Raw genomic sequence first — 50,670 nt, forward strand, 5'->3', positions numbered from 1 at the left:
ATGTTAGGCAGGGGCACAAAGTGGCTGGATACTTTCCTCCCAGGGATAGGAGCCTGCTGCTGTCTGGATGGTCGGGGGGTGTGTACAAACCTCAACGTTTGCAACAATTGACCTCCACTCTTCAGGGGCAAAAGAGCAATACGGCAGAGATCTCTGTTTGTCTCTGCTTCACGCCTATCACTGTTTCTGGCGATCCTGCTGTGTGTGCACCAAGGAATGCTGTCTCTTTGTCTCCGACTCAATAAGTGGTACTGTGGTCCTCTGCTATTCTCTGGACACCAGCGATCAGAAGAGACGCTTAACCTTGGAGTGAAGTCAAGCCCTTCTCCTCAATGAGTCGCACCCACGGCAGATGAGATGGTTCTGGGCAACAGGGTCGGAGAGTGCTCTCTCAAACAGGAAAGCACACGGTGGGTGGTCACTGCTGAAGCACAGAAGGGACAGACGACCCTCCTTCCCTCTCTGGGCAGACATGAATGCTGCACAGGACTCTGGTGGCACGGCCACACCTTGTGCAGAGGGAGAAACGTGTCACAGTCTATTGGCATGACGGAATTCCCTGAAGCATGCTGGAATGCCTACCAGTGAGAGGCTAAGGACACCAACCACGCTGAGTTCCATGACACACCAGTGCCGGAGGCCTGCACGATGGCCCATTTACCCTATGCAGGCCCTTTCAAAGAGGTTCTGTTCTCCAGGTGAGAACACATCCCAGCCTACCAAGTGGCCCCGAAGCTGTGAGGCTGCTACCAACAAAACGACCCAGCTAAGCCATCTTACCTATAGTCCTCATATGCGGTATCTGTGTTCTGCAAATTGTACAAAGAGAGATGTCTCACACTCGATGATTCTGCACGTAGCAGGTGCTTATGCTCCAGTGTCGATGTATCTCCAAAACCTTACACAAAAGGCAAGGGGTGCTGATGCTCCTGGCCAGGACATGGAAAGAATGCCCAGCACTTAAGATGGATGCCAAGGCCCTCGTAGCTGTTTGTGCAAAGGGCTGTAGGCTCAACCACCGCAGCTTCTGTGCTGGGATTGCAGCCCAATCTGTGTCTCGGCTCGGCTGCACTCACCGACCACGCCCAGGTGATTTCTTCCTGCCTCTCCTTTCTGCCAGAGGTCTGGGATGCAGGCGTCTATTTCCATGTAGAACTGGCTAACTCAGTGAGATCATAGGGCATGATTCCCTGGCTTCACTGCTTCTGCTGGCCAGAGTTTATGTTCCCTTCATGTTTCAGATGTCCTTTCTTGCGACACCTAGCTCGGTGTCTTCCGACTGCTCACCCTCACAAGTGTCTTGTAGGCGCTTCTGTGCACGAATATGCACACATATCCACGCTCACATCCCTGAGAGGAGACTTACACATGTGTGGAGGTACAGGCTTTCTTGTCCAGAAATATGGATTTTGGTAAGCACCCGACATGCTTTGTCCATGTTATTTTCCTTCACTTGCTGGTTGATCCTGTCAGCTTGCACTTCTATCTTATTGATGTGTGCTCAATGTTGACAAAATCTTGGCATTGTTCATGACAGGGACAGACCTGCAGAGAGTCTGGCAGGCCTGGAAGTGCTCGGTATGGACAGCTGAGTGAGTTGTGCCTGTGTTCCACATTCTCCCATAACATCGTGCAGGTTCACAATACCAGTCATGTTGGCATGATTCCATTACTTGTGCTTTGCTTCAGGGAACCAGAAAACAAGGGCCTTTGGGCTCAGCTGACTTGGAGAACTGCATTCTCCGTGTGCACGTCTCTACATCATGCCTTGTCAAGTCTGTGCCCCATTGCATGCCTAAACCCATTAAGGCCCACAGCATTCTGGCTGTGGGCCCCTCTCCTCCTTTTCTTGGAACTTTCTGTGTGCACCTGACTACTGTGCCCCCAGCGCTCCCTCCCTGTAGCTGGAAAAGTCCAACGAGATGCCCAAGGCTCCAACAGCCCCAAGAGACTGTGGCAAGCCGGGAATGATACAATGTCATGAAGAAGTTGCACATGCATCTACAGGGTCTCTTCCAGTAGACGGCATGGGATCTGAGGCCAGAAAGGGAAGGTGGCACCCCTAGAACTAGTCCCTTCAGTTTACTATTACCCAGACCCACGGAGTCCCTGAACAGATGATGCCCTGGCAAACTGGCCCTTTTAGGCCAAGAGCTCATGTCCTTCTTGGGCAGAAAGCACCATTTCTATCTCAAGTGCAGCCAGAGGGCTTGATCTCACCCAAGCCCTCAATAATTTGATAAATGCCAAGCCTTTATTTCAGTTGCTCTCACGAGGCCCAGGTAGGACTCTGGAAAGACAGGCATCCATGCTTGCCGACCTAGCCCACGTGCCAAGGAAGGCAGTCCCAAGCTGTGCCCAGTGACAAAGAACACGGACACCTGGAAAGTAGGATCCCTCTTAGTCTCGCATGGTGCAGATCCCCTAAGACCAAATCGGAGATTCTGCTCCAGCGAGACTGCCAGAATCCACCCTCAATTTCAGACTGTCAGCTTTGCCACGCTGGCATTACAGCCAAGGGCAAGACCCCAGAGGAGGGAAGGGATTCACGTCAGGGGGCTCAGCACGAACCTTGAGGTGTCTTTTGGCAAGACCACGGAAAACCAGCAGGCTCTGAGAGGACCCCAGGGCCCTCCTTGTCTCCCACTGTCTCAAGGTACCTTGGGACAAGCAGCCAGCCCACCATCTTTGCGTCCTCCCACTTTCCTGCCTCACAGGCACACTCGGCAGAGGGACACACATGTACACCCCACACATGTGCTCTCCTCGCATTTCTGCACTTCCAGGGAGGTTGCAAGTGCCTGGCGGCATGCCACGCTCACACCCTGTGCCTGCTAGGTTGCCTGGGGTTTCACACGGACAGCCTACCTCAGCACAGCTGACACGTAGTATTCGATCATGTCAATGTGTGCTCCTTCGGGAGGGAGCGTGCTGCCTGACAGGCTGATCCTTGGCAGCACGGACCCAGGACTTCTCCCATGTATTTTTTCACATATGTGGAACAAGGCTCCAGGGCAGCAGGCTCTCTGTGACTCCTCCTCCTCCGGGTCTCTGCCCTTCTCTACAGGACCTTAGCCTCCTCACCACCACAGGTCCTGCCATAGCCACGTCCAATATTTCCATCAGCTGGCCCACTCTGCCACAGACTCAGGGGTACACAGGCAGTGGTTTCAAAGCCCAGCCGCACCTGATTTGCCCTGGACGAATCCTCTGACAACCCAAACCTCGACCTGGTCCAAATACACAATATAACACGGTAGAAAATGTGAACATGTTTTATTTTTCGGTCTAGTTGCACACAAGGTGTCCATGCTCTGAATTATCAATGGCCCTCCGTTCCTCTTTCCCACCATGGACAGGATCACTGCAGAGATACTTTGAACAACAACCCTCATTCTGGGGACGCCTCATGACTTTTCTTCTCGTCGCTTGGCAGTTCATCTCCTGACACCTTCATCTGTGCGTCTGCCCTGAGCCAGGAACACACACACACACACACAGACCCACATTAACACAGGTGACACAAGACCACATGTGTATATACACACACACTCGACATGTGGACCCAAACACAAACAGGGAACACAGCTCTGTCAGTAGCTGAAGATGCCCGTTCCCAGCAATGTGGGAAATGGCATCAGTAGGCACCATGTTCTTGCCTTGGGGCCCGCTGCCCACCTCGTCCCGCAGCTCTTCCGTATTTTCCGAAGCCGGCCTGAAACCGGTCCCAGCATGTCCTGCGTGGTGGCGGTGAGACGGCAAGTGGTGGATGTGGAAATTCACAGACGACCCCAAAGTCAGCACCTAAGTACACTGGAATCCCAGAGAGGACACCCTCTAGTCATAGGCTATCCCAGGAGCAGAGGCGGGAGGAAAGGACCCAGAAAATCTCAAACTTTCTGAGCAGCAGAAGGCCGGGGATAGCGCGATTGACCAAAGGGTGATTCTGACAAACAGACGTCATTCACCCTGCCTCGAGCAGAATCACCGAGGTTTCTGGCATTGCAACCACATCTGCTTGGAGGGAGACTTCCTTCACTCACGGCCACACCGAGTCCCCACGCCTCCAGTCTCAGCACGTCACCTGCTACGTGCATGACCCAATCCCAGGCTCCGCAGCCAGCTCGCATAAGCCTCAGGATTCCATTGTGGGAAAGGACAGGGCCTCTGCCTCTAAACGGATGTCCCCTCAGGGTCCCCCTGCAGACCCGCTCACCACCTTTGTTTCTGTCAGCTACCTCTCATGGCACAAATTTCCTCCCTGGGGTAGTACTTCAGGGGATCGTCCCACGCGTCCTGGCCAATGATCTGATGGCAATAAGAGCAAGGTCAGCCCGGGGCTGACCAGGCCCCTAAGCCTCCCGTGAGAAGCCAAGAGCTCCAACATCAATCGCCAACTGTGCGCAGGCCCAAACCAAACGCACCTCAGCAATCCTGTTCGATTCTGGGCAGTTGTGGCCTGACTGCCAATTGAGAAATTTCAGGCTCCTGGTGTCCAGCCTGCGGCTGGGTGCTCCCCGTTCAAAGTCCCAGAACCAGTGGACTGGTGTGGAATGACGTGCCCTATACCCCGTAGAAAGACAGGGAGAAAGGGGCAGATGCGGCAGGAGAAACGTCCACCCACACCCCAAACCCCGGCCCCCTTGCATACCCACACTCACCACCGTGGGAGCCACGTTTACCAGTGATGTCAGGGTAACATTCCTTATCAATCACCGTGTGCCAGAAGTACGGGTTGTCCCGAAAGGAGAAGATCAGCTTGCAGCGGGACCTTGGATGGCTCCGCACTTGCACCTGCCAGCACAGGGAGGAAGGAAAAGGTGCAAGCATCGAGGGGCCTCTGCTTGCCTCCCAGGCGGGCCTTAACAGCCTCCATGACGCCTCTGTAAAGTCTCACAGTACAGGCCCATGAATAACACCATCCCCCACCTCCCTGTCAAGTGCCCTACCGACCCATCCTCAGCCTCCCTCTCTGACCTTGAAGTCAATCATGTACCTTAGAAAATCTTCATCCTGGGCGCTGATTATGATTGACACTTGAGGGTTGTTCATAATCTGCTTTGGGTCAAGGAGACATTCAGGTCACATGCCGGGCCAAAAACAGCCTGGGGCAACAACTCTAGTCTGGCCTGGAGAAGGACACTGGAACAAGCATCTGCAAGGATGCTTGGCACTCGCGCTTGCACGGCCACGACTCTCTCCTTCAGACCAAGCCTTACCACCAGACCTGCTCATGGCTCTGGGTTTCCTGTGCTGTTTTGCAGGTCAGGTGGTCTGCAACCCAAAAGCAGGGGTGATTTCTCACCTCTGCTGCGCGCCTCCTGGCCCGTGTTTGCTGGGTAGTGGCATGTCACTGGTAACATGGTTAGGACTTGCAGTCCTTGTGATTATTGAATCTGAAGGAAACTGGGGTGTGTGTGTGTGTTTATATGTGTGTCTGAATGTGTGTGTGTGTGTGTGTGTGTGTGTGTGAGAGACGTCCACGTCTGAGCTATTTCCGGTGATCATCCACATTTACAACAATAAATGTCTGCAGTTGCTGCTCTAGTGTACTCTCTCTGGTCATCCTGACCTAGAGGCCCTGGGTACTGATTCTACTCAGACGGAGGCCTGAAGGGGAAACCACGAGTCATGGCTTTGACACTTACAGGTGTGTCTCTGACCAGATACTCCTCGGCTGTGCCTTTGGAACCTGCCAGTACCCAGGAACACACTTCTGTCAATGGCCTGCACGACCCTTCCTCTACCCTCGCCACACACCTTCACCCCCCACTCCTGCACATGCTGCTGCTTTTGCTCCACTTCCTCCTCCTCTTCCTGACAGGCAAACAGCTAGTTGCCGCAGGAAGGATACAGCTTTGGCCCAGAAGCCGGGGATGCCCTGCAGTATGGCGCTTCTCCGAGCCAAGTGACGCATCCTTCTCACATGGTTCATTCGCATGAAGCGAACGGAGGCCCGGCAGTTTTCGTCACGCAGGGATCTCACTTCCAACTGCAGGGCGGTCAGTGCCTGTAGCACATTTGGCGCCGGCTGCTCACTCGGGCCTCCAGGTCTTTCCAGGCCCTGCTTCTCCAGTGTCTTCTCCTTCAGATCCTGGGAGGATCCCTGATCCCGCTCCTAATCTGCCACAACCTCCACCTCCTCCATAACGTCTTCCACCAGCAGCTGGCACACTCGCCCAATTCCCGCCTCGTCTCGTCCACCAGTCCCCCTCCGACCCCGCTGTCCTCCACCGCCTACACCACATAAAGGGTGACCTCTTCAACTGCTGCGCTACCTGGTGGCTCCAAAGTCCCATCTGTGCATGGCATGGCAATGGCAGGCCACCTGGCCACTGCCCCCTGAGCACCCGGGCTCCCAGCTAAGAAGGTCCGGAGTCCCGGGACGCTCCCACCTTCCTCTGGCCCCCTCTCAGGCTCCTCTGGGACATGGCTGTGACCCCGAGCTGGGGCAGATGCAAAGGGACCGGACATAATATCACAGCAAGTGGTGCGCAATGGCGGCCCAGGTGTAACCGGATGTGGCTCGCTACCACTTTGGGGTGGGGTGAGATCGGAATGGGCAGCACTTTGGGCCTGGTGTGTGCGGGTGTCCTGAGGTTGAAGAAAGGGCTTCCAGAAAGGCCAGGAGAGGGTGCCCGGAGATCAGCCCAACACGCGAGACCCCTAGGCTGTGAGACAGGCTCAGGTTGCTGGGTCAAATCGAGACCAATGGCAGAGAGGGTAGTGGGCGGCACCCTGAGGGAAACGCCCCTAGACCAGAGGGTGGCTTCCTCTCTTCTTTGGCTCCAGGGCAGAGACGTGGCCACACTCGGCTTCAGGGAGGGCAGGGCTATGGCATCTGGCGTTCCTGAAGTCGCTGGAATTGAATTGGCCTCTGGAATTTCAAGCCATGTGTACTCGCTCTGTAATCCAAAGAGCACACTGCTGTGTCCCATGGGACGGCCCATCCCTGGGAGCTCTCCCTGAGTGTCTAAATGTTAGGCAGGGGCACAAAGTGGCTGGATACTTTCCTCCCAGGGATAGGAGCCTGCTGCTGTCTGGATGGTCGGGGGGTGTGTACAAACCTCAACGTTTGCAACAATTGACCTCCACTCTTCTGGGGCACATGAGCAATACGGCAGAGATCTCTGTTTGTCTCTGCTTCACGGCTATCACTGTTTCTGGCGATCCTGCTGTGTGTGCACCAAGGAATGCTGTCTCTTTGTCTCCGATTCAATAAGTGGTACTGTGGTCCTCTGCTATTCTCTGGACACCAGCGATCAGAAGAGACGCTTAAACTTGGAGTGAAGTCAAGCCCTTCTCCTCAATGAGTCGCACCCACGGCAGATGAGATGGTTCTGGGCCACAGGGTCGGAGAGTGCTCTCTCAAACTGGAAAGCACACGGTGGGTGGTCACTGCTGAAGCACAGAAGGGACCGACGACACTCCTTCCCTCTCTGGGCAGACATGAATGCTACACAGGACTCTGGTGGCACGGCCACACCTTGCGCAGAGGGAGAAACGTGTCACAGTCTATTGGCATGACGGAATTCCCTGAAGCATGCTGGAATGCCTACCAGTGAGAGGCTAAGGACACCACCACGCTGAGTTCCATGACACACCAATGCCGGAGGCCTGCACGATGGCCCATTTACCCTATGCAGGCCCTTTCAAAGAGGTTCTGTTCTCCAGGTGAGAACACATCCCAGCCTACCAAGTGGCCCTGAAGCTGTGAGGCTGCTACCAACAAAACGACCCAGCTAATCCATCTTACCTATAGTCCTCATATGCGGTATCTGTGTTCTGCAAATTGTACAAAGAGAGATGTCTCACACTCGATGATTCTGCACGTAGCAGGTGCTTATGCTCCTGTGTCGATGTATCTCCAAAACCTTACACAAAAGGCAAGGGGTGCTGATGCTCCTGGCCAGGACATGGAAAGAATGCCCAGCACTTAAGATGGATGCCAAGGCCCTCGTAGCTGTTTGTGCAAAGGGCTGTAGGCTCAACCACCGCAGCTTCTGTGCTGGGATTGCAGCCCAATCTGTGTCTCGGCTTGGCTGCACTCACCGACCATGCCCAGGTGATTTCTTCCTGCCTCTCCTTTCTGCCAGAGGTCTGGGATGCAGGCGTCTATTTCCATGTAGAACTGGCTAACTCAGTGAGATCATAGGGCATGATTCCCTGGCTTCACTGCTTCTGCTGGCCAGAGTTTATGTTCCCTTCATGTTTCAGATGTCCTTTCTTGCGTCACCTAGCTTGGTGTCTTCCGACTGCTCACCCTCACAAGTGTTCTTGTAGGCGCTTCTGTGCACGAATATGCACACATGTCCACACTCACATCCCTGAGAGGAGACTTACACATGTGTGGAGGTACAGGCTTTCTTGTCCAGAAATATGGATTTTGGTAAGCACCCGACATGCTTTGTGCATGTTATTTTCCTTCACTTGCTGGTTGATCCTGTCAGCTTGCACTTCTATCTTATTGATGTGTGCTCAATGTTGACAAAATCTTGGCATTGTTCATGACAGGGACAGACCTGCAGAGAGTCTGGCAGGCCTGGAAGTGCTCGGTATGGACAGCTGAGTGAGTTGTGCCTGTGTTCCACATTCTCCCATAACATCGTGCAGGTTCACAATACCAGTCATGTTGGCATGATTCCATTACTTGTGCTTTGCTTCAGGGAACCAGAAAACAAGGGCCTTTGGGCTCAGCTGACTTGGAGAACTGCATTCTCCGTGTGCACGTCTCTACATCATGCCTTGTCAAGTCTGTGCCCCATTGCATGCCTAAACCCATTAAGGCCCACAGCATTCTGGCTGTGGGCCCCTCTCCTCCTTTTCTTGGAACTTTCTGTGTGCACCTGACTACTGTGCCCCCAGCGCTCCCTCCCTGTAGCTGGAAAAGTCCAACGAGATGCCCAAGGCTCCAACAGCCCCAAGAGACTGTGGCAAGCCGGGAATGATACAATGTCATGAAGAAGTTGCACATGCATCTACAGGGTCTCTTCCAGTAGACGGCATGGGATCTGAGGCCAGAAAGGGAAGGTGGCACCCCTAGAACTAGTCCCTTCAGTTTACTATTACCCAGACCCACGGAGTCCCTGAACAGATGATGCCCTGGCAAACTGGCCCTTTTAGGCCAAGAGCTCATGTCCTTCTTGGGCAGAAAGCACCATTTCTATCTCAAGTGCAGCCAGAGGGCTTGATCTCACCCAAGCCCTCAATAATTTGATAAATGCCAAGCCTTTATTTCAGTTGCTCTCACGAGGCCCAGGTAGGACTCTGGAAAGACAGGCATCCATGCTTGCCGACCTAGCCCACGTGCCAAGGAAGGCAGTCCCAAGCTGTGCCCAGTGACAAAGAACACGGACACCTGGAAAGTAGGATCCCTCTTAGTCTCGCATGGTGCAGATCCCCTAAGACCAAATCGGAGATTCTGCTCCAGCGAGACTGCCAGAATCCACCCTCAATTTCAGACTGTCAGCTTTGCCACGCTGGCATTACAGCCAAGGGCAAGACCCCAGAGGAGGGAAGGGATTCACGTCAGGGGGCTCAGCACGAACCTTGAGGTGCCTTTTGGCAAGACCATGGAAAACCAGCAGGCTCTGAGAGGACCCCAGGGCCCTCCTTGTCTCCCACTGTCTCAAGGAACCTTGGGACAAGCAGCCAGCCCACCATCTTTGTGTCCTCCCACTTTCCTGCCTCACAGGCACACTCGGCAGAGGGACACACATGTACACCCCACACATGTGCTCTCCTCGCATTTCTGCACTTCCAGGGAGGTTGCAAGTGCCTGGCGGCATGACACGCTCACACCCTGGGCCTGCTAGGTTGCCTGGGGTTTCACACGGACAGCCTACCTCAGCACAGCTGACACGTAGTGTTCGATCATACCAGTGTGTGCTCCTTCGGGAGGGAGCGTGCTGCCTGACAGGCTGATCCTTGGCAGCACGGACCCAGGACTTCTCCCATGTATTTTCTCACGTATGTGGAACAAGGCTCCAGGGCAGCAGGCTCTCTGTGACTCCTCCTCCTCCGGGTCTCTGCCCTTCTCTACAGGACCTTAGCCTCCTCACCACCACAGGTCCTGCCATAGCCACGTCCAACATTTCCATCAGCTGGCCCACTCTGCCACAGACTCAGGGGTACACAGGCAGTGGTTTCAAAGCCCAGCCGCACCTGATTTGCCCTGGACGAATCCTCTGACAACCCAAACCTCGACCTGGTCCAAATACACAATATAACACGGTAGAAAATGTGAACATGTTTTCTTTTTCGGTCTAGTTGCACACAAGGTGTCCATGCTCTGAATTATCAATGGCCCTCCATTCCTCTTTCCCACCATGGACAGGATCACTGCAGAGATACTTTGAACAACAACCCTCATTCTGGGGACGCCTCATGACTTTTCTTCTCGTCGCTTGGCAGTTCATCTCCTGACACCTTCATCTGTGCGTCTGCCCTGAGCCAGGAACACACACACACACACACAGACCCACATTAACACAGGTGACACAAGACCACATGTGTATATACACACACACTCGACATGTGGACCCAAACACAAACAGGGAACACAGCTCTGTCAGTAGCTGAAGATGCCCGTTCCCAGCAATGTGGGAAATGGCATCAGTAGGCACCATGTCCTTGCCTTGGGGCCCGCTGCCCACCTCGTCCCGCAGCTCTTCCGTATTTTCCGAAGCCGGCCTGAAACCGGTCCCAGCATGTCCTGCGTGGTGGCGGTGAGACGGCAAGTGGTGGATGTGGAAATTCACAGACGACCCCAAAGTCAGCACCTAAGTACACTGGAATCCCAGAGAGGACACCCTCTAGTCATAGGCTATCCCAGGAGCAGAGGCGGGAGGCAAGGACCCAGAAAATCTCAAACTTTCTGAGCAGCAGAAGGCCGGGAATAGCGCGATTGACCAAAGGGTGATTCTGACAAACAGACGTCATTCACCCTGCCTCGAGCAGAATCACCGAGGTTTCTGGCATTGCAACCACAGCTGCTTGGAGGGAGACTTCCTTCACTCACGGCCACACCGAGTCCCCACGCCTCCAGTCTCAGCACGTCACCTGCTACGTGCATGACCCAATCCCAGGCTCCGCAGCCAGCCCGCATGAGCCTCAGGATTCCATTGTGGGAAAGGACAGGGCCTCTGCCTCTAAACGGATGTCCCCTCAGGGTCCCCCTGCAGACCCGCTCACCACCTTTGTTTCTGTCAGCTACCTCTCGTGGCACAAATTTCCTCCCTGGGGTAGTACTTCAGGGGATCGTCCCACACGTCCAGACCAATGATCTGATGGCAATAAGAGCAAGGTCAGCCCGGGGCTGACCAGGCCCCTAAGCCTCCCGTGACAAGCCAAGAGCTCCAACATCAATCGCCAACTGTGCGCAGGCCCAAACCAAACGCACCTCAGCAATCCTGTTCGATTCTGGGCAGTTGTGGCCTGACTGCCAATTGAGAAATTTCAGGCTCCTGGTGTCCAGCCTGCGGCTGGGTGCTCCCCGTTCAAAGTCCTAGAACCAGTGGACTGGTGGGGAATGACGTGCCATATACCCTGTAGAAAGACAGGGAGAAAGGGGCAGATGCGGCAGGAGAAACGACCACCCACACCCCAAACCCCGGCCACCTTGCATACCCACACTCACCACCGTGGGAGCCACGTTTACCAGTGATGTCAGGGTAACATTCCTTATCAATCACCGTGTGCCAGAAGTACGGGTTGTCCCGAAAGGAGAAGATCAGCTTGCAGTGGGACCTTGGATGGCTCCGCACTTGCACGTGCCAGCGCAGGGAGGAAGGAAAAGGTGCAAGCATCGAGGGGCCTCTGCTTGCCTCCCAGGCGGGCCTTAACAGCCTCCATGACGCCTCTGTAAAGTCTCACAGTACAGGCCCATGAATAACACCATCCCCCACCTCCCTGTCAAGTGCCCTACTGACCCATCCTCAGCCCTCTCTGACCTTGAAGTCAATCATGTACCTTAGAAAATCTTCATCCTGGGCGCTGATTATGATTGACACTTGAGGGTTGTTCATAATCTGCTTTGGGTCAAGGAGACATTCAGGTCACATGCCGGGCCAAAAAGAGCCTGGGGCAACAGCTCTAGTCTGGCCTGGAGAAGGACACTGGAACAAGCATCTGCAACGATGCTTGGCACTCGCGCTTGCACGGCCACGACTCTCTCCTTCAGACCAAGCCTTACCACCAGACCTGCTCATGGCTCTGGGTTTCCTGTGCTGTTTTGCAGGTCAGGTGGTCTGCAACCCAAAAGCAGGGGTGATTTCTCACCTCTGCTGCGCGCCTCCTGGCCCGTGTTTGCTGGGTAGTGGCATGTCACTGGTAACATGGTTAGGACTTGCAGTCCTTGTGATTATTGAATCTGAAGGATACTGGGGTGTGTGTGTGTTTATATGTGTGTCTGAATGTGTGTGTTTGTGTGTGTGTGTGTGTGAGAGACGTCCACGTCTGAGCTATTTCCGGTGATCATCCACATTTACAACAATAAATGTCTGCAGTTGCTGCTCTAGTGTACTCTCTCTGGTCATCCTGACCTAGAGGCCCTGGGTACTGATTCTACTCAGACGGAGGCCTGAAGGGGAAACCACGAGTCATGGCTTTGACACTTACAGGTGTGGCTCTGACCAGATACTCCTCGGCTGTGCCTTTGGAACCTGCCAATACCCAGGAACACACTTCTGTCAATGGCCTGCACGACCCTTCCTCTACCCTCGCCACACACCTTCACCCCCCACTCCTGCACATGCTGCTGCTTTTGCTCCACTTCCTCCTCCTCTTCCTGACAGGCAAACAGCTAGTTGCCGCAGGAAGGATACAGTTTTGGCCCAGAAGCCGGGGATGCCCTGCAGTATGGTGCTTCTCCGAACCAAGTGACGCATCCTTCTCACATGGTTCATTCGCATGAAGCGAACGGAGGCCCGGCAGTTTTCGTCACGCAGGGATCTCACTTCCAACTTCAGGGTGGTCAGTGCCTGTAGCACATTTGGCGCCGGCTGCTCTCTCAGGCCTCCAGGTCTTTCCAGGCCCTGCTTCTCCAGTGTCTTCTCCTTCAGATCCTGGGAGGATCCCTGATCCCGCTCCTAATCTGCCACAACCTCCACCTCCTCCATAACGTCTTCCGCCAGCAGCTGGCACACTCGCCCAATTCCCGCCTCGTCTCGTCCACCAGTCCTCCTCCGACCCCGCTGTCCTCCACCGCCTACACCACATAAAGGGTGACCTCTTCAACTGCTGTGCTACCTGGTGGCTCCAAAGTCCCATCTGTGCATGGCATGGCAGTGGCAGGCCACCTGGCCACTGCCCCCTGAGCACCGGGGCTCCCAGCTAAGAAGGTCCGGAGTCCCGGGACGCTCCCACCTTCCTCTGGCCCCCTCTCAGGCTCCTCTGGGACATGGCTGTGACCCCGAGCTGGGGCAGATGCAAAGGGACCGGACATAATATCACAGCAAGTGGTGCGCAATGGCGGCCCAGGTGTAACCGGATGTGGCTCGCTACCACTTTGGGGTGGGGTGAGATCGGAATGGGCAGCACTTTGGGCCTGGTGTGTGCGGGTGTCCTGAGGTTGAAGAAAGGGCTTCCAGAAAGGCCAGGAGAGGGTGCCCGGGGATCAGCCCAACACGCCAGACCCTTGGCTGTGAGACAGGCTCAGGTTGCTGGGTCAAATCGAGACCAATGGCAGAGAGGGTAGTGGGCGGCACCCTGAGGGAAACGCCCCTAGACCAGAGGGTGGCTTCCTCTCTTCTTTGGCTCCAGGGCAGAGACGTGGCCACACTCGGCTTCAGGGAGGGCAGGGCTATTGCATCTGGCGTTCCTGAAGGCGCTGGCATTGAATTGGCCTCTGGAATTTCAAGCCATGTGTACTCGCTCTGTAATCCAAAGAGCACACTGCTGTGTCCCATGGGACGGCCCATCCCTGGGAGCTCTCCCTGAGTGTCTAAATGTTAGGCATGGGCACAAAGTGGCTGGATACTTTCCTCCCAGGGATAGGAGCCTGCTGCTGTCTGGATGGTCGGAGGGTGTGTACAAACCTCAACGTTTGCAACAATTGACCTCCACTCTTCAGGGGCACAAGAGCAATACGGCAGAGATCTCTGTTTGTCTCTGCTTCACGCCTATCACTGTTTCTGGCGATCCTGCTGTGTGTGCCCCAAGGAATGCTGTCTCTTTGTCTCCGACTCAATAAGTGGTACTGTGGTCCTCTGCTATTCTCTGGACACCAGCGATCAGAAGAGACGCTTAACCTTGGAGTGAAGTCAAGCCCTTCTCCTCAATGAGTCGCACCCACGGCAGATGAGATGGTTCTGGGCCACAGGGTCGGAGAGTGCTCTCTCAAACTGGAAAGCACACGGTGGCTGGTCACTGCTGAAGCACAGAAGGGACAGACGACCCTCCTTCCCTCTCTGGGCAGACATGAATGCTGCACAGGACTCTGGTGGCACGGCCACACCTTGCGCAGAGGGAGAAACGTGTCACAGTCTATTGGCATGACGGAATTCCCTGAAGCATGCTGGAATGCCTACCAGTGAGAGGCTAAGGACACCACCACGCTGAGTTCCATGACACACCAGTGCCGGAGGCCTGCACGATGGTCCATTTACCCTATGCAGGCCCTTTCAAAGAGGTTCTGTTCTCCAGGTGAGAACACATCCCAGCCTACCAAGTGGCCCCGAAGCTGTGAGGCTGCTACCAACAAAACAACCCAGCTAAGCCATCTTACCTATAGTCCTCATATGCGGTATCTGTGTTCTGCAAATTGTACAAAGAGAGATGTCTCACACTCGATGATTCTGCACGTAGCAGGTGCTTATGCTCCAGTGTCGATGTATCTCCAAAACCTTACACAAAAGGCAAGGGGTGCTCATGCTCCTGGCCAGGACATGGAAAGAATGCCCAGCACTTAAGATGGATGCCAAGGCCCTCGTAGCTGTTTGTGCAAAGGGCTGTAGGCTCAACCACCGCAGCTTCTGTGCTGGGATTGCAGCCCAATCTGTGTCTCGGCTCGCCTGCACTCACCGACCATGCCCAGGTGATTTCTTCCTGCCTCTCCTTTCTGCCCGAGGTCTGGGATGCAGGCGTCTATTTCCATGTAGAACTGGCTAACTCAGTGAGATCATAGGGCATGATTCCCTGGCTTCACTGCTTCTGCTGGCCAGAGTTTATGTTCCCTTCATGTTTCAGATGTCCTTTCTTGCGTCACCTAGCTCGGTGTCTTCCAACTGCTCACCCTCACAAGTGTTCTTGTAGGCGCTTCTGTGCACGAATATGCACACATGTCCACACTCACATCCCTGAGAGGAGACTTACACATGTGTGGAGGTACAGGCTTTCTTGTCCAGAAATATGGATTTTGGTAAGCACCCGACATGCTTTGTCCATGTTATTTTCCTTCACTTGCTGGTTGATCCTGTCAGCTTGCACTTCTATCTTATTGATGTGTGCTCAATGTTGACAAAATCTTGGCATTGTTCATGACAGGGACAGACCTGCAGAGAGTCTGGCAGGCCTGGAAGTGCTCGGTATGGACAGCTGAGTGAGTTGTGCCTGTGTTCCACATTCTCCCATAACATCGTGCAGGTTCACAATACCAGTCATGTTGGCATGATTCCATTACTTGTGCTTTGCTTCAGGGAACCAGAAAACAAGGGCCTTTGGGCTCAGCTGACTTGGAGAACTGCATTCTCCGTGTGCACGTCTCTACATCATGCCTTGTCAAGTCTGTGCCCCATTGCATGCCTAAACCCATTAAGGCCCACAGCATTCTGGCTGTGGGCCCCTCTCCTCCTTTTCTTGGAACTTTCTGTGTGCACCTGACTACTGTGCCCCCAGCGCACTCTCCCTGTAGCTGGAAAAGTCCAACGATATGCCCAAGGCTCCAACAGCCCCAAGAGACTGTGCAAGCCGGAAATGATACAATGTCATGAAGAAGTTGCACATGCATCTACAGGGTCTTTTCCAGTAGAAGGCATGGGATCTGAGGCCAGAAAGGGAAGGTGGCACCCCTAGAACTAGTCCCTTCAGTTTACTATTACCCAGACCCACGGAGTCCCTGAACAGATGATGCCCTGGCAAACTGGCCCTTTTAGGCCAAGAGCTCATGTCCTTCTTGGGCAGAAAGCACCATTTCTATCTCAAGTGCAGCCAGAGGGCTTGATCTCACCCAAGCCCTCAATAATTTGATAAATGCCAAGCCTTTATTTCAGTTGCTCTCACGAGGCCCAGGTAGGACTCTGGAAAGACAGGCATCCATGCTTGCCGACCTAGCCAACGTGCCAAGGAAGGCAGTCCCAAGCTGTGCCCAGTGACAAAGAACACGGACACCTGGAAAGTAGGACCCCTCTTAGTCTCGCATGGTGCAGATCCCCTAAGACCAAATGGGAGATTCTGCTCCAACGAGACTGCCAGATTCCACCCTCAATTTCAGACTGTCAGCTTTGCCAGGCTGGCATTACAGCCAAGGGCAAGACCCCAGAGGAGGGAAGGGATTCACGTCAGGGGGCTCAGCACGAACCTTGAGGTGTCTTTTGGCAAGACCACGGAAAACCAGCAGGCTCTGAGAGGACCCCAGGGCCCTCCTTGTCTCCCACTGTCTCAAGGTAACTTGGGACAAGCAGCCAGCCCACCATCTTTGTGTCCTCCCACTTTCCTGCCTCACAGGCACACTCGGCAGAGGGACACACATGTACACCCCACACATGTGCTCTCCTCGCATTTCTGCACTTCCAGGGAGGTTGCAAGTGCCTGGCGGCATGCCACGCTCACACCCTGTGCCTGCTAGGTTGCCTGGGGTTTCACACGGACAGCCTACCTCAGCACAGCTGACACGTAGTGTTCGATCATGCCAGTGTGTGCTCCTTCGGGAGGGAGCGTGCTGCCTGACAGGCTGATCCTTGGCAGCACGGACCCAGGACTTCTCCCATGTATTTTCTCACGTATGTGGAACAAGGCTCCAGGGCAGCAGGCTCTCTGTGACTCCTCCTCCTCCGGGTCTCTGCCCTTCTCTACAGGACCTTAGCCTCCTCACCACCACAGGTCCTGCCATAGCCACGTCCAATATTTCCATCAGCTGGCCCACTCTGCCACAGACTCAGGGGTACACAGGCAGTGGTTTCAAAGCCCAGCCGCACCTGATTTGCCCTGGACGAATCCTCTGACAACCCAAACCTCGACCTGGTCCAAATACACAATATAACACGGTAGAAAATGTGAACATGTTTTATTTTTCGGTCTAGTTGCACACAAGGTGTCCATGCTCTGAATTATCAATGGCCCTCCGTTCCTCTTTCCCACCATGGACAGGATCACTGCAGAGATACTTTGAACAACAACCCTCATTCTGGGGACGCCTCATGACTTTTCTTCTCGTCGCTTGGCAGTTCATCTCCTGACACCTTCATCTGTGCGTCTGCCCTGAGCCAGGAACACACACACACACACACACAGACCCACATTAACACAGGTGACACATGACCACATGTGTATATACACACACACTCGACATGTGGACCCAAACACAAACAGGGAACACAGCTCTGTCAGTAGCTGAAGATGCCCGTTCCCAGCAATGTGGGAAATGGCATCAGTAGGCACCATGTCCTTGCCTTGGGGCCCGCTGCCCACCTCGTCCCGCAGCTCTTCCGTATTTTCCGACGCCGGCCTGAAACCGGTCCCAGCATGTCCTGCGAGTGCCGGTGAGACGGCAAGTGGTGGATGTGGAAATTCACAGACGACCCCAAAGTCAGCACCTAAGTACACTGGAATCCCAGAGAGGACACCCTCTAGTCATAGGCTATCCCAGGAGCAGAGGCGGGAGGCAAGGACCCAGAAAATCTCAAACTTTCTGAGCAGCAGAAGGCCGGGGATAGCGCGATTGACCAAAGGGTGATTCTGACAAACAGACGTCATTCACCCTGCCTCGAGCAGAATCACCGAGGTTTCTGGCATTGCAACCACAGCTGCTTGGAGGGAGACTTCCTTCACTCACGGCCACACCGAGTCCCCACGCCTCCAGTCTCAGCACGTCAACTGCTACGTGCATGACCCAATCCCAGGCTCCGCAGCCAGCCGGCATGAGCCTCAGGATTCCATTGTCGGAAAGGACAGGGCCTCTGCCTCTAAACGGATGTCCCCTCAGGGTCTCCCTGCAGACCCGCTCACCACCTTTGTTTCTGTCAGCTACCTCTCGTGGCACAAATTTCCTCCCTGGGGTAGTACTTCAGGGGATCGTCCCACGCGTCCTGGCCAATGATCTGATGGCAATAAGAGCAAGGTCAGCCCGGGGCTGACCAGGCCCCTAAGCCTCCCGTGAGAAGCCAAGAGCTCCAACATCAATCGCCAACTGTGCGCAGGCCCAAACCAAACGCACCTCAGCAATCCTGTTCGATTCTGGGCAGTTGTGGCCTGACTGCCAATTGAGAAATTTCAGGCTCCTGGTGTCCAGCCTGCGGCTGGGTGCTCCCCGTTCAAAGTCCCAGAACCAGTGGACCGGTGTGGAATGACCTGCCCTATACCCTGTAGAAAGACAGGGAGAAAGGGGCAGATGCAGCAGGAGAAACGTCCACCCACACCCCAAACCCCAGCCACCTTGCATACCCACACTCACCACCGTGGGAGCCACGTTTACCAGTGATGTCAGGGTAACATTCCTTATCAATCACCGTGTGCCAGAAGTACGGGTTGTCCCGAAAGGAGAAGATCAGCTTGCAGCGGGACCTTGGATGGCTCAGCACTTGTACCTGCCAGCACAGGGAGGAAGGAAAAGGTGCAAGCATTGAGGGGCCTCTGCTTGCCTCCCAGGAGGGCCTCAACAGCCTCCATGACGCCTCTGTAAAGTCTCACAGTACAGGCCCATGAATAACACCATCCCCCACCTCCCTGTCAAGTGCCCTACTGACCCATCCTCAGCCTCCCTCTCTGACCTTGAAGTCAATCATGTACCTTAGAAAATCTTCATCCTGGGCGCTGATTATGATTGACACTTGAGGGTTGTTCATAATCTGCTTTGGGTCAAGGAGACATTCAGGTCACATGCCGGGCCAAAAAGAGCCTGGGGCAACAGCTCTAGTCTGGCCTGGAGAAGGACACTGGAACAAGCATCTGCAAGGACGCTTGGCACTCGCGCTTGCACGGCCACGACTCTCTCCTTCAGACCAAGCCTTACCACCAGACCTGCTCATGGCTCTGGGTTTCCTGTGCTGTTTTGCAGGTCAGGTGGTCTGCAACCCAAAAGCAGGGGTGATTTCTCACCTCTGCTGCGCGCCTCCTGGCCCGTGTTTGCTGGGTAGTGGCATGTCACTGGTAACATGGTTAGGACTTGCAGTCCTTGTGATTATTGAATCTGAAGGAAACTGGGGTGTGTGTGTGTTTATATGTGTGTCTGAATGTGTGTGTGTGTGTGTGTGAGAGAGACGTCCACGTCTGAGCTATTTCCGGTGATCATCCACATTTACAACAATAAATGTCTGCAGTTGCTGCTCTAGTGTACTCTCTCTGGTCATCCTGACCTAGAGGCCCTGGGTACTGATTCTACTCAGACGGAGGCCTGAAGGGGAAACCACGAGTCATGGCTTTGACACTTACAGGTGTGGCTCTGACCAGATACTCCTCGGCTGTGCCTTTGGAACCTGCCAATACCCAGGAACACACTTCTGTCAATGGCCTGCAGGACCCTTCCTCTACCCTCGCCACACACCTTCACCCCCCACTCCTGCACATGCTGCTGCTTTTGCTCCACTTCCTCCTCCTCTTCCTGACAGGCAAACAGCTAGTTGCCGCAGGAAGGATACAGCTTTGGCCCAGAAGCCGGGGATGCCCTGCAGTATGGCGCTTCTCCGAACCAAGTGACGCATCCTTCTCACATGGTTCATTCGCATGAAGCGAACGGAGGCCCGGCAGTTTTCGTCACGCAGGGATCTCACTTCCAACTGCAGGGCGGTCAGTGCCTGTAGCACATTTGGCGCCGGATGCTCACTCGGGCCTCCAGGTCTTTCCAGGCCCTGCTTCTCCAGTGTCTTCTCCTTCAGATCCTGGGAGGATCCCTGATCCCGCTCCTAATCTGCCACAACCTCCACCTCCTCCATAACGTCTTCCGCCAGCAGCTGGCACACTCGCCCAATTCCCGCCTCGTCTCGTCCACCAGTCCCCCTCCGACCCCGCTGTCCTCCACCGCCTACACCACATAAAGGGTGACCTCTTCAACTGCTGTGCTACCTGGTGGCTCCAAAGTCCCATCTGTGCATGGCATGGCAATGGCAGGCCACCTGGCCACTGCCCCCTGAGCACCCGGGCTCCCAGCTAAGAAGGTCCGGAGTCCCGGGACACTCCCACCTTCCTCTGGCCCCCTCTCAGGCTCCTCTGGGACATGGCTGTGACCCCGAGCTGGGGCAGATGCAAAGGGACCGGACATAATATCACAGCAAGTGGTGCGCAATGGCGGCCCAGGTGTAACCGGATGTGGCTCGCTACCACTTTGGGGTGGGGTGAGATCGGAATGGGCAGCACTTTGGGCCTGGTGTGTGCGGGTGTCCTGAGGTTGAAGAAAGGGCTTCCAGAAAGGCCAGGAGAGGGTGCCCGGAGATCAGCCCAACACGCGAGACCCCTAGGCTGTGAGACAGGCTCAGGTTGCTGGGTCAAATCGAGACCAATGGCAGAGAGGGTAGTGGGCGGCACCCTGAGGGAAACGCCCCTAGACCAGAGGGTGGCTTCCTCTCTTCTTTGGCTCCAGGGCAGAGACGTGGCCACACTCGGCTTCAGGGAGGGCAGGGCTATTGCATCTGGCGTTCCTGAAGGCGCTGGCATTGAATTGGCCTCTGGAATTTCAAGCCATGTGTACTCGCTCTGTAATCCAAAGAGCACACTGCTGTGTCCCATGGGACGGCCCATCCCTGGGAGCTCTCCCTGAGTGTCTAAATGTTAGGCAGGGGCACAAAGTGGCTGGATACTTTCCTCCCAGGGATAGGAGCCTGCTGCTGTCTGGATGGTCGGGGGGTGTGTACAAACCTCAACGTTTGCAACAATTGACCTCCACTCTTCTGGGGCACAAGAGCAATACGGCAGAGATCTCTGTTTGTCTCTGCTTCACACCTATCACTGTTTCTGGCGATCCTGCTGTGTGTGCCCCAAGGAATGCTGTCTCTTTGTCTCCGACTCAATAAATGGTACTGTGGTCCTCTGCTATTCTCTGGACACTAGCAATCAGAAGAGACGCTTAACCTTGGAGTGAAGTCAAGCCCTTCTCCTCAATGAGTCGCACCCACGGAGATGAGATGGTTCTGGGCCACAGGGTCGGAGAGTGCTCTCTCAAACTGGAAAGCACACGGTGGGTGGTCACTGCTGAAGCACAGAAGGGACAGACGACCCTCCTTCCCTCTCTGGGCAGACATGAATGCTGCACAGGACTCTGGTGGCACGGCCACACCTTGCGCAGAGGGAGAAACGTGTCACAGTCTATTGGCATGACGGAATTCCCTGAAGCATGCTGGAATGCCTACCAGTGAGAAGCTAAGGACACCACCATGCTGAGTTTCATGACACACCAGTGCCGGAGGCCTGCACGATGGCCCATTTACCCTATGCAGGCCCTTTCAAAGAGGTTCTGTTCTCCAGGTGAGAACACATCCCAGCCTACCAAGTGGCCCTGAAGCTGTGAGGCTGCTACCAACAAAACGACCCAGCTAAGCCATCTTACCTATAGTCCTCATATGCGGTATCTGTGTTCTGCAAATTGTACAAAGAGAGATGTCTCACACTCGATGATTCTGCACGTAGCAGGTGCTTATGCTCCAGGGTCGATGTATCTCCAAAACCTTACACAAAAGGCAAGGGGTGCTGATGCTCCTGGCCAGGACATGGAAAGAATGCCCAGCACTTAAGATGGATGCCAAGGCCCTCGTAGCTGTTTGTGCAAACGGCTGTAGGCTCAACCACCGCAGCTTCTGTGCTGGGATTGCAGCCCAATCTGTGTCTCGGCTCGGCTGCACTCACCGACCATGCCCAGGTGATTTCTTCCTGCCTCTCCTTTCTGCCAGAGGTCTGGGATGCAGGCGTCTATTTCCATGTAGAACTGGCTAACTCAGTGAGATCATAGGGCATGATTCCCTGGCTTCACTGCTTCTGCTGGCCAGAGTTTATGTTCCCTTCATGTTTCAGATGTCCTTTCTTGCGTCACCTAGCTCGGTGTCTTCCGACTGCTCACCCTCACAAGTGTTCTTGTAGGCGCTTCTGTGCACGAATATGCACACATGTCCACACTCACATCCCTGAGAGGAGACTTACACATGTGTGGAGGTACAGGCTTTCTTGTCCAGAAATATGGATTTTGGTAAGCACCCGACATGCTTTGTGCATGTTATTTTCCTTCACTTGCTGGTTGATCCTGTCAGCTTGCACTTCTATCTTATTGATGTGTGCTCAATGTTGACAAAATCTTGGCATTGTTCATGACAGGGACAGACCTGCAGAGAGTCTGGCAGGCCTGGAAGTGCTCGGTATGGACAGCTGAGTGAGTTGTGCCTGTGTTCCACATTCTCCCATAACATCGTGCAGGTTCACAATACCAGTCATGTTGGCATGATTCCATTACTTGTGCTTTGCTTCAGGGAACCAGAAAACAAGGGCCTTTGGGCTCAGCTGACTTGGAGAACTGCATTCTCCGTGTGCACGTCTCTACATCATGCCTTGTCAAGTCTGTGCCCCATTGCATGCCTAAACCCATTAAGGCCCACAGCATTCTGGCTGTGGGCCCCTCTCCTCCTTTTCTTGGAACTTTCTGTGTGCACCTGACTACTGTGCCCCCAGCGCTCCCTCCCTGTAGCTGGAAAAGTCCAACGAGATGCCCAAGGCTCCAACAGCCCCAAGAGACTGTGGCAAGCCGGGAATGATACAATGTCATGAAGAAGTTGCACATGCATCTACAGGGTCTCTTCCAGTAGAAGGCATGGGATCTGAGGCCAGAAAGGGAAGGTGGCACCCCTAGAACTAGTCCCTTCAGTTTACTATTACCCAGACCCACGGAGTCCCTGAACAGATGATGCCCTGGCAAACTGGCCCTTTTAGGCCAAGAGCTCATGTCCTTCTTGGGCAGAAAGCACCATTTCTATCTCAAGTGCAGCCAGAGGGCTTGATCTCACCCAAGCCCTCAATAATTTGATAAATGCCAAGCCTTTATTTCAGTTGCTCTCACGAGGCCCAGGTAGGACTCTGGAAAGACAGGCATCCATGCTTGCCGACCTAGCCAACGTGCCAAGGAAGGCAGTCCCAAGCTGTGCCCAGTGACAAAGAACACGGACACCTGGAAAGTAGGATCCGTCTTAGTCTCGCATGGTGCAGATCCCCTAAGACCAAATCGGAGATTCTGCTCCAGCGAGACTGCCAGAATCCACCCTCAATTTCAGACTGTCAGCTTTGCCACGCTGGCATTACAGCCAAGGGCAAGACCCCAGAGGAGGGAAGGGATTCACGTCAGGGGGCTCAGCACGAACCTTGAGGTGTCTTTTGGCAAGACCATGGAAAACCAGCAGGCTCTGAGAGGACCCCAGGGCCCTCCTTGTCTCCCACTGTCTCAAGGTACCTTGGGACAAGCAGCCAGCCCACCATCTTTGCGTCCTCCCACTTTCCTGCCTCACAGGCACACTCGGCAGAGGGACACACATGTACACCCCACACATGTGCTCTCCTCGCATTTCTGCACTTCCAGGGAGGTTGCAAGTGCCTGGCGGCATGCCACGCTCACACCCTGTGCCTGCTAGGTTGCCTGGGGTTTCACACGGACAGCCTACCTCAGCACAGCTGACACGTAGTGTTCGATCATGCCAGTGTGTGCTCCTTCGGGAGGGAGCGTGCTGCCTGACAGGCTGATCCTTGGCAGCACGGACCCAGGACTTCTCCCATGTATTTTCTCACGTATGTGGAACAAGGCTCCAGGGCAGCAGGCTCTCTGTGACTCCTCCTCCTCCGGGTCTCTGCCCTTCTCTACAGGACCTTAGCCTCCTCACCACCACAGGTCCTGCCATAGCCACGTCCAACATTTCCATCAGCTGGCCCACTCTGCCACAGACTCAGGGGTACACAGGCAGTGGTTTCAAAGCCCAGCCACACCTGATTTGCCCTGGACGAATCCTCTGACAACCCAAACCTCGACCTGGTCCAAATACACAATATAACACGGTAGAAAATGTGAACATGTTTTCTTTTTCGGTCTAGTTGCACACAAGGTGTCCATGCTCTGAATTATCAATGGCCCTCCATTCCTCCTTCCCACCATGGATAGGATCACTGCAGAGATACTTTGAACAACAACCCTCATTCTGGGGACGCCTCATGACTTTTCTTCTCGTCGCTTGGCAGTTCATCTCCTGACACCTTCATCTGTGCGTCTGCCCTGAGCCAGGAACACACACACACACACACAGACCCACATTAACACATGTGACACAAGACCACATGTGTATATACACACACACTCGACATGTGGACCCAAACACAAACAGGGAACACAGCTCTGTCAGTAGCTGAAGATGCCCGTTCCCAGCAATGTGGGAAATGGCATCAGTAGGCACCATGTCCTTGCCTTGGGGCCCGCTGCCCACCTCGTCCCGCAGCTCTTCCGTATTTTCCGAAGCCGGCCTGAAACCGGTCCCAGCATGTCCTGCATGGTGGCGGTGAGACGGCAAGTGGTGGATGTGGAAATTCACAGACGACCCCAAAGTCAGCACCTAAGTACACTGGAATCCCAGAGAGGACACCCTCTAGTCATAGGCTATCCCAGGAGCAGAGGCGGGAGGCAAGGACCCAGAAAATCTCAAACTTTCTGAGCAGCAGAAGGCCGGGGATAGCGCAATTGACCAAAGGGTGATTCTGACAAACAGACGTCATTCACCCTGCCTCGAGCAGAATCACCGAGGTTTCTGGCATTGCAACCACAGCTGCTTGGAGGGAGACTTCCTTCACTCACGGCCACACCGAGTCCCCACGCCTCCAGTCTCAGCACGTCACCTGCTACGTGCATGACCCAATCCCAGGCTCCGCAGCCAGCCCGCATGAGCCTCAGGATTCCATTGTGGGAAAGGACAGGGCCTCTGCCTCTAAACGGATGTCCCCTCAAGGTCCCCCTGCAGACCCGCTCACCACCTTTGTTTCTGTCAGCTACCTCTCGTGGCACAAATTTCCTCCCTGGGGTAGTACTTCAGGGGATCGTCCCACGCGTCCTGGCCAATGATCTGATGGCAATAAGAGCAAGGTCAGCCCGGGGCTGACCAGGCCCCTAAGCCTCCCGTGAGAAGCCAAGAGCTCCAACATCAATCGCCAACTGTGCGCAGGCCCAAACCAAACGCACCTCAGCAATCCTGTTCGATTCTGGGCAGTTGTGGCCTGACTGCCAATTGAGAAATTTCAGGCTCCTGGTGTCCAGCCTGCGGCTGGGTGCTCCCAGTTCAAAGTCCCAGAACCAGTGGACTGGTGTGGAATGACGTGCCCTATACCCTGTAGAAAGACAGGGAGAAAGGGGCAGATGCGGCAGGAGAAACGTCCACCCACACCCCAAACCCCGGCCACCTTGCATACCCACACTCACCACCGTGGGAGCCACGTTTACCAGTGATGTCAGGGTAACATTCCTTATCAATCACCGTGTGCCAGAAGTACGGGTTGTCCCGAAAGGAGAAGATCAGCTTGCAGCGGGACCTTGGATGGCTCTGCACTTGCACCTGCCAGCACAGGGAGGAAGGAAAAGGTGCAAGCATCGAGGGGCCTCTGCTTGCCTCCCAGGCGGGCCTTAACAGCCTCCATGACGCCTCTGTAAAGTCTCACAGTACAGGCCCATGAATAACACCATCCCCCACCTCCCTGTCAAGTGCCCTACCGACCCATCCTCAGCCTCCCTCTCTGACCTTGAAGTCAATCATGTACCTTAGAAAATCTTCATCCTGGGCGCTGATTATGATTGACACTTGAGGGTTGTTCATAATCTGCTTTGGGTCAAGGAGACATTCAGGTCACATGCCGGGCCAAAAAGAGCCTGGGGCAACAGCTCTAGTCTGGCCTGGAGAAGGACACTGGAACAAGCATCTGCAAGGATGCTTGGCACTCGCGCTTGCACGGCCACGACTCTCTCCTTCAGACCAAGCCTTACCACCAGACCTGCTCATGGCTCTGGGTTTCCTGTGCTGTTTTGCAGGTCAGGTGGTCTGCAACCCAAAAGCAGGGGTGATTTCTCACCTCTGCTGCGCGCCTCCTGGCCAGTGTTTGCTGGGTAGTGGCATGTCACTGGTAACATGGTTAGGACTTGCAGTCCTTGTGATTATTGAATCTGAAGGAAACTGGGGTGTGTGTGTGTTTATATGTGTGTCTGAATGTGTGTGTGTGTGTGTGAGAGACGTCCACGTCTGAGCTATTTCCGGTGATCATCCACATTTACAACAATAAATGTTTGCAGTTGCTGCTCTAGTGTACTCTCTCTGGTCATCCTGACCTAGAGGCCCTGGGTACTGATTCTACTCAGACGGAGGCCTGAAGGGGAAACCACGAGTCATGGCTTTGACACTTACAGGTGTGGCTCTGACCAGATACTCCTCGGCTGTGCCTTTGGAACCTGCCAATACCCAGGAACACACTTCTGTCAATGGCCTGCAGGACCCTTCCTCTACCCTCGCCACACACCTTCACCCCCCACTCCTGCACATGCTGCTGCTTTTGCTCCACTTCCTCCTCCTCTTCCTGACAGGCAAACAGCTAGTTGCCGCAGGAAGGATACAGCTTTGGCCCAGAAGCCGGGGATGCCCTGCAGTATGGTGCTTCTCCGAACCAAGTGACGCATCCTTCTCACATGGTTCATTCGCATGAAGCGAACGGAGGCCCGGCAGTTTTCGTCACGCAGGGATCTCACTTCCAACTACAGGGTGGTCAGTGCCTGTAGCACATTTGGCGCCGGCTGCTCACTCGGGCCTCCAGGTCTTTCCAGGCCCTGCTTCTCCAGTGTCTTCTCCTTCAGATCCTGGGAGGATCCCTGATCCCGCTCCTAATCTGCCACAACCTCCACCTCCTCCATAACGTCTTCCGCCAGCAGCTGGCACACTCGCCCAATTCCCGCCTCGTCTCGTCCACCAGTCCCCCTCCGACCCCGCTGTCCTCCACCGCCTACACCACATAAAGGGTGACCTCTTCAACTGCTGTGCTACCTGGTGGCTCCAAAGTCCCATCTGTGCATGGCATGGCAATGGCAGGCCACCTGGCCACTGCCCCCTGAGCACCCGGGCTCCCAGCTAAGAAGGTCCGGAGTCCCGGGACGCTCCCACCTTCCTCTGGCCCCCTCTCAGGCTCCTCTGGGACATGGCTGTGACCCCGAGCTGGGGCAGATGCAAAGGGACCGGACATAATATCACAGCAAGTGGTGCGCAATGGCGGCCCAGGTGTAACCGGATGTGGCTCGCTACCACTTTGGGGTGGGGTGAGATCGGAATGGGCAGCACTTTGGGCCTGGTGTGTGCGGGTGTCCTGAGGTTGAAGAAAGGGCTTCCAGAAAGGCCAGGAGAGGGTGCCCGGAGATCAGCCCAACACGCGAGACCCCTAGGCTGTGAGACAGGCTCAGGTTGCTGGGTCAAATCGAGACCAATGGCAGAGAGGGTAGTGGGCGGCACCCTGAGGGAAACGCCCCTAGACCAGAGGGTGGCTTCCTCTCTTCTTTGGCTCCAGGGCAGAGACGTGGCCACACTCGGCTTCAGGGAGGGCAGGGCTATTGCATCTGGCGTTCCTGAAGGCGCTGGCATTGAATTGGCCTCTGGAATTTCAAGCCATGTGTACTCGCTCTGTAATCCAAAGAGCACACTGCTGTGTCCCATGGGACGGCCCATCCCTGGGAGCTCTCCCTGAGTGTCTAAATGTTAGGCAGGGGCACAAAGTGGCTGGATACTTTCCTCCCAGGGATAGGAGCCTGCTGCTGTCTGGATGGTCGGGGGGTGTGTACAAACCTCAACGTTTGCAACAATTGACCTCCACTCTTCTGGGGCACAAGAGCAATACGGCAGAGATCTCTGTTTGTCTCTGCTTCACGCCTATCACTGTTTCTGGCGATCCTGCTGTGTGTGCCCCAAGGAATGCTGTCTCTTTGTCTCCGACTCAATAAATGGTACTGTGGTCCTCTGCTATTCTCTGGACACCAGCGATCAGAAGAGACGCTTAACCTTGGAGTGAAGTCAAGCCCTTCTCCTCAATGAGTCGCACCCACGGCAGATGAGATGGTTCTGGGCCACAGGGTCGGAGAGTGCTCTCTCAAACTGGAAAGCACACGGTGGGTGGTCACTGCTGAAGCACAGAAGGGACAGACGACCCTCCTTCCCTCTCTGGGCAGACATGAATGCTGCACAGGACTCTGGTGGCACGGCCACACCTTGCGCAGAGGGAGAAACGTGTCACAGTCTATTGGCATGACGGAATTCCCTGAAGCATGCTGGAATGCCTACCAGTGAGAAGCTAAGGACACCACCATGCTGAGTTTCATGACACACCAGTGCCGGAGGCCTGCACGATGGCCCATTTACCCTATGCAGGCCCTTTCAAAGAGGTTCTGTTCTCCAGGTGAGAACACATCCCAGCCTACCAAGTGGCCCTGAAGCTGTGAGGCTGCTACCAACAAAACGACCCAGCTAAGCCATCTTACCTATAGTCCTCATATGCGGTATCTGTGTTCTGCAAATTGTACAAAGAGAGATGTCTCACACTCGATGATTCTGCACGTAGCAGGTGCTTATGCTCCAGGGTCGATGTATCTCCAAAACCTTACACAAAAGGCAAGGGGTGCTCATGCTCCTGGCCAGGACATGGAAAGAATGCCCAGCACTTAAGATGGATGCCAAGGCCCTCGTAGCTGTTTGTGCAAAGGGCTGTAGGCTCAACCACCGCAGCTTCTGTGCTGGGATTGCAGCCCAATCTGTGTCTCGGCTCGGCTGCACTCACCGACCATGCCCAGGTGATTTCTTCCTGCCTCTCCTTTCTGCCAGAGGTCTGGGATGCAGGCGTCTATTTCCATGTAGAACTGGCTAACTCAGTGAGATCATAGGGCATGATTCCCTGGCTTCACTGCTTCTGCTGGCCAGAGTTTATGTTCCCTTCATGTTTCAGATGTCCTTTCTTGCGTCACCTAGCTCGGTGTCTTCCGACTGCTCACCCTCACAAGTGTTCTTGTAGGCGCTTCTGTGCACGAATATGCACACATGTCCACACTCACATCCCTGAGAGGAGACTTACACATGTGTGGAGGTACAGGCTTTCTTGTCCAGAAATATGGATTTTGGTAAGCACCCGACATGCTTTGTCCATGTTATTTTCCTTCACTTGCTGGTTGATCCTGTCAGCTTGCACTTCTATCTTATTGATGTGTGCTCAATGTTGACAAAATCTTGGCATTGTTCATGACAGGGACAGACCTGCAGAGAGTCTGGCAGGCCTGGAAGTGCTCGGTATGGACAGCTGAGTGAGTTGTGCCTGTGTTCCACATTCTCCCATAACATCGTGCAGGTTCACAATACCAGTCATGTTGGCATGATTCCATTACTTGTGCTTTGCTTCAGGGAACCAGAAAACAAGGGCCTTTGGGCTCAGCTGACTTGGAGAACTGCATTCTCCGTGTGCACGTCTCTACATCATGCCTTGTCAAGTCTGTGCCCCATTGCATGCCTAAACCCATTAAGGCCCACAGCATTCTGGCTGTGGGCCCCTCTCCTCCTTTTCTTGGAACTTTCTGTGTGCACCTGACTACTGTGCCCCCAGCGCTCCCTCCCTGTAGCTGGAAAAGTCCAACGAGATGCCCAAGGCTCCAACAGCCCCAAGAGACTGTGGCAAGCCGGGAATGATACAATGTCATGAAGAAGTTGCACATGCATCTACAGGGTCTCTTCCAGTAGAAGGCATGGGATCTGAGGCCAGAAAGGGAAGGTGGCACCCCTAGAACTAGTCCCTTCAGTTTACTATTACCCAGACCCACGGAGTCCCTGAACAGATGATGCCCTGGCAAACTGGCCCTTTTAGGCCAAGAGCTCATGTCCTTCTTGGGCAGAAAGCACCATTTCTATCTCAAGTGCAGCCAGAGGGCTTGATCTCACCCAAGCCCTCAATAATTTGATAAATGCCAAGCCTTTATTTCAGTTGCTCTCACGAGGCCCAGGTAGGACTCTGGAAAGACAGGCATCCATGCTTGCCGACCTAGCCAACGTGCCAAGGAAGGCAGTCCCAAGCTGTGCCCAGTGACAAAGAACACGGACACCTGGAAAGTAGGATCCGTCTTAGTCTCGCATGGTGCAGATCCCCTAAGACCAAATCGGAGATTCTGCTCCAGCGAGACTGCCAGAATCCACCCTCAATTTCAGACTGTCAGCTTTGCCACACTGGCATTACAGCCAAGGGCAAGACCCCAGAGGAGGGAAGGGATTCACGTCAGGGGGCTCAGCACGAACCTTGAGGTGTCTTTTGGCAAGACCATGGAAAACCAGCAGGCTCTGAGAGGACCCCAGGGCCCTCCTTGTCTCCCACTGTCTCAAGGTACCTTGGGACAAGCAGCCAGCCCACCATCTTTGCGTCCTCCCACTTTCCTGCCTCACAGGCACACTCGGCAGAGGGACACACATGTACACCCCACACATGTGCTCTCCTCGCATTTCTGCACTTCCAGGGAGGTTGCAAGTGCCTGGCGGCATGCCACGCTCACACCCTGTGCCTGCTAGGTTGCCTGGGGTTTCACACGGACAGCCTACCTCAGCACAGCTGACACGTAGTGTTCGATCATGCCAGTGTGTGCTCCTTCGGGAGGGAGCGTGCTGCCTGACAGGCTGATCCTTGGCAGCACGGACCCAGGACTTCTCCCATGTATTTTCTCACGTATGTGGAACAAGGTTCCAGGGCAGCAGGCTCTCTGTGACTCCTCCTCCTCCGGGTCTCTGCCCTTCTCTACAGGACCTTAGCCTCCTCACCACCACAGGTCCTGCCATAGCCACGTCCAACATTTCCATCAGCTGGCCCACTCTGCCACAGACTCAGGGGTACACAGGCAGTGGTTTCAAAGCCCAGCCACACCTGATTTGCCCTGGACGAATCCTCTGACAACCCAAACCTCGACCTGGTCCAAATACACAATATAACACGGTAGAAAATGTGAACATGTTTTCTTTTTCGGTCTAGTTGCACACAAGGTGTCCATGCTCTGAATTATCAATGGCCCTCCATTCCTCCTTCCCACCATGGATAGGATCACTGCAGAGATACTTTGAACAACAACCCTCATTCTGGGGACGCCTCATGACTTTTCTTCTCGTTGCTTGGCAGTTCATCTCCTGACACCTTCATCTGTGCGTCTGCCCTGAGCCAGGAACACACACACACACACACAGACCCACATTAACACATGTGACACAAGACCACATGTGTATATACACACACACTCGACATGTGGACCCAAACACAAACAGGGAACACAGCTCTGTCAGTAGCTGAAGATGCCCGTTCCCAGCAATGTGGGAAATGGCATCAGTAGGCACCATGTCCTTGCCTTGGGGCCCGCTGCCCACCTCGTCCCGCAGCTCTTCCGTATTTTCCGAAGCCGGCCTGAAACCGGTCCCAGCATGTCCTGCATGGTGGCGGTGAGACGGCAAGTGGTGGATGTGGAAATTCACAGACGACCCCAAAGTCAGCACCTAAGTACACTGGAATCCCAGAGAGGACACCCTCTAGTCATAGGCTATCCCAGGAGCAGAGGCGGGAGGCAAGGACCCAGAAAATCTCAAACTTTCTGAGCAGCAGAAGGCCGGGGATAGCGCAATTGACCAAAGGGTGATTCTGACAAACAGACGTCATTCACCCTGCCTCGAGCAGAATCACCGAGGTTTCTGGCATTGCAACCACAGCTGCTTGGAGGGAGACTTCCTTCACTCACGGCCACACCGAGTCCCCACGCCTCCAGTCTCAGCACGTCACCTGCTACGTGCATGACCCAATCCCAGGCTCCGCAGCCAGCCCGCATGAGCCTCAGGATTCCATTGTGGGAAAGGACAGGGCCTCTGCCTCTAAACGGATGTCCCCTCAAGGTCCCCCTGCAGACCCGCTCACCACCTTTGTTTCTGTCAGCTACCTCTCGTGGCACAAATTTCCTCCCTGGGGTAGTACTTCAGGGGATCGTCCCACGCGTCCTGGCCAATGATCTGATGGCAATAAGAGCAAGGTCAGCCCGGGGCTGACCAGGCCCCTAAGCCTCCCGTGAGAAGCCAAGAGCTCCAACATCAATCGCCAACTGTGCGCAGGCCCAAACCAAACGCACCTCAGCAATCCTGTTCGATTCTGGGCAGTTGTGGCCTGACTGCCAATTGAGAAATTTCAGGCTCCTGGTGTCCAGCCTGCGGCTGGGTGCTCCCCGTTCAAAGTCCCAGAACCAGTGGACTGGTGTGGAATGACGTGCCCTATACCCTGTAGAAAGACAGGGAGAAAGGGGCAGATGCGGCAGGAGAAACGTCCACCCACACCCCAAACCCCGGCCACCTTGCATACCCACACTCACCACCGTGGGAGCCACGTTTACCAGTGATGTCAGGGTAACATTCCTTATCAATCACCGTGTGCCAGAAGTACGGGTTGTCCCGAAAGGAGAAGATCAGCTTGCAGCGGGACCTTGGATGGCTCTGCACTTGCACCTGCCAGCACAGGGAGGAAGGAAAAGGTGCAAGCATCGAGGGGCCTCTGCTTGCCTCCCAGGCGGGCCTTAACAGCCTCCATGACGCCTCTGTAAAGTCTCACAGTACAGGCCCATGAATAACACCATCCCCCACCTCCCTGTCAAGTGCCCTACCGACCCATCCACAGCCTCCCTCTCTGACCTTGAAGTCAATCATGTACCTTAGAAAATCTTCATCCTGGGCGCTGATTATGATTGACACTTGAGGGTTGTTCATAATCTGCTTTGGGTCAAGGAGACATTCAGGTCACATGCCGGGCCAAAAAGAGCCTGGGGCAACAGCTCTAGTCTGGCCTGGAGAAGGACACTGGAACAAGCATCTGCAAGGATGCTTGGCACTCGCGCTTGCACGGCCACGACTCTCTCCTTCAGACCAAGCCTTACCACCAGACCTGCTCATGGCTCTGGGTTTCCTGTGCTGTTTTGCAGGTCAGGTGGTCTGCAACCCAAAAGCAGGGGTGATTTCTCACCTCTGCTGCGCGCCTCCTGGCCAGTGTTTGCTGGGTAGTGGCATGTCACTGGTAACATGGTTAGGACTTGCAGTCCTTGTGATTATTGAATCTGAAGGAAACTGGGGTGTGTGTGTGTTTATATGTGTGTCTGAATGTGTGTGTGTGTGTGTGAGAGACGTCCACGTCTGAGCTATTTCCGGTGATCATCCACATTTACAACAATAAATGTTTGCAGTTGCTGCTCTAGTGTACTCTCTCTGGTCATCCTGACCTAGAGGCCCTGGGTACTGATTCTACTCAGACGGAGGCCTGAAGGGGAAACCACGAGTCATGGCTTTGACACTTACAGGTGTGGCTCTGACCAGATACTCCTCGGCTGTGCCTTTGGAACCTGCCAATACCCAGGAACACACTTCTGTCAATGGCCTGCAGGACCCTTCCTCTACCCTCGCCACACACCTTCACCCCCCACTCCTGCACATGCTGCTGCTTTTGCTCCACTTCCTCCTCCTCTTCCTGACAGGCAAACAGCTAGTTGCCGCAGGAAGGATACAGCTTTGGCCCAGAAGCCGGGGATGCCCTGCAGTATGGTGCTTCTCCGAACCAAGTGACGCATCCTTCTCACATGGTTCATTCGCATGAAGCGAACGGAGGCCCGGCAGTTTTCGTCACGCAGGGATCTCACTTCCAACTGCAGGGTGGTCAGTGCCTGTAGCACATTTGGCGCCGGCTGCTCACTCGGGCCTCCAGGTCTTTCCAGGCCCTGCTTCTCCAGTGTCTTCTCCTTCAGATCCTGGGAGGATCCCTGATCCCGCTCCTAATCTGCCACAACCTCCACCTCCTCCATAACGTCTTCCGCCAGCAGCTGGCACACTCGCCCAATTCCCGCCTCGTCTCGTCCACCAGTCCCCCTCCGACCCCGCTGTCCTCCACCGCCTACACCACATAAAGGGTGACCTCTTCAACTGCTGTGCTACCTGGTGGCTCCAAAGTCCCATCTGTGCATGGCATGGCAATGGCAGGCCACCTGGCCACTGCCCCCTGAGCACCCGGGCTCCCAGCTAATAAGGTCCGGAGTCCCGGGACGCTCCCACCTTCCTCTGGCCCCCTCTCAGGCTCCTCTGGGACATGGCTGTGACCCCGAGCTGGGGCAGATGCAAAGGGACCGGACATAATATCACAGCAAGTGGTGCGCAATGGCGGCCCAGGTGTAACCGGATGTGGCTCGCTACCACTTTGGGGTGGGGTGAGATCGGAATGGGCAGCACTTTGGGCCTGGTGTGTGCGGGTGTCCTGAGGTTGAAGAAAGGGCTTCCAGAAAGGCCAGGAGAGGGTGCCCGGAGATCAGCCCAACACGCGAGACCCCTAGGCTGTGAGACAGGCTCAGGTTGCTGGGTCAAATCGAGACCAATGGCAGAGAGGGTAGTGGGCGGCACCCTGAGGGAAACGCCCCTAGACCAGAGGGTGGCTTCCTCTCTTCTTTGGCTCCAGGGCAGAGACGTGGCCACACTCGGCTTCAGGGAGGGCAGGGCTATTGCATCTGGCGTTCCTGAAGGCGCTGGCATTGAATTGGCCTCTGGAATTTCAAGCCATGTGTACTCGCTCTGTAATCCAAAGAGCACACTGCTGTGTCCCATGGGACGGCCCATCCCTGGGAGCTCTCCCTGAGTGTCTAAATGTTAGGCAGGGGCACAAAGTGGCTGGATACTTTCCTCCCAGGGATAGGAGCCTGCTGCTGTCTGGATGGTCGGGGGGTGTGTACAAACCTCAACGTTTGCAACAATTGACCTCCACTCTTCTGGGGCACAAGAGCAATACGGCAGAGATCTCTGTTTGTCTCTGCTTCACGCCTATCACTGTTTCTGGCGATCCTGCTGTGTGTGCCCCAAGGAATGCTGTCTCTTTGTCTCCGACTCAATAAATGGTACTGTGGTCCTCTGCTATTCTCTGGACACCAGCGATCAGAAGAGACGCTTAACCTTGGAGTGAAGTCAAGCCCTTCTCCTCAATGAGTCGCACCCACGGCAGATGAGATGGTTCTGGGCCACAGGGTCGGAGAGTGCTCTCTCAAACTGGAAAGCACACGGTGGGTGGTCACTGCTGAAGCACAGAAGGGACAGACGACCCTCCTTCCCTCTCTGGGCAGACATGAATGCTGCACAGGACTCTGGTGGCACGGCCACACCTTGCGCAGAGGGAGAAACGTGTCACAGTCTATTGGCATGACGGAATTCCCTGAAGCATGCTGGAATGCCTACCAGTGAGAAGCTAAGGACACCACCATGCTGAGTTTCATGACACACCAGTGCCGGAGGCCTGCACGATGGCCCATTTACCCTATGCAGGCCCTTTCAAAGAGGTTCTGTTCTCCAGGTGAGAACACATCCCAGCCTACCAAGTGGCCCTGAAGCTGTGAGGCTGCTACCAACAAAACGACCCAGCTAAGCCATCTTACCTATAGTCCTCATATGCGGTATCTGTGTTCTGCAAATTGTACAAAGAGAGATGTCTCACACTCGATGATTCTGCACGTAGCAGGTGCTTATGCTCCAGGGTCGATGTATCTCCAAAACCTTACACAAAAGGCAAGGGGTGCTCATGCTCCTGGCCAGGACATGGAAAGAATGCCCAGCACTTAAGATGGATGCCAAGGCCCTCGTAGCTGTTTGTGCAAAGGGCTGTAGGCTCAACCACCGCAGCTTCTGTGCTGGGATTGCAGCCCAATCTGTGTCTCGGCTCGGCTGCACTCACCGACCATGCCCAGGTGATTTCTTCCTGCCTCTCCTTTCTGCCAGAGGTCTGGGATGCAGGCGTCTATTTCCATGTAGAACTGGCTAACTCAGTGAGATCATAGGGCATGATTCCCTGGCTTCACTGCTTCTGCTGGCCAGAGTTTATGTTCCCTTCATGTTTCAGATGTCCTTTCTTGCGTCACCTAGCTCGGTGTCTTCCGACTGCTCACCCTCACAAGTGTTCTTGTAGGCGCTTCTGTGCACGAATATGCACACATGTCCACACTCACATCCCTGAGAGGAGACTTACACATGTGTGGAGGTACAGGCTTTCTTGTCCAGAAATATGGATTTTGGTAAGCACCCGACATGCTTTGTCCATGTTATTTTCCTTCACTTGCTGGTTGATCCTGTCAGCTTGCACTTCTATCTTATTGATGTGTGCTCAATGTTGACAAAATCTTGGCATTGTTCATGACAGGGACAGACCTGCAGAGAGTCTGGCAGGCCTGGAAGTGCTCGGTATGGACAGCTGAGTGAGTTGTGCCTGTGTTCCACATTCTCCCATAACATCGTGCAGGTTCACAATACCAGTCATGTTGGCATGATTCCATTACTTGTGCTTTGCTTCAGGGAACCAGAAAACAAGGGCCTTTGGGCTCAGCTGACTTGGAGAACTGCATTCTCCGTGTGCACGTCTCTACATCATGCCTTGTCAAGTCTGTGCCCCATTGCATGCCTAAACCCATTAAGGCCCACAGCATTCTGGCTGTGGGCCCCTCTCCTCCTTTTCTTGGAACTTTCTGTGTGCACCTGACTACTGTGCCCCCAGCGCTCCCTCCCTGTAGCTGGAAAAGTCCAACGAGATGCCCAAGGCTCCAACAGCCCCAAGAGACTGTGGCAAGCCGGGAATGATACAATGTCATGAAGAAGTTGCACATGCATCTACAGGGTCTCTTCCAGTAGAAGGCATGGGATCTGAGGCCAGAAAGGGAAGGTGGCACCCCTAGAACTAGTCCCTTCAGTTTACTATTACCCAGACCCACGGAGTCCCTGAACAGATGATGCCCTGGCAAACTGGCCCTTTTAGGCCAAGAGCTCATGTCCTTCTTGGGCAGAAAGCACCATTTCTATCTCAAGTGCAGCCAGAGGGCTTGATCTCACCCAAGCCCTCAATAATTTGATAAATGCCAAGCCTTTATTTCAGTTGCTCTCACGAGGCCCAGGTAGGACTCTGGAAAGACAGGCATCCATGCTTGCCGACCTAGCCAACGTGCCAAGGAAGGCAGTCCCAAGCTGTGCCCAGTGACAAAGAACACGGACACCTGGAAAGTAGGATCCGTCTTAGTCTCGCATGGTGCAGATCCCCTAAGACCAAATCGGAGATTCTGCTCCAGCGAGACTGCCAGAATCCACCCTCAATTTCAGACTGTCAGCTTTGCCACACTGGCATTACAGCCAAGGGCAAGACCCCAGAGGAGGGAAGGGATTCACGTCAGGGGGCTCAGCACGAACCTTGAGGTGTCTTTTGGCAAGACCATGGAAAACCAGCAGGCTCTGAGAGGACCCCAGGGCCCTCCTTGTCTCCCACTGTCTCAAGGTACCTTGGGACAAGCAGCCAGCCCACCATCTTTGCGTCCTCCCACTTTCCTGCCTCACAGGCACACTCGGCAGAGGGACACACATGTACACCCCACACATGTGCTCTCCTCGCATTTCTGCACTTCCAGGGAGGTTGCAAGTGCCTGGCGGCATGCCACGCTCACACCCTGTGCCTGCTAGGTTGCCTGGGGTTTCACACGGACAGCCTACCTCAGCACAGCTGACACGTAGTGTTCGATCATGCCAGTGTGTGCTCCTTCGGGAGGGAGCGTGCTGCCTGACAGGCTGATCCTTGGCAGCACGGACCCAGGACTTCTCCCATGTATTTTCTCACGTATGTGGAACAAGGTTCCAGGGCAGCAGGCTCTCTGTGACTCCTCCTCCTCCGGGTCTCTGCCCTTCTCTACAGGACCTTAGCCTCCTCACCACCACAGGTCCTGCCATAGCCACGTCCAACATTTCCATCAGCTGGCCCACTCTGCCACAGACTCAGGGGTACACAGGCAGTGGTTTCAAAGCCCAGCCACACCTGATTTGCCCTGGACGAATCCTCTGACAACCCAAACCTCGACCTGGTCCAAATACACAATATAACACGGTAGAAAATGTGAACATGTTTTCTTTTTCGGTCTAGTTGCACACAAGGTGTCCATGCTCTGAATTATCAATGGCCCTCCATTCCTCCTTCCCACCATGGATAGGATCACTGCAGAGATACTTTGAACAACAACCCTCATTCTGGGGACGCCTCATGACTTTTCTTCTCGTCGCTTGGCAGTTCATCTCCTGACACCTTCATCTGTGCGTCTGCCCTGAGCCAGGAACACACACACACACACACAGACCCACATTAACACATGTGACACAAGACCACATGTGTATATACACACACACTCGACATGTGGACCCAAACACAAACAGGGAACACAGCTCTGTCAGTAGCTGAAGATGCCCGTTCCCAGCAATGTGGGAAATGGCATCAGTAGGCACCATGTCCTTGCCTTGGGGCCCGCTGCCCACCTCGTCCCGCAGCTCTTCCGTATTTTCCGAAGCCGGCCTGAAACCGGTCCCAGCATGTCCTGCATGGTGGCGGTGAGACGGCAAGTGGTGGATGTGGAAATTCACAGACGACCCCAAAGTCAGCACCTAAGTACACTGGAATCCCAGAGAGGACACCCTCTAGTCATAGGCTATCCCAGGAGCAGAGGCGGGAGGCAAGGACCCAGAAAATCTCAAACTTTCTGAGCAGCAGAAGGCCGGGGATAGCGCAATTGACCAAAGGGTGATTCTGACAAACAGACGTCATTCACCCTGCCTCGAGCAGAATCACCGAGGTTTCTGGCATTGCAACCACAGCTGCTTGGAGGGAGACTTCCTTCACTCACGGCCACACCGAGTCCCCACGCCTCCAGTCTCAGCACGTCACCTGCTACGTGCATGACCCAATCCCAGGCTCCGCAGCCAGCCCGCATGAGCCTCAGGATTCCATTGTGGGAAAGGACAGGGCCTCTGCCTCTAAACGGATGTCCCCTCAAGGTCCCCCTGCAGACCCGCTCACCACCTTTGTTTCTGTCAGCTACCTCTCGTGGCACAAATTTCCTCCCTGGGGTAGTACTTCAGGGGATCGTCCCACGCGTCCTGGCCAATGATCTGATGGCAATAAGAGCAAGGTCAGCCCGGGGCTGACCAGGCCCCTAAGCCTCCCGTGAGAAGCCAAGAGCTCCAACATCAATCGCCAACTGTGCGCAGGCCCAAACCAAACGCACCTCAGCAATCCTGTTCGATTCTGGGCAGTTGTGGCCTGACTGCCAATTGAGAAATTTCAGGCTCCTGGTGTCCAGCCTGCGGCTGGGTGCTCCCCGTTCAAAGTCCCAGAACCAGTGGACTGGTGTGGAATGACGTGCCCTATACCCTGTAGAAAGACAGGGAGAAAGGGGCAGATGCGGCAGGAGAAACGTCCACCCACACCCCAAACCCCGGCCACCTTGCATACCCACACTCACCACCGTGGGAGCCACGTTTACCAGTGATGTCAGGGTAACATTCCTTATCAATCACCGTGTGCCAGAAGTACGGGTTGTCCCGAAAGGAGAAGATCAGCTTGCAGCGGGACCTTGGATGGCTCTGCACTTGCACCTGCCAGCACAGGGAGGAAGGAAAAGGTGCAAGCATCGAGGGGCCTCTGCTTGCCTCCCAGGCGGGCCTTAACAGCCTCCATGACGCCTCTGTAAAGTCTCACAGTACAGGCCCATGAATAACACCATCCCCCACCTCCCTGTCAAGTGCCCTACCGACCCATCCTCAGCCTCCCTCTCTGACCTTGAAGTCAATCATGTACCTTAGAAAATCTTCATCCTGGGCGCTGATTATGATTGACACTTGAGGGTTGTTCATAATCTGCTTTGGGTCAAGGAGACATTCAGGTCACATGCCGGGCCAAAAAGAGCCTGGGGCAACAGCTCTAGTCTGGCCTGGAGAAGGACACTGGAACAAGCATCTGCAAGGATGCTTGGCACTCGCGCTTGCACGGCCACGACTCTCTCCTTCAGACTAAGCCTTACCACCAGACCTGCTCATGGCTCTGGGTTTCCTGTGCTGTTTTGCAGGTCAGGTGGTCTGCAACCCAAAAGCAGGGGTGATTTCTCACCTCTGCTGCGCGCCTCCTGGCCAGTGTTTGCTGGGTAGTGGCATGTCACTGGTAACATGGTTAGGACTTGCAGTCCTTGTGATTATTGAATCTGAAGGAAACTGGGGTGTGTGTGTGTTTATATGTGTGTCTGAATGTGTGTGTGTGTGTGTGAGAGACGTCCACGTCTGAGCTATTTCCGGTGATCATCCACATTTACAACAATAAATGTCTGCAGTTGCTGCTCTAGTGTACTCTCTCTGGTCATCCTGACCTAGAGGCCCTGGGTACTGATTCTACTCAGACGGAGGCCTGATGGGGAAACCACGAGTCATGGCTTTGACACTTACAGGTGTGGCTCTGACCAGATACTCCTCGGCTGTGCCTTTGGAACCTGCCAATACCCAGGAACACACTTCTGTCAATGGCCTGCAGGACCCTTCCTCTACCCTCGCCACACACCTTCACCCCCCACTCCTGCACATGCTGCTGCTTTTGCTCCACTTCCTCCTCCTCTTCCTGACAGGCAAACAGCTAGTTGCCGCAGGAAGGATACAGCTTTGGCCCAGAAGCCGGGGATGCCCTGCAGTATGGTGCTTCTCCGAACCAAGTGACGCATCCTTCTCACATGGTTCATTCGCATGAAGCGAACGGAGGCCCGGCAGTTTTCGTCACGCAGGGATCTCACTTCCAACTGCAGGGCGGTCAGTGCCTGTAGCACATTTGGCGCCGGCTGCTCACTCGGGCCTCCAGGTCTTTCCAGGCCCTGCTTCTCCAGTGTCTTCTCCTTCAGATCCTGGGAGGATCCCTGATCCCGCTCCTAATCTGCCACAACCTCCACCTCCTCCATAACGTCTTCCGCCAGCAGCTGGCACACTCGCCCAATTCCCGCCTCGTCTCGTCCACCAGTCCCCCTCCGACCCCGCTGTCCTCCACCGCCTACACCACATAAAGGGTGACCTCTTCAACTGCTGTGCTACCTGGTGGCTCCAAAGTCCCATCTGTGCATGGCATGGCAATGGCAGGCCACCTGGCCACTGCCCCCTGAGCACCCGGGCTCCCAGCTAAGAAGGTCCGGAGTCCGGGACGCTCCCACCTTCCTCTGGCCCCCTCTCAGGCTCCTCTGGGACATGGCTGTGACCCCGAGCTGGGCAGATGCAAAGGGACTCGAGCAATGCCAAGTATCACAGCAAGTGGTCGCTACCTTGGCCAGGTGTAACCGGATGTGGCTCGCTACCTTTGGCTGGTGTGCGGTGCCTTGATCGAAATGGCAGCCAGACTTGGCCTGTGAGGTGCCGGAGTCCCCTGATTGAGAAAGCGGCCAGAGCAGAGAGCCCGAGAGCATCCAGCACAGGCGCGAACCCCTAGGCTGTGAGACAGGCTAGGCTCTCCTCTGCGTATCTCCCTAAGTCAGTGCTCCTCTCGTCAGGCAGAGGGCCAACTCTTAGAAAGGTTCTGGCTTCCTAGGCGCTTGAGGGAAACGCCCTCTAGATCAGAGGTGGCCATCTCTTACTATGCTCTGCAGGGCCAGAGACGTGGCACACTGCTCGCTGATTTCCAGGGAGGCGCTGGCATCCTGCATTGGCTTCTGAATTTGCAGGCTCATGTGCTTGGCTCTTTCAATCCAATGTAGCTCCTGCTGTTCAATGGTCCGTGTCACAAGACCTCACTGTTGCACAATTTCCTCCCAGGAGCTCTTCTGCAGGTAGTCTAAATTTAGGTCAATGTGTAGCTAAGCTTAACTGTTCGCCTATCACAGTTGCGAGCCTCACTGTCGTGTCGGTCACCTCAACGTTACAACTTGTCCTCTTTGTCTGCACAAATCAATACCAGATGATCACTGTTTGTCTCGCTATCACGTTTCACTGCGACGATAGAAAGAATCCTCGTCACCTGAGAATCTTCTCTCTCTTGTCTCCGACTCAATAAATGGTACTGTGGTCCTCTGCTATTCTGGACACCAGCGATCAGAGAGACGCTTAACCTTGGAGTGAAGTCAAGCCCTTCTCCTCAATGAGTCGCACCCACGCAGATGAGATGGTTCTGGACACAGGGTCGGAGAGTGCTCTCTCAAACTGGAAAGCACACGGTGGGTGTCACTGCTGAAGCACAGATGGGACACTCTCTGCAGAGCTACTGTCTCACTGACTCTGGTGGCACGGCCAAACCTTGCGCAGAGGGAGACTACCGTGTCACAGTCTGACTTCCAGGCAATGCTGGAAGCTTCCATGAACTACTACCAGTGCAGAGCCTAGACACCACCATGCTGAGTTTCCATGACCACTAGTGAGTCTGCGGCCATGCACGAGGCCATTTTCTCCTAAGAGGCTCTTTCCTAGGTCGTCTACCAAGTGCCCTGAAGCTTGAGGCTGCTACCACTACAAACGACCCAGCTAAGCCATCTTACCTATAGTCCTCATATCGTTATTCCATCGTGTTCGTAAAGAGTTGTCAATCAAAGAGAGATGTCTCACACTCGATGATTCTGCACTAGCAGTGCTTATGCTCCAGGTCGATGTATCTCCAAAACCTTACACAAAGGCAAGGGGTGCTGATGCTCCTGGCCAGACATGGAAAGAATGCCCAGCACTTAAGATGGATGCCAAGGCCCTCGTAGCTGTTTGTGCAAAGGGCTGTAGGCTCAACCACCGCAGCTTCTGTGCTGGATTGCAGCCCAATCTGTGTCTCGGCTCGGCTGCACTCACCGACCATGCCCAGTATTTCTTCCTGCCTCTCCTTTCTGCCAGAGGTCTGGATGCAGGCGTCTATTTCCATGTAGAACTGGCTAACTCAGTGAGATCATAGGGCTGCTTCAGTTCACTGCTTCTGCAGTGTCCATCAGTTATGTCCTTCTGTTCAGATGTCCCTTTCTTGCGTCACCTAGCTCGTGTCTTCGACTCACTGCTCACCCACAAGTGTTCTTGTAGGCGCTCGTGCACGAATATGCACACATGTCCACACTCACATCCCTGAGAGGAGACTTACACATGTGTGGAGGTAATGCTTCTTGTCCAGAAATATGGGATTTTGGTAAGCACCCGACCATGCTTTGTCCATGTTATTTTCCTTCACTTGCTGGTTGATCCTGTCAGCTTGCACTTCCTATCTTATTGATGTGTGCTCAATGTTGACAAAATCTTGGCATGTTCATGACAGGGACAGACTGCAGAGAGTCTGGCAGGCCTGGAAGTGCTCGGTATGGACAGCTGAGTGAGTGTTGCCTGTGTTCCACATTCTCCCATAACATCGTGCAGGTTCACAATACCAGTCATGTTGGCATGATTCATTACTTGTGCTTTGCTTCAGGGAACCAGAAAACAAGGGCCTTTGGCTCAGCTGACTTGGAGAACTGCATTCTCCGTGTGCACGTCTCATACAGCATCTTGTCAAGTCGTGCCCCATTGCATGCCTAAACCCATTAAGGCCCACAGCATTCTGGCTGTGGCCCCTCTCCTCCTTTCTGGAACTTTCTGTGTGCACCTGACTACTGTCCCCCAGCGCTCCCTCCCTGTAGCTGGAAAAGTCCAACGAGATGCCAAGGCTCCAACAGCCCCAAGAGACTGTGGCAAGCCGGGAATGATACAATGTCATGAAGAAGTTGCACATGCATCTACAGGGTCTCTTCCAGTAGAAGGCATGGGATCTGAGGCCAGAAAGGGAAGGTGGCACCCCTAGAACTAGTCCCTTCAGTTTACTATTACCCAGACCCACGGAGTCCCTGAACAGATGATGCCCTGGCAAACTGGCCCTTTTAGGCCAAGAGCTCATGTCCTTCTTGGGCAGAAAGCACCATTTCTATCTCAAGTGCAGCCAGAGGGCTTGATCTCACCCAAGCCCTCAATAATTTGATAAATGCCAAGCCTTTATTTCAGTTGCTCTCACGAGGCCCAGGTAGGACTCTGGAAAGACAGGCATCCATGCTTGCCGACCTAGCCAACGTGCCAAGGAAGGCAGTCCCAAGCTGTGCCCAGTGACAAAGAACACGGACACCTGGAAAGTAGGATCCGTCTTAGTCTCGCATGGTGCAGATCCCCTAAGACCAAATCGGAGATTCTGCTCCAGCGAGACTGCCAGAATCCACCCTCAATTTCAGACTGTCAGCTTTGCCACACTGGCATTACAGCCAAGGGCAAGACCCCAGAGGAGGGAAGGGATTCACGTCAGGGGGCTCAGCACGAACCTTGAGGTGTCTTTTGGCAAGACCATGGAAAACCAGCAGGCTCTGAGAGGACCCCAGGGCCCTCCTTGTCTCCCACTGTCCTCAAGGTACCTTGGGACAAGCCAGCCAGCCCACCATCTTTGCGTCCTCCACTTTCCTGCCTCACAGGCACACTCGGCAGAGGGACACACATGTACACCCACACATGTGCTCTCCTCGCATTTCTGCACTTCCAGGGAGGTTGCAAGTGCCTGGCGGCATGCCACGCTCACACCCTGTGCCTGCTAGGTTGCCTGGGGTTTCACACGGACAGCCTACCTCAGCACAGCTGACACGTAGTGTTCGATCATGCCAGTGTGTGCTCCTTCGGGAGGGAGCGTGCTGCCTGACAGGCTGATCCTTGGCAGCACGGACCCAGGACTTCTCCCATGTATTTTCTCACGTATGTGGAACAAGGTTCCAGGGCAGCAGGCTCTCTGTGACTCCTCCTCCTCCGGGTCTCTGCCCTTCTCTACAGGACCTTAGCCTCCTCACCACCACAGGTCCTGCCATAGCCACGTCCAACATTTCCATCAGCTGGCCCACTCTGCCACAGACTCAGGGGTACACAGGCAGTGGTTTCAAAGCCCAGCCACACCTGATTTGCCCTGGACGAATCCTCTGACAACCCAAACCTCGACCTGGTCCAAATACACAATATAACACGGTAGAAAATGTGAACATGTTTTCTTTTTCGGTCTAGTTGCACACAAGGTGTCATGCTCTGAATTATCAATGGCCTCCATTCCTCCTTCCCACCATGGATAGGATCACTGCAGAGATACTTTGAACAACAACCCTCATTCTGGGGACGCCTCATGACTTTTCTTCTCGTCGCTTGGCAGTTCATCTCCTGACACCTTCATCTGTGCGTCTGCCCTGAGCCAGGAACATACACACACACACACAGACCCACATTAACACATGTGACACAAGACCACATGTGTATATACACACACACTCGACATGTGGACCCAAACACAAACAGGGAACACAGCTCTGTCAGTAGCTGAAGATGCCCGTTCCCAGCAATGTGGGAAATGGCATCAGTAGGCACCATGTCCTTGCCTTGGGGCCCGCTGCCCACCTCGTCCCGCAGCTCTTCCGTATTTTCCGAAGCCGGCCTGAAACCGGTCCCAGCATGTCCTGCATGGTGGCGGTGAGACGGCAAGTGGTGGATGTGGAAATTCACAGACGACCCCAAAGTCAGCACCTAAGTACACTGGAATCCAGAGAGGACACCTCTAGTCATAGGCTATCCCAGGAGCAGAGGCGGGAGGCAAGGACCCAGAAAATCTCAAACTTTCTGAGCAGCAGAAGGCCGGGGATAGCGCAATTGACCAAAGGGTGATTCTGACAAACAGACGTCATTCACCCTGCCTCGAGCAGAATCACCGAGGTTTCTGGCATTGCAACCACAGCTGCTTGGAGGGAGACTTCCTTCACTCACGGCCACACCGAGTCCCCACGCCTCCAGTCTCAGCACGTCACCTGCTACGTGCATGACCCAATCCCAGGCTCCGCAGCCAGCCCGCATGAGCCTCAGGATTCCATTGTGGAAAGGACAGGGCCTCTGCCTCTAAACGGATGTCCCCTCAAGGTCCCCCTGCAGACCCGCTCACCACCTTTGTTTCTGTCAGCTACCTCTCGTGGCACAAATTTCCTCCCTGGGGTAGTACTTCAGGGGATCGTCCCACGCGTCCTGGCCAATGATCTGATGGCAATAAGAGCAAGGTCAGCCCGGGGCTGACCAGGCCCCTAAGCCTCCCGTGAGAAGCCAAGAGCTCCAACATCAATCGCCAACTGTGCGCAGGCCCAAACCAAACGCACCTCAGCAATCCTGTTCGATTCTGGGCAGTTGTGGCCTGACTGCCAATTGAGAAATTTCAGGCTCCTGGTGTCCAGCCTGCGGCTGGGTGCTCCGTTCAAAGTCCCAGAACCAGTGGACTGGTGTGGAATGACGTGCCCTATACCCTGTAGAAAGACAGGGAGAAAGGGGCAGATGCGGCAGGAGAAACGTCCACCCACACCCCAAACCCCGGCCACCTTGCATACCCACACTCACCACCGTGGGAGCCACGTTTACCAGTGATGTCAGGGTAACATTCCTTATCAATCACGTGTGCCAGAAGTACGGGTTGTCCCGAAAGGAGAAGATCAGCTTGCAGCGGGACCTTGGATGGCTCTGCACTTGCACCTGCCAGCACAGGGAGGAAGGAAAAGGTGCAAGCATCGAGGGGCCTCTGCTTGCCTCCCAGGCGGGCCTTAACAGCCTCCATGACGCTCTGTAAAGTCTCACAGTACAGGCCCATGAATAACACCATCCCCAACCTCCCTGTCAAGTGCCCTACCGACCCATCCTCAGCCTCCCTCTCTGACCTTGAAGTCAATCATGTACCTTAGAAAATCTTCATCCTGCGCGCTGATTATGATTGACACTTGAGGGTTGTTCATAATCTGCTTTGGGTCAAGGAGACATTCAGGTCACATGCCGGGCCAAAAAGAGCCTGGGGCAACAGCTCTAGTCTGGCCTGGAGAAGGACACTGGAACAAGCATCTGCAAGGATGCTTGGCACTCGCGCTTGCACGGCCACGACTCTCTCCTTCAGACCAAGCCTTACACCAGACCTGCTCATGGCTCTGGGTTTCCTGTGCTGTTTTGCAGGTCAGGTGGTCTGCAACCCAAAAGCAGGGTGATTTCTCACCTCTGCTGCGCGCCTCCTGGCCAGTGTTTGCTGGGTAGTGGCATGTCACTGGTAACATGGTTAGGACTTGCAGTCCTTGTGATTATTGAATCTGAAGGAAACTGGGGTGTGTGTGTGTTTATATGTGTGTCTGAATGTGTGTGTGTGTGTGTGAGAGACGTCACATCTGAGCTATTCCGGTGATCATCACATTTACAACAATAAATGTATAGCAGTTGCTGCTCTAGTGTACTCTCTCTGGTCATCCTGACCTAGAGGCCCTGGGTACTGATTCTACTCAGACGGAGGCCTGAAGGGAAACCACGAGTCATGGCTTTGACACTTACAGGTGTGGCTCTGACCAGATACTCCTCGGCTGTGCTTTGGAACCTGCCAATACCCAGGAACACACTTCTGTCAATGGCCTGCAGGACCCTTCCTCTACCCTCGCCACACACCTTCACCCCCCACTCCTGCACATGCTGCTGCTTTTGCTCCACTTCCTCCTCCTCTTCCTGACAGGCAAACAGCTAGTTGCCGCAGGAAGGATACAGCTTTGGCCCAGAAGCCGGGGATGCCCTGCAGTATGGCGCTTCTCCGAACCAAGTGACGCATCCTTCTCACATGATTCATTCGCATGAAGCGAACGGAGGCCCGGCAGTTTTCGTCACGCAGGGATCTCACTTCAACTGCAGGGTGGTCAGTGCCTGTAGCACATTTGGCGCCGGCTGCTCACTCGGGCCTCCAGGTCTTTCCAGGCCCTGCTTCTCCAGTGTCTTCTCCTTCAGATCCTGGGAGGATCCCTGATCCGCTCCTAATCTGCCACAACCTCCACCTCCTCCATAACGTCTTCCGCCAGCAGCTGGCACACTCGCCCAATTCCCGCCTCGTCTCGTCCACCAGTCCCCCTCCGACCCCGCTGTCCTCCACCGCCTACACCACATAAAGGGTGACCTCTTCAACTGCTGTGCTATCTGGTGGCTCCAAAGTCCCATCTGTGCATGGCATGGCAATGGCAGGCCACCTGGCCACTGCCCCCTGAGCACCCGGGCTCCCAGCTAATAAGGTCTGGAGTCCCGGGACGCTCCCACCTTCCTCTGGCCCCCTCTCAGGCTCCTCTGGGACATGGCTGTGACCCCGAGCTGGGGCAGATGCAAAGGGACCGGACATAATATCACAGCAAGTGGTGCGCAATGGCGGCCCAGGTGTAACCGGATGTGGCTCGCTACCACTTTGGGGTGGGGTGAGATCGGAATGGGCAGCACTTTGGGCCTGGTGTGTGCGGGGTGTCCTGAGGTTGAAGAAAGGGCTTCCAGAAAGGCCAGGAGAGGGTGCCCGGAGATCAGCCCAACACGCGAGACCCCTAGGCTGTGAGACAGGCTCAGGTTGCTGGGTCAAATCGAGACCAATGGCAGAGAGGGTAGTGGGCGGCACCCTGAGGGAAACGCCCCTAGACCAGAGGGTGGCTTCCTCTCTTCTTTGGCTCCAGGGCAGAGACGTGGCCACACTCGGCTTCAGGGAGGGCAGGGCTATTGCATCTGGCGTTCCTGAAGGCGCTGGCATTGAATTGGCCTCTGGAATTTCAAGCCATGTGTACTCGCTCTGTAATCCAAAGAGCACACTGCTGTGTCCCATGGGACGGCCCATCCCTGGAGCTCTCCCTGAGTGTCTAAATGTTAGGCAGGGGCACAAAGTGGCTGGATACTTTCCTCCAGGGATAGGAGCCTGCTGCTGTCTGGATGGTCGGGGGTGTGTGTACAAACCTCAACGTTTGCAACAATTGACCTCCACTCTTCTGGGGCACAAGAGCAATACGGCAGAGATCTCTGTTTGTCTCTGCTTCACGCCTATCACTGTTTCTGGCGATCCTGCTGTGTGTGCCCCAAGGAATGCTGTCTCTTTGTCTCCGACTCAATAAATGGTACTGTGGTCCTCTGCTATTCTCTGGACACCAGCGATCAGAAGAGACGCTTAACCTTGGAGTGAAGTCAAGCCCTTCTCCTCAATGAGTCGCACCCACGGCAGATGAGATGGTTCTGGGCCACAGGGTCGGAGAGTGCTCTCTCAAACTGGAAAGCACACGGTGGGTGGTCACTGCTGAAGCACAGAAGGGACAGACGACCCTCCTTCCCTCTCTGGGCAGACATGAATGCTGCACAGGACTCTGGTGGCACGGCCACACCTTGCGCAGAGGGAGAAACGTGTCACAGTCTATTGGCATGACGGAATTCCCTGAAGCATGCTGGAATGCCTACCAGTGAGAAGCTAAGGACACCACCATGCTGAGTTTCATGACACACCAGTGCCGGAGGCCTGCACGATGGCCCATTTACCCTATGCAGGCCCTTTCAAAGAGGTTCTGTTCTCCAGGTGAGAACACATCCAGCCTACAAGTGGCCCTGAAGCTGTGAGGCTGCTACCAACAAAACGACCCAGCTAAGCCATCTTACTATAGTCCTCATATGCGGTATCTGTGTTCTGCAAATTGTACAAAGAGAGATGTCTCACACTCGATGATTCTGCACGTAGCAGGTGCTTATGCTCCAGGGTCGATGTATCTCCAAAACCTTACACAAAAGGCAAGGGTGCTGATGCTCCTGGCCAGGACATGGAAAGAATGCCCAGCACTTAAGATGGATGCCAAGGCCCTCGTAGCTGTTTGTGCAAAGGGCTGTAGGCTCAACCACCGCAGCTTCTGTGCTGGGATTGCAGCCAATCTGTGTCTCGGCTCGGCTGCACTCACCGACCATGCCCAGGTGATTTCTTCCTGCCTCTCCTTTCTGCCAGAGGTCTGGATGCAGGCGTCTATTTCCATGTAGAACTGGCTAACTCAGTGAGATCATAGGGCATGATTCCCTGGCTTCACTGCTTCTGCTGGCCAGAGTTTATGTTCCCTTCATGATTCAGATGTCCTTTCTTGCGTCACCTAGCTCGGTGTCTTCCGACTGCTCACCCTCACAAGTGTTCTTGTAGGCGCTTCTGTGCACGAATATGCACACATGTCCACACTCACATCCCTGAGAGGAGACTTACACATGTGTGTGGAGGTACAGGCTTTCTTGTCCAGAAATATGGATTTTGGTAAGCACCCGACATGCTTTGTCCATGTTATTTTCCTTCACTTGCTGGTTGATCCTGTCAGCTTGCACTTCTATCTTATTGATGTGTGCTCAATGTTGACAAAATCTTGGCATTGTTCATGACAGGGACAGACCTGCAGAGAGTCTGGCAGGCCTGGAAGTGCTCGGTATGGAAGCTGAGTGAGTTGTGCCTGTGTTCCACATTCTCCCATAACATCGTGCATGTTCACAATACCAGTCATGTTGGCATGATTCCATTACTTGTGCTTTGCTTCAGGGAACCAGAAAACAAGGGCTTTGGGCTCAGCTGACTTGGAGAACTGCATTCTCCGTGTGCACGTCTCTACATCATGCCTTGTCAAGTCTGTGCCCCATTGCATGCCTAAACCCATTAAGGCCCACAGCATTCTGGCTGTGGGCCCCTCTCCTCCTTTTCTTGGAACTTTCTGTGTGCACCTGACTACTGTGCCCCCAGCGCTCCCTCCCTGTAGCTGGAAAGTCCAACGAGATGCCCAAGGCTCCAACAGCCCCAAGAGACTGTGGCAAGCGGGAATGATACAATGTCATGAAGAAGTTGCACATGTCA

General features: G+C 54.6%; 4 pseudogenes; all 4 read right to left on the minus strand.

Annotated features, from left to right (window-relative positions):
* Window positions 1-4,230: 4,230 nt before the first annotated feature.
* Window positions 4,231-6,474, minus strand: LOC133053660 (testis-specific Y-encoded protein 1-like; annotated as a pseudogene).
* Window positions 6,475-15,182: 8,708 nt separating this feature from the next.
* On the minus strand, window positions 15,183-20,410 carry LOC133053640 (testis-specific Y-encoded protein 1-like; annotated as a pseudogene).
* Window positions 20,411-32,135: 11,725 nt separating this feature from the next.
* Window positions 32,136-34,335, minus strand: LOC133053503 (testis-specific Y-encoded protein 1-like; annotated as a pseudogene).
* A 4,763-nt stretch (window positions 34,336-39,098) lies between these two features.
* On the minus strand, window positions 39,099-45,824 carry LOC133053641 (testis-specific Y-encoded protein 1-like; annotated as a pseudogene).
* Between the last annotated feature and the right edge of the window lie 4,846 nt (window positions 45,825-50,670).

Source organism: Dama dama, chromosome Y (genome assembly GCF_033118175.1).
Source record: "Dama dama isolate Ldn47 chromosome Y, ASM3311817v1, whole genome shotgun sequence".
NCBI classification, from domain to species: Eukaryota; Metazoa; Chordata; class Mammalia; order Artiodactyla; family Cervidae; genus Dama; species Dama dama.